The sequence below is a fragment of the Tetrao urogallus genome, assembly GCF_951394365.1.
Source record: "Tetrao urogallus genome assembly, chromosome: 2".
Classification (NCBI taxonomy): Eukaryota; Metazoa; Chordata; class Aves; order Galliformes; family Phasianidae; genus Tetrao; species Tetrao urogallus.
In genome coordinates, this window is record NC_136814.1 from 36209784 (window position 1) to 36281872 (window position 72089).

A 72089-nucleotide genomic window follows, 5' to 3' on the forward strand; every position below is an offset into this window, starting at 1 on the left:
GGCCGAGAAAATACTTGTTAGTTGGGGGCACATTAACAATGACTCAGTTGCAGAAGGAAAAGAAGGGGTTTCAGTGACAGCTACACCGCCCTGCTTGCCAGGGTCTCAGGTGTGAGTCACTGAATATGCCTTTCTGTCAGGAGAATTGCATTACAAGGCAAATGCAGTTCTGCCTAATTAAGTACTTGCTAAAGAATATCTCAACTGCTGAACAGCACAAAAGTCTTGCTGAAAGCTCTGATAAGTCTTTCAATAGCAATCTAATATTGAAGAGAAACAGGCAGCGACTAACATCTGGGTTTGAATGTGCACTTCTAACAGATTTTATTTCCAGATATTTAGCAAAGATAAACAAATACATGGGTTTCACCATTTGTTTTCAAATTAATGAAGCAAGGACTTTCTCGTGATATTTTATTCTGCCTTATTTTTTTCTTTCCTTTCCAGGGAACTCCGGCATATATCTGAGAGGACAATCAGGTGAGAATTAAAATAGCAGAGGAGGAAGAAAAACGTTGTCCAAATGTTTTGCAGTCTATTCTAGTAGGATTTAAGCATGAAATCTATATATATTTTAAAATTACTATTTGAAATGAGAACATAGATGTATGAGCTTAATTTTGATTTCTTAGTTATTACTGAATCTTCCGACTTTTCTAATTCTACATATCATCATTTCTTGTCATCACTGTTTTGAAAATCATGCAGCGCTATTGACAGGAATTCCAGTCTCTGACTTTGAGGTGCAAGATCCTGCCAGCTCCCTTTGGCTACTGCAGAATTTGAATGTAAGCATCCACGACACTTGGGAGAAGTTCATCTGGGTAACAATGTTCCAACACAGTTTTCCTATGCTTTTCTAAATTGGCTAGATGCAGTGAAACTAGAATTTTGGAAAAAAAAAAAAATGATGGGAAAGCATTCTGGAAATATCAGAATTTCCAACTGTGTAGCTGTGGCATTCCTGACTGCTCATCCAAGAGGTAACTGTACCCTAGCAATGCTTGGAAATGTTTGAAAACCTAACTACACTAGTATAACATATGAAAATTAACATATTTTTTTTTTTAAACTATCCACTTGGAATTCAAAATTAGTTAATTAAATCAGTTATTCAAGAAAACAAACAAAAAATTCATACTAATTTAGGCTCTGATTAAAACTCTCAAACACCCAAAAAGGAAACTCTAGTGGTTAAAAATAGAAAGCACATTCCCCTTTTTGTTTTCTTGGGGGGGGAAAAAAAAGTGCATTTTTGATACCAGTTTACTGAATAGTGTGGAACTTGACATGATTAATCTGAAATTAGTGCCTCACTATGCCTAAATCTGATGACTACCTGAAATATTCTGTCTGTTATCAAGTCTGAACTGCACACAGATAATATAAATTAATTGCCTGAAAGTAAATATGCAGTTTTCATACTGGAATATCAATGTACTTCCTTTTCTTGGGCAACTCTTCTAATTTAAATTTTATGTTCTCATTTGAACTTTTTCATTTTCATTTGGGAAAACCAAAATATTTTGGATGTGAGCATGTTTTTAATTTGTCATAAGATATTTTACATAAACACTGGTGAAATTCATCTCTGTCCTCTTTTTAGTCAAAGAAAACATTATAAAATATTTCCATTAAATATGCAGGTGAGGTAGTTTGTGCCTTCAAACCATTCAACAGTATAAACAAAGTATGCAGGTTTGTTTTCAGTAGCTTGAAAGTAATAATGCCATTCAAAATCAGAAGAGCAGAAATAATGCTCTCGTTTTCTAGCCATGGTTGACCGTTTTTTTTCAGAGACATTGATCTCAGGCAACAAATATTTGTTTCCTGTTACAAGCAGCAGCAAAAAGAATGTATTTCCTTTAAGCTCCTTGATAATAAACTTTTTTTATTATTAATTTTTGCAAAGTCTGCTCTGGAAGAGTAGCATAGAACTAACATTCACAAAAAATGAGTCCACAAAATGCACTCAAAACTATCATGCAAATTGAGATACTTGTCTCATTAGTTGCTTTTTAGGTAGTCACTTTATTCTTTCTGTAATAGCTAGGAATTTTAGACAAAACATAAGAAAGCAAGTTTTTCTACACAAACTGCTGGCTGCTTTAGAAAACAACTGTTTTAATTATTTGTTTATCTAGCCTCCATGGCCTCCTTTTTTTCAAGGAAACATCTGAAAACAAGAAGGATGCTACAAACCACTGATAAGCTCTGGAGTCAGACCTTGCTTTAAGTCACTAAGAGAAACTCTGAACTGTGGTTCTGACCCCTCAGCCAGAGCTACTGTTACTGCCCTTGTTAGGTATAATTAGAAATAAAGCTTAAGATTGCAAGACTTTTTATGTAATACTCAGTACAGCAGAGGGTTTCATCAAATGTATACCTTACGTATTTGGTGTATTTGTAAAGAAAGAACACATTAAAATGGTGAAATCTTTCTCCTGTCCTTGTCTGATGATGCATTTCTACCAGTTTTATCAAATGAAAAGACAAGAGAAATTTCTGGAGGAGCAACCTTGCTGGAGAATATGGCTGTTACATTCAGTCTGCTTGCAGCCAGGCTTGGGAAGGCCTCTCCAGCAGAGGTAAGGACCTTTCTGTCACCACACAGAAACCCAAAGGAAAAGAAAATAAAGGCCTGATGTGCAGCAACACCAATCTAGGTTCGCACTGCTTTACATAACAATATCACACTGTTTTCAGTTCTTTTTTCTAGAAATCCCAGAACTCAAGATAGGCAAGAATCGTTATCTGAATAAAACTGTAATGCCAACTATTGCATCCAGACTATGCTATATTTAGGTTTCATAGATGTAGTCAGTGATGTTGGAAACATGTAGAGATCAAACAACGTATTACTTTTAAAAAGGAAGAAAATTTTACAGTATTTAGGTTTCTCTTGGCAATAAAATATTACTTTAAAGAATAGAAAGCAAACATGCTGAGAGAAAAATGACTTTTAATGTCTATATATTTTAATTTCATTGAGAATATATGTTTGGAAATAAGAAAAGTAGTTCTTTAAATTAAACCACATTTCACACTCGTCATTATTGAGTAAAATAAACACTCAAAAAAAAAAAAAGAAAAAGGAAGAATGCATAAAAGATTAAGATTTCCTTGCACGTTTCTCAATTGAGCTTACTAAAATCACATGTGTCAGAAAAGTTGTGATGGCATAAATGAAGTTTATTTGGGAATAAAAATGATAGGAAGGACAAAGTAGTCACTAGACAGTAGAAGAAAAACTTCACAGAAAGGAGCTAATCCCAAATGAGTTCTATCCTGCATTATTAAGTAGCAGGTATCATTCAGAAAGAAAGAGTGATGAAAGACATTCAACAATAATGAATTTCTAAGCAGTGCTATCCAAAATTAAGCTTTTTTTTTGAAAATAGTATTTTCAGCTTTTGTTCATTTAACAAATCAGAGAGGAAAGTGTATTTCTCTTAAGAGTACAATAGAGTTGAAAAACATCACTCAAGATTAGTCTTATGAAAAAATGCATATGGATAAGGAAACTATGTTGAATATCTCATAAGTACCCATTCTGCTCATTTTGGAGAAAAAAAGGAAAAATGCATTTACATGCTCCTAATATGACCACTTTTCCACATCTGGAAGAATACATGTATATGAGGTGTACACATGCTATGCAGGGCATCCTACTCAACCAAATGAAAATTTTGGTATATAGTTATTAGCTTGAAATGGTGAACAATTTTTTCTAATGATCTGAATTAGAGAGGCACACAGGACAGTCAGAAAGCTATGCAGCAACAGGAGCATCTAGAGAACTGAAGAGAAGCAGAATTAAACTAAACAGTATAAAGTCAAGCATGCAACCCAGAAAATTTTGGGTGGATCTGCTTATGCTGATGAGGCAGCAGGCAAAGCACAACTCTTTACAATTAATTGTAAATAAAGCTATGAATATATTTAGTATAGCCAGTGCATATCTTGCTTTTGAGGGTATACATTGAAACAATGGTCCTGTGGACCATTTCTTCTGTGGACCTGTTGTTTAAACTTGGCTTTCACCCAAGCTGAGATTTCAGTGTTCTGGCAAACTCTGCAGACTCGTCCGTGGCACCAATTTCAAGGTCCTAGACCTTTTAACATATTCTCAGAGATGTAAATACAGTAAAGTTGCATACTATTGTAAGCCAGCTAAATTTATCTGAATTCCAAACATGTTAATAGTGCTTTAAGTTGAGATAAACAGGACTAAATCATTCATTTTCCTTGACACAGTTGTACTGTGTGATTATTTGGGGGGGGGCATTGCAGTTTTCTAGACTGTTCCTTCTGGGGCATATCATTGCCCGCAGGCTCTGAACAAGTGAAGATTACAGACATTTCCTGCTAATTCCAGCATCCTGCTCCTTGGGAAATAGTGATGCATAGAATTATGGCTACAGGCTTACTGGCATTTTCTGACAGTAGTGGCAAGTATTTACACTAGGATTCATTTCCAAGTAGTAAGGGGCTCTACTTGTTTATTAGGTAGCAGTTTGATCATAACATCTTTCCTCAAGCACTTCTGTCATTGTTTCTGAGAAAATGATTCTCATAGTGGTTTTTAGTGTTCCCTGTCAGAAACTGAAGGAAAATTCTCCCATTTTGAGACCTCCTTTCAAGGAATTTCTTTCAGAGTAAGTAAGAGACACTATAGCATGGAACATTACTTGCTTGATCAACTAGTCTTTTATTATATAGCTTGATGGCAAGGGTCAGTATTTTGTTTCCTCATTTTTTACTTCTTATTTTATTGGGTTTTTGATGGCTTTTGTTTGTTTGTTTGCTTATTTGTTTTCCACAAGTAAAGTTGAAGCTGTTCAACTAATCAGTGGGCCATTTTCGCCCATTCCAGACAAAGTTTTAAGAGAGGTGACAGGGAAGACTACAGTAGCACTTGAACTATTGAATAACAAATTGCTTACAGACAATTACTTTCATTAAAATAAGCAAACTACAACAGTATGAACAAACATGTAATTTTTCCTTATGAAGGAATATTTATGCAGCATAAAATGCTCACAACTGACTGTTTTAGGCTATCATAAAGGGAACGTTAAGATCAGAGACTTTGTTGCACATTGTGACAATCCAGAGAATTCTTCTGCATCACCTGTAAGTTCCAAAAACTAGAGAATAGATTTAGGGAAACTTCAGACGTAAAGATTTTTAAGAAAAATAAATTGTCACATTTTCTAATAAAAAGGAAACAACAAGTCTAATTTAAAGAAGAAAACAAGCTTCTATTTCTAATCATTCACTGAATAAAAGCCTAAGGAGTAGGACTTCCCACTGTTTGAACAATTTTCATATTCTATAGGTAATGTGTGTGGTGCATTGGGATAATCATGAGAAAAAAAAAAAAAAGCGCCTCTCAAACATCACCTTTCCCAAGACATTAAAACATGTTTTTCTTTCCTCTGAGCTCTGTAGGAAAGCCCAGGAGCCCAGAAGTAGGCAACATCCGGAGCCTCCTGCGTGCATGAACCTCGATTGTAAAAGAATCACAGCTGACTGACAACAGTTTTTGCTATCAATATCCTGCTGAGCTATTAGCTCACAGTTTATACTGCTGTTTTTATCTCCTGACAGCTGTGAGCCATGCTATGTGAGCAGTTACTGCAAGGGTTTTACCTGCAGTTGTATAAGCTGTGGTAAATAAGATCCTGATTTGCAGTTGCGTTTATTTTCAGCATCATGGACTCCCCAGTAAACAGGATGCTATTCTAAATGTGCAGGGTGCCAATGAGGTTTAAAATTGGCTGAATTCAGTGATTCTTCTGCTTCCCTTCCAATAGGGCTTTTTCATCTTAAAATGAACAGACTTTCTAAGCTCATGGATAAAAAAAAAAACAAAAACACTATTTTAAATACACTGCCAAAGTGAAAAAACATCCTGCCAATTCTTCTCTTTGATAATATCCAGTAGCAAACATAACACAGGTATTCACACTTACAAAAGATGCCTTCTACTGCCTGAATTAGTCTCAGTTCCACAGTATGCCCATAAAATATAATAATAAGAGTAATAAGAGTAATAAGTAATATATTATTAGCTGTAAAACATTTTCATTTCAGCTTGCTATAATCTACTGACATTTCAGAAAGACTAATTTACATAACTCTGCCTTCTCTTGAAAATAAATGGAGATTAATTTTATACACATGAGAAGAAAAACAGCAGTAAGAGCTTCATACATCCATTACTGTTAAGCAATACTGCCCGTTTTGTTTTGTTTTCAGCAAGCCACACTGAATGAAATTAGCTCCAGATTATGTGAATTAGGTGGAGTGCCTCAGCAACTTTTCTGCTGTAGCTCACCATTAGAGTTTGTGAATAATAAGTTATGTTATTTTATCTTAGTAACGATGAAAATTGCTATAGGAACTGTTGCCCCATTTCATTAACATGGACAATTCAGTTATTTTTTGCCAAAAAGATAACTATCATTGCTAGCCTTTGTGGCTGGATTTAAAGGATACACTGTTGTGCTCTCAACTATGTAAAGAAAATATTTGTACAATCGTGATCCATGCAGAGTTGACATTCAAATCACAATTTCACAATAGCAAACTAAAATATGTGCTTTTAGCTACCTGGCCTTTTTCTGAAATCTAAACAAAATGTTCCTCTTCTTCCCAGCTTCATGTATGGTTTACAAAATTTAGCCAGATAGCGCCACATATTTGTATCCAGTATACAGCAGCTTCCTATTATAAATAGAACAGGTGCTGTATGTTTTAACGTCTTGATACTTATGGATCTACATGCCATACAAATTACTCATGAATTAAGGAACTTGAAAGTCTGTGAGACATAATGAGAGCTTGAGGAGTAGTTTGCACATTGTCATTGCTACTTTTAGGAGAGTTATTGTACATTTAAAAGAATCATATTCAAACTTCAGTCAGTTCGGGCTATTTTGGCCTGAATATAGCATGGGAATTAGTAATGCTATAATGCTAGGCCCAAGATAACCGACAAGAGATGAGGGATTGGTGAGGGGGTGTCATGGCAGCCATGGTGCTGGCTCTTGCAGAGTCCTCCAGCTGCTGCCCCCCCTTTTTTTTTTTTTTTTTTTTTTTTTTTTTTTTTTTTTTTTTTTTTTTACAGCAGCACTATCTGCTGCCAGTTGCAGAATGTTACCCCAGCAGGCTAGGCTTGTCCACTTTCTATGAGAGTATCATAGGTTAACCCAGGGAGGGCAGCCAAGCTCCACATGGCCACTTGCTTTTCCCCAGTCCAGCAGGATAGGGGAGAGGGGCAGAAGGGTATAAATGAGAAAACACGAGTTGAGGTAAAGACAGTTTGGTAGGTAGAGCAAAAGCTATGTTGTAATGAAAGCAAAACAAGAAATTCATTAACTACTTCCTATTGATAGCAGATGTTCATCTTTTTCTAGGAAAGCAGAGCTTTTTACCATAATGTTTCCTTGGGAAGGCAAACACCATAACTCAACTTTTATTGCTACCACCAGCCATACTGTGTGAAATATCCCTTCAGCCATTTGGGGTCAGTTGCCCTATGTCCCCTTCACAGTTCTTTGTGCACCCCCATCTCCTCACTAGCAGGGCAGCATAAGAACCAGGAAAGTCCTTGAGTTGAGCACAAGCATTGCTCAGCAACAAATAAAAAGTGGTGAGTTATCAGCACTGTTTTCATCACAAATCCAGAGCACTACAGCACTTGAGTGCAGCGAAGAAAAAGCCAACTCTCCCAGCCAAAGCCTATACAAAGAGGCAATCCCCAGTCCCTCTGAGTTCTCTCCTCAAGTTATCTGAGATGGAAGAAAAAGCATTAAGAGAAAAAAAAATTATGTCTCAATGGTTCATCCCCTATGCACATTCTCAAGTCCTGTACTGCCAGTTCAGCACCATGTCATGCAGCTTGGACAGGCAGATGCATAGGCAGAGCAAGAGCATTGTATCCAGAGGGTAGAGCTCTTTGATTGCATTTCCCCATAGAACACCTTAATCTTCACCTAAGTGTATTCACCAACACTCACTGCTTTGCAAGGCAAAACATACACCTAGCACGTGGAAATACCCTGCATTTCTCAAGGCTTTCAACACTGAATGCACTATTTTCTTGTTTCTTTGTGAAGTTACATTTACAGAGGTGTACTTTGTACATTCAGGTCTCTGGAGAATGCCATAAAAGAGTGAGAGAACCAAATTAATATTGTAAGACTCTTTGGTGGTGCATTCACAAAGCTGCCTGAAAGAATTTGATTGGCGATTAAATTAAATTGGACTGACTTCCAGTAAGCTTTCAACAAAATAAACTTGACCATGAGAAGGAGGGAGTGACCTACGCAAATATTGACTTGGCTTGTAAAAAGAAAAGTTCCATTTCACTTGTTTATAGTCTCTGAGAGCAAATGGTGCAATGGCCTAGGACGTTGTGCCTCTATTTGGACACTTTGAAATAAATTAAAAGGTCTTCTATATTATTTTGCAAGAAAACGTCCTTACCTTAAATGTTAAATCTTAAATCTTAATCTTACAGGCTTACGCCTACTGCAATTTGAATACCACTGTTAGAATGACAGTCTTACATCATAACACCTCTGTTTTATCTAGAGGTTGTCTCTATTGTCTGAAGTATTATAAATAAACTCTTTACTCATCTGGTAACCAACAAGAACTAGCTAACTTTCTGTGGCACAGTCATTAAAGTCAGTCCTGTGTCTACAGATGAAGTGTTACTCAGTCCTGCATTAAATATTGTTATATCTACAGTCAATCCTCACATTTGCCTTTTAGTCAAATATACTGTGTACATCTTTAATAGGCAGGAAATAACAAGTTTGAAGCCTATCGTGATTCACTTTGGAATTAATATTGAGATTAAACTTCATAAACTGTCTTAAATTTTAATTAAGTAGATGTCAAATATTCAACAGTAAACGCTTTCTCTTGTTAGCAGTTGCCAAAAATCTCTTGCTCTCTTCCAAAACCATGAAATTACAGCTCTTTAATAAAATACTCAACTTATTTTCATTTATCAAATATTGAATCACCTCTTGAATGCTCTACATGAGTGCATTAAACTTAAAATAACTGGCTTTCCCAATGGAGCCAAAAAACTAAATCAGTAAAGTGCTTAGGATAACATTGCTCTGTCTCCTTGAGAGTCTCATATTCCTGCAGAAATCTTGAATAATCACCAAGCAACTGAACTGTTGTGTCTTGCCAATAAGTTTGATATTGCAAAGGTGTTTCTATTCTCATTCTGCAGTTGAATTAACAGACCAGAGCGTAGAGAAGCAGAGAGAAAAAAACATTGTCTTGATAGGGCTCACAAGTGACACATTTCCTTGGTCCTCTAAATTACCTCTCAAATGAAAGAGCAAGTCTGAAAACTTCTGTAATTATCTAAACTATTAGCTCTAACAAAGATTTACATGCCTTTCCTACTGTGCTAAACAAGGACAGTTTCAAATCATTAAACTTAAAGCCTTCCAAGAGATGCAGTTAACAATGTCCCAGAACAAGACAGCTAGTAACAAACCACTCTAATAAAAATTTCAATCAGAGGCCTAAGGTTGGCTTTAAACTATTTCTCCGTGCATAGACTGAACTATGCTGTTCAAGCTCTTTAAATTCTATCTCTCCACAGACATCAGATGGAATTAATGATTTCTCGGATTTGATATCAGGTTGTTTTTTTTTCCCATGACAAAAAAAGTATATTGTCCTTAAAGCATCTTAAAATTCTGGGTAACAAAACAGATTAAAAATAAGTGACTAAAGAAATTCAGTGTTAGATATGGAAAGCAAATAACATTTTTCTGATAACAGAACTGACAGTTATTATTCCTTCTGCCTTTGAGTGGGCATGTACTAAGTACTTCAAAAGTAATTTTTGAAGTGTCATTCCCTCCCAATGGCTACAGCATTAATACAGTTATTGTTTCTATACCTTTTTTTGTGGTTACATCTGGAATTGTAGAGCAGAACAATTTCTGCAGAGAAATTTATTTGTAATGCAAAGCTGGATTTTGAAGCTTTGAAGCAACTTTGAAGTTTTCTCGGGCCTCAATTCTTCCATCAGTAGTTTTTCTTTAATATCATTTGGGATTTCTGTTTTTCTTTTGTTTGTTTTTGTTTCTACTTGTTTTTTAAGAACTAAGTGAGTTACTTGTCTTCTGCAACAGAGCCATAACATCATAGATTGGTAGGAATGCGTAAGAGGACAGAAAACATTTTCCGGTCAGTAAGAACAAGGATTTATGCAAGAAAAAAATTGCTTACTCAGTTTGGGAATTTAAGTTATGTGGGTGATACCTCATTAAAACGAGAACATGGAGATACAGTATTCATGAAGAATTATTCATGTAAGTTTGAAGTATTTTCTGTAAAGTAAATGTAGAAAAAAATTACCAGTAGATGCTCTAAAAATAATTACTGTAAATTTTGCAATCAATTTCAGTATAAACTTTATTACTCTATTCAAAACAAATATGGGAGCAACTTCCTTGTTAGTCTACAATTGTAAAACAGTATTATTAATCTACATGTATTAACCACAGATTTACAGTCGGGTCATTTCATTAACAGAATGCCAAGAAAAACCAGATATTTTCATGAAAGCAATGCTGAAGCTGGCTGCTTGCACCAAGATATAGATGTAAATTTTGAATTAGAATTTAATTAGTCTCTCTCTGATGCCAAAAATAACAAATATGCCTGATGAAAATTAATGGTGATATATTAAGGAAGTGAAGGTTATCTAATTGCAATTTCATTTTAAACAATGCCTAAATTGCCTAATCAAAAATTTTATGCCTCCTGCCTAAATAGCAACCGCTTATGAATTGCTGCTTTGCCACTGATTGCCCTTCTTAAAGTATAGTAAGTTACTGAAGCTTGGAATGCATTGAGCTCACAGCTTATGTAGCTTCTACTACTACTGAAGCACACAAGAAAATTATTTGGTATGAAAAATATTGAAGTGTTTTGCAAACCACGAATTTATGGAAACTCAAGTTTCTAAAAGCTTTTTCTAAAACCAGAACTTTAAGTTTTGTGAGATTAGAATTTTCTCCCTGATTTGAAACCTAGAAAGCAACATAAAATAACCACTTTCTGGCTGTCACACTGCACATGTCTGAAGTGGCTTTGGATAAAGAAATTGAGATTCAGAGAACTAAAGTGACTCAAGGTAGCACTTTAATGGCATCCCATGATACTAGTTATATTGTCTGAATCCCAAACCCCAGTCTGCTATCTAGAAGCAGCTGATCTGTGTAATATATTGGCAGTAAGCACTACCTTCTCAAAAAATCTGAGTGGCTTCCTGAGGGTGACTGAACACTGAAGAAAACTCAGTCATATGACCTGTGAACCTCACAGGATCTCTAGCATTTCTTAGTGCAACTAAAAGGACCACGTGACCTCGAGTTTCACTTATAGGTTTTAGATAGGCTGAAATAGAAACAAGGCTAGAGCCTCAACAGGATTGGATTTGTGGGTGGGCTGTTTTGTTGTTGCTTCCCCCTCCCCATTCTGTTTGTTCTTGTCCTCTCCAAGTTGAACACTTCATGCCACACTTTAAATTCTCCAGAGCTTAACCACTATGTGTGTTAATTAGCCTGAAAAAGTGAGAGCACACATTTAATTAGTGTTTGCTGTAGGTCTTTTCTCATCTGGTGATTTCCTTCATATTAATCAGAACTCAGAGGTCAGACAATAAACTTGACAGTGCCAAAATAAAAGCAGCTTACCACTGCTGTACACCTGTCTATCTCTGCTGGCTACAACCTCATCCTAACTTTTTTCAACATCTTACAGAATATGGATTACATTGCTGGCAGTGCCAACATTTGTCACCGCTTCTGCTTCTAGGGTTCATATTCTGTACCAGACAGAGGCAATCTACTCTTTAGTTTTAGCTCAAGTGTTTGTACACAAAGCCTGGTGTCTGGAACTTGCAACATGTGCATGAGCACGCATACTGTCTTCACATATTTAGTTACATAAAAGAACAGTAGAAAACAAAAGTATGTGAAACACAGATCCCAAGCAAGATAATAAGCATACAAACAGAATATGGCTGTAAAAGTCAACTCTTCCCCAAAATGCCTATGAGTCACAACCAAATGTATTGCTTTGAAAGTTTACAAAAAGAGTATCAATAAAGACATAATAAGCATATGGGTAATTTTATGTTGTTTCTTTGTTTTGTTGTCTTGCTTGCATTTAACTTTAGAACTGTCAATATAAAAAAAATTTAAAAAGCAACAAAAACTACCTCACATCCTTAGTGGCTTAGTTACTTAGATACTAGAGTCTTACATACTCCATGAGAACCTTACGGAACCAAGATGTGGCTGTTCCTTGTGGAGTACAGTCTCTGTGCATAGTGAAGAAACAGCTGCTCTCAAAACACTTTTGCACAAACAGATTTTCTCATAACACTTTCCTTCAAGTCTATCTAGCTATTGAAAAAAACATAGATGCAGCAACTGATGTTGTAAAAAGGAGTTAAAGCCAACAGATATTGACCATCATACAGAGTGAATTACAGTTCTTGCTTTAGGAGCTGTTTTAGAAACACTGAAGGAACAAAAAGACTGCCCAAGACGTAAATTCGGGGTGAAGACCAGAAGCAACACAACACATGAAAGAGTTCCCTAAGGCTACAACTATATTGCCATTGGTTTTCTATATAGCTAATTTATCTTACATTATGCCAAGAAGAAGGATCCAGGGTCAGAGTAACTCCTACGACACCTGGGTCAAACTTTCTCTTTAATTTGATTTCTAGGATTTAAGAACCAACTATGAAAATCTACCAGAAACTACCTGTGGAAAATAAAAGGTTTCCACTATTTCCCTATATCATTTACACATTCTAGTGTAATGCTACAAGGCAAGCATTTCTGAAATAAACAACCAATGAAAACAGCAGCATCCTCTGATATTAAAAATAAAAATAAAAAAATAATAATAATAAAAAAAAAAAACCAATAATTTACATAGCATACAGTTTACATAGAACCTTCTGGGAAATGCTGTGCCTATATTGTTTACCCTGTGTTTGCAGTCACATTGTTTATTTTTCAGGTTAGCTATTATTATATAGCTGATTAATTTGTTTGTTTTCATGCAGGATAAGAAATAATAAATTGTAAACAACAAAAAATAATAAAATATACAGCAGCTGATATCAATTTGCAACACATTTCATACACCACTATCAGGAATAATGGAGATATGAAATAAGATTGGCATCTCTTGCCGGCACAATCGTATACATGGGCACTGCAGACTTACCTGGCTGTTCTCAGAATTAAATGATCCCATAGAGTAAAACATATAATCACCTGATTGGAGGAATTCAAGTATGATTCAGATGATCTAAAAAGAATTCATAGTGCAGTCAAGCCATGTAGACTGTCAGTCTTTATTTACATGATAGTTTGTTTTACAGTGCCCTATCAGATAAACGCAATGAGTCTCCCCAAAGTAAGTAGAGCACATGTGAACATTCAGCCCTTCAAGAAGGTACAGCAAAGGCATCAGACGAAAAACAAATTATTTCCTGGAAATTATACCCTTGACAGATGGCAAGGCAACCTCATCAATGCGCGTATCACTAGATCACACTGCCCTCCAGTGATTTCACTGGTATTATTTTCTAACTTTTAGCACTGAGGTGAAAAACATTACTCAAGCAACGAGTGAGAGGATATTGTTTACCACTGAAACACCTGGACCTATATCAGATACAGTCTACCCAAAAGTAAAGTAACACAAACTGTAAGAAAAGCACATTGATGAAGGAAACTGCCAGCAAAATTTAAGATATGGTATGTGCTCCTTATCACATCCTTTCTGGAGCCCTCCAGTGACACTTGCTACTTTGTTCAGCAGGTCCCTGGAGAAAAAGGTTTGAGGGAGAGAGGAAAATGAGGAAATGAGATTAGAAGTGGGAAAGTGGCAACAAGAACTTCAATTTCCTTTTTCTAATGATGGAAGCGAAGAGTTGGGACATATTCCACACCTATCAAGGCTAAAGAAGTAGTGATCATTAATTTTAATGAGAACATACTTATTTGGTTTGTTTTTGTTTTTTTTTTTTTTTCTTATTTCCTAACTTCATTTTGTGTCTGTCCAGAATGTTTGGGTATAGTTTCAGGTGTTGATAGTAGCTTCCATACTATTAATTTAGTATAGAGAAATCCCTTTCAACCCTGCTTTTTTTTTTATTTTTATTTTTATTTTTTATTTTTTATTTTATTTTATTTTTTTTTTTTTAAGATTCAAGCTGTCTGCACATAACCTGAAAGCAAAATCCACTCTCAGAAACCAAAGAGTAGTATATTAGAATGACAAATTCTTTCTGCTTTTTAAACTGCATAATCAAGCTCAAAAAAAAAAATTTGAAGAGTAACTCCAGACAAGTATATCAATTGCTACCTTCCTTTAACTCTTAGCTAAGGGAACAGCTCAGGGACTAATCATAATGATTTCTGCTTATTCTCGATTCAGAGGGGTAAACATTCAGATTTACTAGATCATATCTTGAAAGATGAAAGAGAAGTCAATACTGTAGGAAAAAAAAATAGATGAACAAATTAAAACTGGTTGAAGGGTAGAATCAAGGAGTTTTTCTGACAGCCAGACAAACAAACAAAAAAAAAATGTTCATTTATTTCACCGTTAATATAAAAGCAGGCTTTACTTCAGCCCTTTAGGTATTTATCTTAGAGGCAGATGGATAGAGAACTAGAGGGACAGACAGAAAAGGACACACAGAAAGGTGAAAGATTTTCATGTGGCTGTTGGGAATCAGTTATGGGAAGTTAAGTGTAATTAGACAAGCTGTTTTGAAGGATCTGCTTGATTTATCCAGCTCACAGTACCACACCTTATTCTATTTTGTTTGGTTGATTGTTTTGTACTAATGGCATAAACAAAGGCTTATTTACACTTTTTAGCTTCAATTCTGAGAGAAATCAGCTTTAAGTAAGTCTAATCTTGCTTTCATCTATATGCATTCTTACAAACCACATTTGAATGAGTCATCTCTAAATCTGGTGACTAATTTCAGCAGAACTTTAGGAACTGTTATGAAAATAGGTGAACACATGGAGATAGAGACACTACTAGTACTCTAACAAAAAGGCTTTACCTTCACCTCACACTTACTAGACATCAAACACTGCTCTGTGCCTCAGGGCATAAAACCTTGGCAAGACAGGCTTCTGTTATTTCAAGGCTTATAGAGTTACTTTCTTCACTATTATGCAGGAACAATGGGTTTGAAATGAAAAATTCAATCCCGAGTCTTCCCAGGATTGCACAAGTTAAACTAACGAACAGTTCAACTTACTTTCATCATTCATTCCTTATGTATAAACCATTGGTGACACAGCCAAAGAACTTCTGAATGCCAGACAATGAAAACCCCTTCATGCTAGAAAAAAACAAAAACAAAAACCAACCACCCACTATCATAGCTGTGTCCTGAGTGCTGACTGGTTTTGACAATTCTTCTGACAAGCACTCTGGTTTTGCAACAGATGGCTTACTTTGGGCATTGGAAAAAAAAAAAAAAGCATAGAATTATTAGAATACATCTTGTCTTTTTTAATTTTAATATTCAAATGGTCAAATTTTCATTAGGATTTTCATGTGTTCATCTGATATAATACGTATAGCATACAGAGAGTAAATCTGAAAAAGGATATAAGAAATATCACTGAGTAGCAGATTTAATTAAAAATTTGCCTTAGCAACATTAATTTCTCTCACATATAGGGAAAGAGACAGTCAGCTAGTCTTTTGCTTATTTTGGCTTTGTTCGGCAATCTCTGACCTCAGTGTATTTCCTTCTTACTTGTACTGGAGACAGTGACAAAGAAATTTATAAGCAAGTTTTCTCACTTCGACTACTGAGGCTTCTTTTGGAAGAAAATCAAAGGACTATCACCAGTGTAATGAGAGAACATGTGCGTACAGTGACAGAACAGGTCTGTAAGTAATTCTGTATCTTCTCATTGTGACTTGCAACATTGTTTTCTTAAACAGGCTCTTAGATTTTTCAAGAAGAACAAAGAAAATCCCAGGGATTGATAGAAAAAACATGTCCTCCTGAAGCAGCTCTAGTTACAGTTGAGTCACTGATACTTAACGTGTGCCTCAACCAAAGAGCAGCAGCTCTTCCAAGGAAGAAAGAAAGCAAAGTTGCTTATGAAGAAAGGCAGCAAAGGAATAAAATAGCCTAAGTTCTGCAATCCAGAAACAAATGAAGCAGGAAAACAAATCTTCTGCTTGATGAAGATAGGGAATGCTTGCAACTGTGAGTGAGTCACAAGTGGACAGGAGAAAGTGAGAAATAAATAATTCAAGTAACATAGACAATGAAAAGGAAAGAGGGAAATTACCAAACAAAAACAATAAAATATCAGGGACAAGAATAAAGATTCCCATAAATAGAGTGAGAGACTAGTAAACAAGCAATAAATTCAGACAGCCAACCGTGTCTTCCATTCTGGTTTGACAACTAAAAACTTTCCAGGAAAGCATTCAACATTATATTGTTAAAGAATACAGTAGTTGCTCTAAAAGCTATCTGTCAGAGAGGAACATTCCTGTACAGGTTGTCATGCATGAGTGGAGTCTCAGAAAAGCCCTGGAATTTCCATTACTCAGAGTGAAATATATAGAACATTTCGTTTAATTCTTGCAAGACTTGGCATTAGAAAGGAGAGGGTTGAAAACAGGAAGATAGAAAAGCCTGTGTTAACAACATAACATCTGACTCCTACTGTTTCTTCAAATCATAATATTTCTTTAAACTTATTTTCATCTAATTTTCACCTAATTAAAACCTCACAATACCACATCAGTATTAAAGTTGCATAGGAATCCAGGCTCAATTTCCATTTTCTTTCCACAAAGGCTAGCTAATGTGCTCAACATTCGATTCAGCACTGCAAATATTCTAAATTCATCTCTTCTCAGGTTCATCTGTTTGGTCATTTGGGACACTGCCAACACAAACAAACAAAACATTCTTCTGTTTTGCTCTTCAGTCTGATCATTCTACTTGTTTAATAAATTGTACACAAATTAGGATGTCTACTTAATAAAAGATTGACGTGTGTTGTAAACAAGTTTTGTCTCCTTTCAGAAACCTTGCCACCATATATATTTCATTTGACTTCCCTTCCACTCTAATGAGTGCAAAAAGCTTAGAAACCATATTCACTCAATTATCACATAGCATGACTGCATGAAAAATCCTATTACCACCAAATATCACATTTCAGCAGGACAAGTACAAGTAAGGAAAAAAAAAATTAGTAAGAAAAAAAAAAATCCAAACAGTACAGGTATAGAAAAAAAACCTTTAAGATACTGAAGAGACAGAAAGTTCATAAGGGTAGATGGCCCAACCCCTTCATCTAATTCCATATAAATTTATTGTATTACACATTCTCCCTGAAGCCCACGTAAGGCTTTTTTTTTTTTATTTTTCAAACCTTACTCAGACTCAGTGTTAACTACCTAAGCTTTGAATCATAGAATGGCCCAGGTTTGAAGGGACCTCAAGGATCATGAATCTCCAACCCCCTGCCACATGCAGGGCCACCAACCTCCCCATTTAATACTAGACCAGGCTGCCCAGGGCCCCATCCAGTCTGGCCTTGAACATCTCCAAGGACGGGGCATCCACAACCTCTCTGGGCAGCCTGTTCCAACACCTCACCACTCTCTCTGTAAAGAATTTCCTCCTGACATCCAACCTAAGTCTTCCCTCCCTCAACTTGAAACCATTTCCCCTTGTCCTGCCATTATCTATCCTTTCAAAGAGTTGATTCCCCTTCTGTTTGTGGGCTCCTTTTAGGTATTGAGAAGTTGCAATGAGGTCACCCTGCAGCCTTCTTTTCTCCAGGCTGGAAAAGTCCAGCTCCCTTAGTCTGTGTTCACAGGGGAGGTGCTCCTGATCATCTTTGTGACCCTCCTCTGGACCCTTTCCAACAGCTCTCTGTCTTTCTTGTACTGGGGGCTCCAGACCTGGACACAGTACTCCAGATGGGGCACGATGAGGTCAGAGTAGAGAGGGACAATCAACTCCCTGTCCCTGCTGGCCACCTTCCTTCTAATGGAGCCCAGGAAACCTTTTGCTTTCTGAGCTGCAAGAGCACACTGTTGGCTCATGTTAAGTTTTTCCATCCCCAGTTTTTCCATCAGGATCCCCAGGTCCTTCTCTGCAGGGCTAACTCCGTAGAAATTGATATGGATTCCCTACAGACAAACAATGAGACACTGACAGGTAATTTTATCCAGTGCCTTCAGAAAACAAATGACAAGTTAACATGTCAGTGAAATTTGTGTTTTATCTTATTACAATCTACTAAATATAAGAGATGCTGTGACTGTCACAGCAAACATGTTGAACTAGAACTGTGGTAACTTCTGTTTTTAAGCAGCAGGGAGCCTTTCAGTGCAGGCAGAAGATAAGAGACCCTTCCAGAATTCAAACAGCAGCCCCTAATGGAACTGCAGACCAGACAAAATCTGTAGTGCTTGTAAGGATATGTTCTGCTGATTCATTACATTCCCAACTTGAAACTTCCATCAACTTACAAAACTTTACTCAAATTCAGTCTCTATAGATATAGGAACTTTTTGTAAGTTCTGACAGAAAAAGAATTGAATGTGTCTCAAAATCTTCTGCAGCTGAAAAGTATTTAAGATCATTCTCTTTGTGCTTTGGACCTTAGCACTTCACAGCTTTTGAATCTTGAGTCTCCTCTTTCTGATTCTGAGCACAGTTTCACATTAGTAGAAACAGCTTCTTTATAGACCCCAGGGTAGGCTGCATTACTCATCTGAACACAGAGTTAAAAACTAACGCACCTGGACATTAATGTATTTCATGGCTATCCTACGCTTCTAGCCCATTCTGGACCACTGTGAATATATTCTCAACTTTTCTACATAAAGTAGAGCTTAATACTAAAATACACCATAGTACTTCCTGAAGTTATATGTGATTTATTGGAAGAAAAAACAGGAAACATTAAGCAGTGGATCACTCCTGCTACAAGAAAATGCCATCTATTATTGTAACAATGTATATCCCCTAAGCACTACTAAAGACGCAACCTAAAATTAGAGGCACTAGATAACTCAGGCTGGGAGGAATATTCAAGAAGACAACAGTTCAACACATCAAAAGTACAGCTGGCTCTATAGCTAAATCAGGCTGCCCAGAAACTTATATGACCAGGTCTTACATCTACACAACCTTGTTAGGCAGCCTCTACCATTGCCTGGTTCTCCCCAAGCCAAAAATCTTCTCTGAAAATTTAACAGCAGTGCAGGTGTAACAGCAGAGAGATCAGCACAATGGGAAGATTCTACAAAAATCTAACAGCAAAAAGACCAGCACAATTGAGAAGATATTAAAAAAGAAAGAAGAAAAAGCTCACCAGTGTCTGAGAATTGAGGCTTACAGAAGAAACTCCACAGAGGAGAAATCTCCAATCAGAGATCCTTTCCCAGTTGCAGTCAGCCCTTAAATGAGGTCTAAGAAAGGTGCAGCCAGGCTCCATCCCTTCCAGTCACACAGCTGAATTGCCTTCACTTGTGCTTTCAGGGCTCACCAGGTCCTTTCCCCAGGTGACCAATCAGTGGTTTAGTGGTTCTAGGCCTGTGACTCAACAGTTCCCATACAGCAGGTATAACAGTAGAGATAAGTACACAGGTTCTGTTATATGATTCATATGTCGCTGTACCACTTTCCCCATGTATTTTCCTATGGTATGCTGCCTTATGGCCACCTCACCAGCTCAAGGGGTTAATTCCTCTTTGTGTTACCCCAGGTACTGGCAGTATCCAAATTCCAGCTCTTATAGATGTTTCATTGCTCAAGGAGAACAAGAAAGAAGATATGTTACCAAGAAAAAATAAAATAAAATAAAATAAAAGCTCATTTGGCAAAGATTTTACAGCAAATGGGTGAGATAAAAGAAGGTACAGCTGGTTACAATTTTCTGCAGTAGAATTTAACATTCAGAAGTATAGCAGATATTGGTAGAAATATTCATTCAAAACTCAGTTTGGCATCAAATATATGGAATAGATTTGGCTCAGTATACTTGTTTTAAACACAAAATACAGCTCAAAACTTATTTTTATGACTCATTAAAACCAATAACAGTAACATGTACTTGTTCTTTGGTTTTGGTAAATCAAATGTGGCAATTTATGGAGCATTCATGTAATTTTAATATTCATATTCTGTATTATTACAGAGCAGTGAGCAGTACTACTATTTCCATTTTACTTCTGAAAATGAAATAAGCATAAAATTTAATCGTGTATATTTTCTTAATTGGAATTTGTGCAGAAAATATTTCTTCCTTAAAGATTTCACACTGTCATATACTTCCAGATTCACTGAACATTGTTGAAAGGTGTCTTAAGCATAGTGCCTCTGGGCTCTTGTTTTGGTTGTTTTTTTTTTTTTTTTTTTTTTTTAAATTTAAACAGCATTATGGTTATTGGTCACAGGCATGAAGGTGTCATTTTTGCATTACTGAAAATGACTGATTGTAACATATTCCGTGACTTGGGATGAAAAAAAAAAGGTGGGATTGTTTAAAATCTGAGAACAGACAGATGGGAAATATTATCTAGTAAAGAAACTATTACTCCACCAATGCAGTAGAGAACATTTACAACCTTAGTAACTTCCCCGGATATATCTATCTAGTTTTCATCTGATTACCTTTTCAAAAGTTACCTAGCTTACATCAGAGCATGGAGAAATACATTAAATAAGATTGTCTTGGTTATAACCAATGCAGAAACATTCCTTGCAGTACCATATATGGAATATGTCTTTTGGCTATTGGAGACAAATGTTAAAAATTGAAGAAACAATAGTAGTTCCAGGATGATAGAGATCAGCTCTGCATTCAAGGAAGGATTATAGTTAATAAGTAGTAACAAATAACCTACAGAACTTCCTACAAAAGCCAAGTAGGGTGGAGGGAATATCATGAAGAAGGCATCAGCTTGTTCTTTATTGTTTCTTGTTGAGTGGGACTATGTATTTGCCTTCAAAATCTTATTATCCTCAATCTTTCCAATTGTGAAAACCATTCTCTTCCTCCCTTTGCACTGTGGAGGTCAGTCTACGTTTGCTTCCTCCCAAAGGCTTCTTCTGAACCTCCATCATTGCATTTTTCTAGCTACCAGGCTGATTTTGTTATAGGCTTGCTGATTACTATGGATTTCCAATAGCGCTGCCTGGTAATAAAATGCAGCATATTCTACTGTCATTGGTCCATGAGTGACTGCAATTTCATGTTCATAGATGGCAATTACGCATCTCCGGGCTTGAGAGAGTTCTTCCTCCTCACTGGGAAAGCTAGGAAACTGCAATGTCTGCCACCCCAGTCTTGTTAAGACTGCCCAGTTCCTTCAAATCCCTCTTCTGTCCTGCAAGAAAAAAAATGTACCTCCCACCCTGCAGGCATAGTCGTTAACTATTTGCTCCAGGTTGGTGTTTCTCAGTGGCTACATACAAAACTGAAACTTACATGAAATAATTCAAGTTGTATGCCAAAGAGCCTGAGAAAAGGCAGGTGAGAGTCTTGTGCAGAAGGAAAAAAATCACTGATGTCTTTTCACTGACTAAAATGGCAACTGCATAAAGGTGAAAAACAATGTGACACTAACAGTTGACTAATATCTTATGTTTAAAGAAATGCAGTGACTTCCAGAGTTTCTTAATTATATCTCCCTCTTTACTGTTATCACAGAGGCAAAGAATCATAGGAATTGGAAGGGATTTCTGGAGATCATTGAGTCCAAATCCCCTGCTAACATAGGTTCTCTGCAGCTAGTTGCATGGAAAAGCATCCAGGCAAGTTTTTAATATCTCCAGAGAAGGAGACTCTACAATCTCTCTGGGCAGCCTGTTCCAGTGCTCTGAACTCCTATATTTGAAACTGAATTGTACACTGAAGTCCATAGAGATATATATATATATATGTATATACACACACATATATAATTGAACATATCATAATGTGAATGTAATGAAACAGTGCATACTCAGTATTCCTAGTTATTGCAGCTAATTACATTCTGGAAGATTTCTTGAAAATATCTTGCCTTTAAATCCAAGACACTTTCAACCTAAGCTCTAGAAAAAAAAAAGAAAAAGAAAAAAAAAAAGGAATGCAAAAGAATTGTATTTAATTCCTAGTATACAGAGTTAACCACATCCTTTGAGTAAAAGAAAGGGCTTTAAGAAGAACACATTTTGAATGCTGTCTCTCTTCTAAAGAGTAGGAATGTTTTGTATGTAGAGTTTTTGACTTAACACTACCTTGTTTGGTGCGCTGCTGGTAAGGATTTTCACGTATGAAAAACACTTTCAGTCTGTGACTGTGGTTTATTTTTAGACTAGGCAGACCACCAGCTTGCTGGGTCATAACAGAGGAGGAAATAAATAATTTCTTCAAAGAGATGAGGACAGATACTCCTCAGCTCTGCTTTGATCTGTGCCACTTCTTGGCCTTCATGCAGTGTCTTACAGCCTTTCACTTAAACATGCCTCTGAACATGATTTATAACTGCAGAAACACACACCAAGATTAAAATTTCATTCATGTGATTGAGGACTGTCTAGACTATTCATGTGACTGTGGGGACTATGTTTATGCCTCTATTCCTAGAAGATGAAGCAGTGACATAGATTATTTGTTGTCCTGGGCAGAGATTTTAAATATCTCAGATATTTAAACCCCCACAGGGTTTTCAAGAGATCTAAGACTGCCTAAAACTTCAGAAAAAAAGTAACAAGATGTACTAAAGAAATTATCCACGTGTTGTGGACACATAAAGTGGAAAGGCACTCTAGTTTTTTCATCCACATATGCATGGATGAGGTTCAGAGCTCTAAAATGGGGATTATATTTGCTTAATTTTTTCTGTATGTCTGGGATAGAAACTTTTACAACAGGAAAGGATTTCTTATCTTATGATCTATGACCTGATACTATAAGCATCCTCTGAAGTTGCTGTCATTCTAGAAGTGCTATCAGAAATGCAGGCAGACTTTGGCTGGACTTGGCCCAGGATGAAGGAAAAGTGGTTTGGCCACAGCTAGAATTTGACAATGTTTAGGAAAGTTGGCCAGTGAAAAGTGGTGGAATAAGGTAAAAACCAATCTTGGTCAAAGCAATGACCTCCTCACTGGTATTTTGAGTATATCTTCAAATGGCAAGTCTGCAGCATTCTTTGCCAGAAAAGGCAAATAATAATCTTGAAATAGGAAAAAAGAAACAAACAAGCAAACAAACAACAACAACAACAACAAATAGATAAGAAGACATCTTTACACAAAAAGAATTGTGAGAATTGAACAATGCAAAGAAAACCAAGCTCGCAGGGAACAAACTGAGGCTGTGACTGAAGTGCTCGTGGAAGTCTTGTTCAGAGTGGCTGAAGAGAGAGAAGAGAGGTAAAGCTGGAAGGGTAAAATTTGGTTCTGTTTGTCTTATGGATATCTCATCACCAGCTAAAAGAAACGATAAATGTGTACTATGCTGCTCCTTTGCATCTCTTGAAGTTGGAAAAAAAACAACTGCTTATATGCAACTGCAAAAATATGTGATCTTTGTGAACTGTTCTCTCACAAGTAAACACAAGTGGTAATTGAGGTAGCAAGGGAGTTTAGGCACAGCTGTATTTTAGCTTCTGAGTTACAAACTTCTGATCTATTTTCATATCCTTTTAGTTTAGAGGAGTATGAACTGCTGTGCTTAGTAAACTTTGAAGAAACCGGAGTACACTATTTAAAAATGTAACCTTTGCTTGCATCGCCAAATAAATGTTATTTCCTTAGAGCACATCCATGAGTGTAAAACTTTCCGAATGCCCCTTTTTTAATTTTGGAAGGTTACAACTATACTACTATTAATCAGTAATTACAGTTAAAACATTCATAATCCAAAGTAACAAAAATTAATGATATTTCTAGGATTTCTCCTGATTTGGCATCTGTAGATACATGTAAACATTCTTTAGATCAAATATATCATTCAAATGTCTCACATATTTCATACGCATATTTATATCTAATATTCATATTTGTACCTACTGCAATTTAATTTGTGGTTTTGTATGAGAAGCTGAACACGTCTGAAGAATATTTAATTCTGGGCCTTTGTGCTTTTCTACTTTATTTTCTTCCTTCTCAAAAATACGAAGTTTCCTTCAGTCTCAGTTGTTAGTTATTATAAAATAAATATTTCATGAATTTTCTAGGAGCCCTGTATTACCTGATCATATTTCTCTAGCAAAACAGGTGCTTGGGCATCACCTAGCTATGTCTCAGTCAATATATTCGTAAGTCCTGATAGATGAAGAATAATTTTCTAAGTGAAAAACCTGGCTCTTCAAACACCTAAAATAACTTTACCTTAACCTTTATGTTTTAGAGATTGCCAGGACTGCAGATTATATTATAACAGATATATATTGATTGTGGTTAAGCTACCTTGGGTGCTGAAAAATGTCAAGCGGCTTTGTCAAGCTGAGATAAATTAAAGAATTCTATCAAAAACATGGCTCTGAAACTAGTGGCATCACAACTGAATGGCTATATTCACCCTACCGAAAAGGCTGTTTTTGTTGTATCACTAAGAGAAAAACAATTTAAAAATATAAAATTTTTAATGTGATTATTACAATATTTTCCTCTCCTTATTCAAGTCATCTAAAGAAAAAGCTGTTTTTCTTTAACATATGAATTGTTACATTTATTAGATTTTTTTGCAGTTTTGCAGAAAAACAGAGGTAGAAAAATGGCAGACTTGCATAAGCACTTCTAGACACAATAGAAATATGCTTAAGAAAAATACCACTGTATTCGCAGCTCTATTATGTCCTTGGGAAAAAAAAAAAAAAGATTTCTTGGAAATTAAAAAAATATTTTTCCCCTTGCATCTTCATGTTACTCCTTTAATACTTGTAATTTTTAATAGTAAAAATTCTGTGGTGAACAGTCAAACACAAAACTCAGTTGTCATTTTATTTGGTGCAAAATTATGTGGGGGTTTTTTTGTTGTTTTTTTTTTCTACTGGACTTCTAGGGAAAGAATTATGACTAATAGACTTTTATGAAGATCTCTGGGAAGAGGTCTTATCATTATGAGCTGTAATGGTTTTTACAGGTTTTTTCTTTTCATCAATATTCTTGGCTCTAAAAAGGCACTTGATATTCCTCCATCTCCAAATTCTAATTTACTTAAAAAGAGACAGAAAATACCATCAGAAGCATATGATAGGCAAGGATTTTCTCTTTTCACTGTGAAGGCAAGTAAGCTTGAAATAAACCTAGTTTGCAGACAGCTATGCACATTGGCCTTCGAAAAAAGGATCATTTCACTCAATAAATATATTTATTTTTTCCCAGATATTTGAACTTGTCTAAGCAGCTTAAAGAAAACCAGCTGAATTCTGTATTCTTTCTCATGTATGTTTATTACAATTTATATTTATATTTTAGTACAATGTATCATTAGTAATACACAGAGATTTTCATCACTTTTCATCACAGCAGGGTATCCCAGGATGCTAGAAGGAGTTGTGCATTACCAGAATGCTGCCCCACTGGTGCCAGCCATGACAGTGAGAAGGGGTCCATTGCTTCCATGGACTCATATCTAACCTATTCTCTTTGTCTCACCAGGACACAGCAGGTCAACACCCCCACGCTCCCTGCTGCCTGACTCACCTGACCCTTTAAACTACCTGACCCACCTAAACTCTCATGTACTAGCATGTAATTAGCGTCAGCAGCAATAGTGACATAATGCATCAGTAATGATGCAGCTCAGCCCTCACCTGCATCAACATTATCCACAACTAGGGCAAACCCAATATGTGCCCTGAGCTGATCACTAAGGAAAATGCAGCAAAAAGTAATAAATAAGTCATAGAAGCATAGCATGGCTTGGATTGGAAGGAACCTTAAAAATCACCCAGTTCCAACACACTGCCATGGGCAGGGCTGCCACCCACCAGCTTAGGCTGCACAGGGCCCCATCCCACCTGGCCTTGAGCACCTTTGGAGATTGGGCATCCACAGCTTCTCTGTGCAACTTGTGCCAGGGCCTCATCACACTATGAATAACAAAGTCAGGCCCAGGATCTTAAGTTTCTCTTTGGAATGGACAGCTGCAATTGATACTGCTGTCTATTTCTCTGTCATGACTTGGAAAAAAAATAAATTAATCAGTATCATCCATTGATTAGAAAAGAATACAAATGAAATGTGGATTGTTTTCTTCCTGGCTCAGGAGAGCGGTCTGAAGCAGATTTTAGCTGTTACGGATGACTTCATCAGTACAAGATCTATTTGTTTATTCCTGTGAGTGTTTTTGTGTTTGTTTGTTTTTTCCTAATACAGATATACTGGAAACAAACCAAGAGAGTATTTCTGTATTAATAGCACTTTGTTGTATCAAAGGAAAGTAAATCTGACTTAGATTTATTTTAAAATGAGAAAGACAGCAAAGAAGAAAGCAAAGTATAGACACTGGATGTTTATTTTATGGGAGGAAAGGAAAGAATCTTTCTACGCATACGTAACTCAAGGCCAGTTTACAAACGTAGTTGAAATATTTAGTGTTGTTGGAAGGTAAGTCTTTAATGATGACATTTTTAGTATCATTCTGAGAAATCAGCCTCACAGGATAAGCAATTTGAGATAAGTTTCTTTCTAGACAGTAAAATAAAAGAGCAGTTCAGAAACAAAGGCAAGCTTTGCTAGGGCATGGGGGAAGAAAAATAAAGAAGGATAGGAAGAGATGTAGAATGTGCAAAGTGTGCTCTTGCACACCATGGGACAAGCCCCTTAGATTGGACTCAGCTTGACCCAGAGGACAAAGAAGGAAGCAGAAGCATTCAACACCACTTTCACTGGGCAGTATAATCTGGAACAGAATATGTGCTAATTGAATGCTAATAGTTCTAATTAAGTGCTAATAACTCTATTTATCGTGAAAGAGGTGGAGATAGTGGGTTAATTGTACTTTATCTGTTTTCTAATTTATTATAACTCCTCAGTATCAGTCCATTTAATTTCTTGGCTATGGATATAGTATGTATTTGCATAGAATTTCCTGCAGGCTGGTCACTATGTCCAGAGGGGGGTGGAAAACACTGAAACTTCACCAGTTGTTTGGGGTTTTTTTCCTTTTTTTTTTTTTTTTTTTTTTTAATTTTAGGAACTTACAATGTTTTGAGGCAGCAAATCCTGGATCATTTAATGGGACAAACAGAACGTTTCTGTTTTTATCTGCCTGCCTTTAAATAAAAGCAAAATGTGTATTAATTTTTATTAGCCCTTTTTGTTTGATTTTTTTTCATCCAAGTCCATGATTTTGCTACTCATAAGGCTGAAAGAATCATCTAGCATCCTGTTTACTTCAATGTGCCATGCAAATTATTATAAATACATTGTTCTCTTTAGATTTTAATGAAGATAAAAGAAGAAAAGCTTTTGTTGTTGTTTTGTTTTGTTTTATTTTTCTAATAACAAGGAGTGTTATTTCATCATAATATGCATTCCTTTAGCTTGTCTCAACAGATGCATGCAAGTAACACAGCATATGCTGAGAAACGATGCAGTAAATTTTTTTCTTGGAAGAGAAGTATGCAGGATAGAATCCTGTGAATTTCCCTAAAGGAAGGAGTATCTGGTCCGGTATCTTGGTAGCAAATCCATCCTGTGAGTCACTCACAGAGAAGGAAGTTGTGCTAAATAATTTTTATTCTTATGTAGTCTGACTCTAGCGCTAAAGTTCATGTGCTAGAAGCTTTCTTTGTCATTTCCAGTTACAGCAGGGATGTGAAAACCACAAAAAATATTTTAGGGCGTGTAAGCATATATATATATACACACGCATATACTTATACACATATGAGCATACAGATAGCCATGGAAGTGTTTTCTGTTTATGTAAGTTACCCTTTTTTCACCTTCACACAACACTTTAAAACAATGCTGAGTGCTAATACTTCAAGGAACAGACACCTTTTGAGCTGAGAGAAGGTAATTGCCCTCCCCAGGCTGTCAGCAGACTGTCAAAAACAAATGGAAAAGTGAAATTACTTTTCTTTGATTTGCAGCATGTGACATTCCAGACATTTGGTGCAGAGGTGCATGGAGGACATGTACTGTGTGCCCAGTCATCAGCTGCCCAGTTCTGAGCTCAGCCTCACGTATGATGCTGCCACCAAGTTCCTAGTCCTTCCCAATTTCAAAAATGTTCTGGGTTGATTTGCTTTCTGCTGATAGCAGGTTACAATATGTTCAGAGAAGATTTAAGGGTGATAGCAAAGCAGAGAGCTGCATACACGTGCCAAAAATCCTCCAGAGCTCATTCAGTGCTGCCTCTATTTTAGCTGCTACCAGCTCTCTTCTATTAAAACCATATCCAGAGCATCAGTCACACATTTCCGTCTTCAGACTTTGCTATTTTTTCCAGAAAGCTAACTCTTAACAATCCACATGCAACAAGAAAACAAAAACAAAAAAGAAAAACAAACAAAAAACCTTTGCTTTTCACTGGCAGAATGTTTCTGTAATGGAATCGATATCCATTTCCATGACACATTTGTCTTTTTTATTGATTCTGAACCTCCAGATCCTCTTTTGTCTGGGAGCCCTGTGGTCATGTAAAAGATTTTTAGATAAAAATTTCAGTATATCAGATTGTCTTGATCTGGCTTTAAAGAGCTTAAGAATAAAGCAGAAAATCTTTGTATGTAAATGTGCACACCAGCATGCACACAAATACACAGACAAACACACAAGACTTTGGTAGAATGAGTGAATAGAATTACACATCCACTCAGAAGAAGAGCAATTCAATTTAGTGCTGAAGTCAAAAAGTGAATGTGTGTGAATTTTAACACAGGAAAGAGACAAAAATATTTAATATATTTAATATTCTATTTATTTGCAAATATTTATAATTTTCTATATTCTTCTGTTAGAAAAAATATTTTACAACGTTTTTCCACTTCTTTAATTCATTAGAATTATGTGCTTAATATGTTCTCAGTAAAAAGCTACATTTTGCAGAAGAAGAAAGGATAATTTCCGTAATTACACTAAATGAAGCTAATATAATATTCTGATATGACTGTAATTTATCAGTATATACAAGTTATATCATACATAATATTTTTTTTTAAAAACAGAAATCCATGTTTTCTTTAAAAAAGTACAGCCAATGATAAAATATTTCATGAAGATTGGAAAACATCCAGATATCCATTAAATATCCGAGCACTGATGCTTTTCACACAGAGCTTTTTAGACTTTAAGCCCACATTATTCTTCTTATCATTCTATGTAGATAGAGAGATGCAATATATAATCTTACTACCAGACAAGTGGAAACAGATGCATAAGAAATAATACACAAATTTCCCTTTAGTGAAGAATAAAGAAGAGAGAATTAAATTAACTTATAAAAATTGTGTTAAATCTGCCTTATATTTACTTAGATAAAATGAGTGAGAAGTTGTAAGTAAAAGCTCTTGATGAAGTCTGGCCTGTCGCCATCTTCCTCTTTAATTATGAAATCTCTTATGAGCTTCCAGAATGTTTATTCCTGCCCAGTCTTGTCAGAGGGCTATCAAATCACATAGGCATCTTCTGTGCAGATTAATTGGTGTCCGGTAATGGAAGGTTTTGTACACAAGTCTTTTAATCTAATTGTATTTGCTACATTACATTACATAGGAGGGCACTCCACAAGAACCAAGACCAGGGCCAGCAGTGTGCCAGAGAGAGTGACATTTCAGAGGACAGGAAACATGATCAGTTTCAGCTATTTCTTCATTCCACACCACAACTCACCTTACCTCACAGCTTGTAGGGCTCTGTGTTGCATTTCATTTACTTTGTTAACTGTTACCTTTCCCATTTTGCAGTGAGAGAATGTCGTGTGCTTTGTTCCACATCTTCCTCTACAAATCTCATATGAGATCGCCATTTTCTACATACTCTTTGTGAGAAAATAACTATCAGAAAAATCACTGTAGTCTTATAGTACTTTAAGATACTGATGTTTTAATACTTTTAATAGGTTTTTGATTTATTTTGTGGAGAGTGAAAGGAAATTAATTTTGCTTAGGAATTTCCTTCTCTCAGTTTTACATTTTCCCACCTAGTGCTCAGTCACAGCCTCTGTTTTGAAGCAAGTTTGCCTTCAGAATCTGTATACTCACTAACTTATTAGCAATTCAGTGAGTATCTCTGGCACACATATTATAAAACTCCTCAGAGTATTTCAGTATTATTCTCCAGAAAAAAAAAAAATCTCATAAAAACCTTTCCAAATTTCTTGTATTCCAAGAAAACAATACCAGAACAGCAGTCAAAAAGCAGATTCACTTTTCTCCAGAAAAAAAAAAAACAAAAAAAAAAACACCACACACACACAAAAAAAAACGCAAAAAAAACCCACAAAAAAGACAAGATACAACAGGGCAGAGATTGCCCTGTGTTCAACATGGATTTGTTACGCACCTATTCTAAATTGTATATATAATGATTTTATTTTGTAAATATTTTGAAATCTTTGCTGAAGTTCAGTGTTGTAGTAAATCTAAATGTATGTTATGATTTTAACATGACTTTAAGAAACATAAAATTATTTATGTTAATGTATAACAGTTGGTACTGCAAATACCTTAATGCTGTGAATTTTCCTAGAGATTCGTCCTCTTGTCATAATATTTTCAATCTTGCTGTTTAAATAGTTCTCAAATACAGAAAGAATGCTGTATATTTCTTAGTTTAATCATGGATGGATGAAAGCTTTTCCTTTAGGCTAGTACATGGTAAGACATTACTCCAAATAGAAGAGAATGTATGTTATAAAATTATACAATAGTTTCACCATATTTTAAATTGAAATCTGAGATTTCAGTGTTAGAAATCAAACCTGAAGGTAACACTCCAGCCATCTAGACACTCTAGCAATACTAGACATCTCAAAAAATAATCTGATTCTCTGAAGTGCATTGGTCTTGGTCTTGTAAAAATGTGGACAACTCTGAGGTTTAAGCATGACATTACAATTAGCTTTATCAGCAAATAGTAATACTCTGCATCTCACCATGCATGCTCTGCTCTGTTTCCCAGAGCACCCCTGAATTTAAGAGGCATACTTTATATTAAGGCCCACACTAGTCACATTCTCTGTCTCTGCACTGACCTAGCTGTAAAACAACTTCAGCAAAATTTGTTTTTCATGTCTCCTGGATACATTAGGAGGCAAAGAGCAGTTACTCCATATTACCTGCTAGGGAAATTTAGCTGTTCCCAAAATACCCCCCTCCCTGAAAATGTACAGACACTCATTTTCTAATTTTCTATTCCACCAGTAGTAATATGCATTTCTCCAGATATTTTGCAGCCTTTTTTTTTTTCTTTTTTATTTATAGAAAGAAATGCTTTGGAAATTTTTAGCTATTACCTCCATGAAGCAAACAAGCAAATAAAAAATTTAGAACAGTAGAAAATTAACCTGAATAAAACATCATTTGACTTTTTTTTCCCTTACTCAGAACAATTTAGGATGCCTGAAAGTTACAATTTGTGTTAATGCAAATTATAATGCTGCATATGATCCATAAAGAAGTCTGAAAACTTATTTGGTCTTCTTGCACACTGCCTTCTGTTGTACTTGAGATGGTCTATGAGAACATATATTCCTAAATATGTCTTTTTTCCCTGACGAAATGACTTTTGCTCCTCAGCAGGAAGCTGCTGGAATTTTTCCATCAGCAGATCAAATGAAAGAGCACAACATAAAAAGGTTATACCATACTGAGTACAAGGCCTGGAGAGACATTGAGAAAAGCCACCAGTGTAATAGCAATCAAGATGGGAGGTGATACAGTCTTGTAATAGAAAGAAAAAAAACTATAAATGTCCCGGGTTAGATGTGAATTAAAATTTGTTCTCCTGTTCTATGTTTAAGATCCAATTGCATTTGCTTCTGATATATGATTATTCTCCTTTTTCTCTTTCTAGATAAAAGATGTGGTAATCTTTCTGAAATAATTAGGACTAGTCATCAGCACAGAACCAAGGGTGTGATCATTGCCCCATGCTGCCCCCCATTCCATATGAGAATACCTCATTTTCCCAAGGAAATAGTATGTGTTTCTTCACTCTTCGTAATTATTGTTGCTATACTATGGCAGCCAGAAAGCAAAAATCTTTTGGAAGTATTTCAAATATTACAAGCTAGAGAAGAATATTATGATTTTAGAGAGTTTATCTTGTATGGTCTTGTGCAAAAGAATTGAAAAATAATCTTCTTAATGTTCTCATCCATAAAGAAAGCTGTGACACCAATAGCTTTGCACAAGGCTAATCAGATGCTCCGTTAAATATTGGCATCAAATTCTAAGTACTGTCATTTTATGGCACCACTGACACACTGGATCATGCAATCAAGCAATTAATTAATGTATTTATTTATATGTGATAGGATATTATACAACGTTAAACATGTTTCCCTTTCCATTAAATTCTAAGGTTTTAATCTGGCCTCTAGCAACATGCCTTGTGGATTATTTAGGGCAGTTTCCTAGCTCCATCTCTCAACTCAAATTCAAACTATCCTCTACCCTTCTCTCAGAGAAAACAGCTCTTTGGAATCTTGCTATGATCTTTCTCAGGCTTTCCTTGTTTCCTTGTAAATAGGATATTTCAGAATAAATCGCCAATAGTATTTCAGTATTCAGTTTCATTATTTCTCAATCCTATACAGCCTTTGATTCATGCAATAGAAGAAAAGATTACATTTAACATTTATAAAAATATTTCAGCACTTTTAGAATATTCTTGATCATATGTGACAACTCCTGTTTCAAATTTTATATTTTAGTTCACCAAAACACAGAATTTCTTTGTCTTTCAATCTAATATTCTATTTACTGCTAGAATAAGATTTTTAAATAGTTACTGCTGTTCATTTCATTGCAATGGATAAAACTGCAATGCAAATACATTAAAAGCTCTCTAATTTTTTCAGGATCCACCTGGGTTAAAGACTATACATCACTGTAAGTCTGTCATCATCAACGGTTTCCAAAGTAGGGCTGTTGAGGACGTTCTTAACCAGCAGTCTGGTTATGCTATGTGTTTAAACAGTTGATAAACTGAAATGAGATTTCTTTCTAGCATTCTAACAGCCAGGGGATGAGAATTGCATCCTGCAAGCAAAAGGGATTATAGACAATTTCCATGGAAATTAGATATTTTTCAAAGCAATTTAAGGTTTGTACTATTCATAAAAACAGGGGGGTGAGGGGAGGGAACAGCATAGGAATAATAATGCCCCTACACTGCAATTTTTATCAACATAAGTGTGGTGTTTTACAGAGATATCATGCAGAACCATGTAGTGCTTTCCTGATGAGCAGAGATAACACAGAACTTCACCGTGGGGCATTGCTGAATACATAAGAAGTATTTATGTAGTGAGTAGAGACCATCTGATTAAACTATTCCGGACATATATTTAGATACTAATGGTACCGCTGATAATGTATCCCTATACAGATAGACAAGAAACAAGATCCTCTGTCTGATGCAGAAGCAAAAGTCTGGGAATAATATATGAGGGCTCTTGTTCAGACAAATATCTCCAGATAAAGCGTGTCTGTCTGTGCAGGCGGGATCATACGTGAGCTATAAGGGCAATAGCCCATCAGCCTCCTTCAGCCTGGCTGCAGTGCCACCGGCTTTGGTCACAGGCAGACAGTGAGAAGACAAAGACACTGATCGGGACCGATAGCAGTGGATAATAAGTAAAGGATTGTCAAGGCAGATAATGACCACACGACTGACAGACTGGGTGCATGAAGAACTCAGACTCTCAGCTAAACAGGTATCAAATGAGCATGTGCTAAATGCTGTGACTGTGAGTCGGTTGTCTCACTCCATAAATACAGAGCAGGCCTCAAGGTCTTGAGCTTTTCTGTATGGTAGTGGGCTGCATAACAGCAGTATCGCTGAAGTAGGGGTATCTCTTGAGATTATCTCTGTGCAGAGATCCCTTACATATTGATGTTGAAGTGCCTTGCTAATAGAGGTCCTTGATAAGTGACTAATAGCTTTAAGTTTTGCAAGCTACTCTAAGGATACATCTTAAATTGATTGTGTATGTATAATTACTCAGAAATAAACTGTTGAACAAGTATTGAACTAGGAATGGATTCAGCTGCACAAGGCTCCTTATCTCTGTGAATCAAGAAATCTAGAAAACAAAGGGGTCTGGACCTTGAGACTCGATAGGAGGGTCTCCTGGATGAGTGTGTTTATTTTCTATACTGTAAATTATCACGTATGGGAAGTAAATGTTGTTTCTGCATTAGAATTATAAAAGTTTTTTTTAATTATTATTATTTCACAGTCTGCTGCCATAGTTCTTTTTGAGAGACTTTCTACTTTAGCTGAGGGAAAGGCGGGGAGGGAGTATCTGATAGTTCGCATCACTTATCCTCTAGATGAACCTTCCCCAGGAATGCACACTCAGTATATAGGTGAAGTATATATATGTAATATTTTGTCATACACATTGTAAGACATCTTGCACGAGATTGATCAAACCAGAGAACAAGTCATAGCAAGCCCAAGAAAGCGCCTGAGGAGACATTGGGAAGGCCTGGCATCCCCCTCTGCTCCCCCCGCCCCCCCCCCTCCCCCCGGTGCTCTTTGTCATCTTGGAAAAAACAGGATGGCTACTGACTGACACCAGATAACACTCAAATTAACAAATGTAACCTTCAATAAGATTGTGAACCTGAGTACCCAGCAAATGGGGAAACGGGAGGGGGAGAAGGAAAGAGGAGGAAACAAGGTACAAAAGCTGTCATACTGTGTCCATAAATGCACTGTCCTGCTTGTGGGACGCCTGCCATTGCAATCGCAAATAAAATCTGCTTTTATCAGAGATACAGTCCTGACAAAATTGTTTGGATATTTCCAACACACGTGTACCTTTCCAATTCAAAGCTTAACCATAAATAAGTCAGAGACTTAAAAAACTTTGTTAGAATACTATGTTGTCTGGAAGGTGGATTTGTTATCTGGTGTGCAGTGGTTATCTGGTGTCTCACGTACAGAGATGAGATACTGATTTATTCCAAAGCTATGCAAATTTGATTGCTACATGGTCTCCCTCAAAACAAGTGCACCCTGAGATTTTTGCTTTGTTTTTTTTTTTAATACATACTAATGGTTTGGTGTGTACCATTCACATCTCCTGTTCATATTCACATTGCTCTTAAACAGGAATTGTCCTCCAAACAGCTCTGCCAAGGGTAGGCTGTGGAAGTGCCCTCAAAACTACCTCAATTTAATAGAAAGCACAGGAGTAGGCACAGTGATATTTATTTTTAATTTTCCTCTTTGCTTAAGTGGACCGATCTCGATCTTACTACTTCTGCTGCTTTCTCAGCATTGATGGTTTCAGAGCAAGTTTTGTGGTTCAGTGACTTACTTCAAATGAGATATTATAGTTTTCCTAGCTTTTTTTTTTACAGTGTAGCTGTAATTTATGCTTTATCATCAAATCATTCCACAAACAGTTGAAAGGAGACTTCTGACTTCTTTCTACGGCTCATCTAATTGCTTTTAAATTTATTTCTCAAAATGATGGGTGGAGGGTTAGTTGTTTTACCAACCACAATACTGGTGTGTGGAAAAATGCAATAGTATGAGGGTATGCAAACAAATCCACAAAAAATAATTTCCATTTGGAAGTACTTACGTTGTACTATTGAATGTTCTTTGTTTTTTGTATCCGTCCAGCGTAACTACTAACCAAACTCCTTTAAACTTTTGATAACAATTATAACAATCACAAAATGCTTCCCATCAAAAGGTATTCTGTGGCTTGTAATATTCCAACATTACTGTAATGCTGAGGAAAGAAACAAGGATTTTATTCAAAGGATCTTGTAACTCCACCCTCTCCCTCTTTTGCATGATTTGATGCCCTCCTGAGAGCTGTTCTCAATACTGTTCTGTCAGGACAGGACGAGACTGCATCCTGGACCGGCAGAATGGAATTAGGTGAATGGTTTTCCTTGTTAAATAAATAAATAAAAATCCTTGGCTTGTGTTAGTGGTGGCTGGAGCTGATCAGAGCTAGCATGTATTAAGAGCCATCTATTAACATCTGTCTACACCTAAGGACTCACTCTGAACCATTTAAGCTAACATTTATTTCTTTAAATTTAGTGTTTGGACAATAATTTATTTGAGTGTAGGAACAATGCTATTTCCTTTTTTTTCTAACTTTTTAATGGAGTGGAACAAACACTTCGAACTGTGTGTTAAAGAAGCAAAGATCTGTAAGATACCTAATCAGTCAGTGGTAACATCACTACCAAAAATACTTAAGTCTCTCTTAGAAGAGTGAATAAATGTCTGAAGTTGGAAGATTTATATAATCAATAATAATTTCCATAACCCTGGAAAAGTGATTTGTAACTGAATGTAAAAGAGACTACATGCATAAATTCACTCTTTTCTTCCATTTTAGATATTATCTGAGACTGATCAAAGCCAAAGTATTTTTGAAACTTTTGCAGCTATGATTTATCAGTGTGAGACAACAGGCAAAATAAGCAGAATATTCTTTTCAAAGAATAAAGGATGGTAAATATCTCAAAACATTAGAATTGATTTCTGAAACATTTGCAAAGTAAACTTATTTCCACAACATATAACCAAAGGTGGCCAGTCAACCATTATATTTTTAATGTTCACTTATGTTATATGAAATGTAAGGTATGCTTCTCTAGCTATAATGATGTGAATGTAACTTGTAACATATGAGTTTTCATTATTCAGAATTTTATTTATATGATAAACTTCTCATCTGTTCTTACTTCTATGAATTGCATGTAGTATTCAGGTTTTTGTTTTTGTTTTAAATTTATCAAATCAATGATGCTGATGCTTTAACAAATGTGTTCCTACGTTCCAAAAACAAGATATGATGGAATACTTAGTTTGCATAAAGAATACCTTTTTTTTTTCCTATGAAAAATAAAAAGGGCTGTGTCCCAGCTTGAGAAGAAAATTCTTTTGGCTGTTTTGGTATGGTATTGGTATTGTAAAAACATCGGTAGAACTAAGCAGTGTGAGTCTAAAGTGAAATTTCCTGTTGTCATTTCTTTCTATTATTATCAATGTATTTTTTAATCCTATATATTTTACCAAGTGTGCACAGCAAATTTCATTTTTCCTTGAAAACACCCTCTTCTACTTAAGCATTAAAACAGGAGTAAAGTTTGACAGAAATAATTGAGCCTGGCATTTTCATCAGCATGAGATGGTGAGCCAAGAATTAAAAGTCACCCATCTGTATAAATCTTTCAAAATGTTTTTAGGTAACAATTTGATACAATACATGAATGTTGGAAACCTGATCTGTATTTTTTGACCACTCAATTATTACATAAGTTAATTGCTCACTGGAATGGGAAAGAATCTGCAAATGCATTTTTAACAGACAGCAGAGTAAAAATTACAAATTCTGTTTAATGTCACAAAAACGTTGTTCCCTCGAATGTGTTCAAAGCTTTTTCTTAAACTGAATATGTTTGAATGTCATTTAACTGCAGCAGTTGATGCAGTAGGGCATCTGTTATTCCTTCACACCCAAACATTATTTCCTTGCTTTCACAGTCTGTGAAATTATTTTGTTTGAATTTGTAACAATCGGTGTAAACCCAATGGCTGCTTAGCAACACCAGCCTCAAACAATTTCATGACCTGAATTGCTCACTTTGTCACTATAACTGCATCTCTCAAAAGACACAGATACATAACAGTATTCTTTAATTCAATAAATCTACAGTCTTCTTTTCTATAGCAAAACTTAAAAGTAATAGATCTTTTTTTTTAAAGCAACCAATATTTAAAGCTTTTCCTTCCTGCCAGTTCCACATAAATGTGGGGCCTCAACTGTCTGAAAGCCCTTCAGCACAGTGCTAAAATATCATATAGAAGGCCCAAAGCAGGCAATAAATACCATTGTTATCAACAGTAAGAACAATTTTATGTACCATCTCCCTACGAGACAGCATAGAGAAACCTGCTTAAGGCTCCAGTTCCTCAGCAGGAAATGTGAGGACCTTGAGAGGTTTTTGTTGTCAGTAGACTATAACATCTTCTGTAGGTGTTTTTTTGTTGTCGTTTCTAAGATTCAGCAAGAGTATGCTCCATATTAGAGCTTCCCGTCCCTATGTTGAAACAATTCAGCCTGTTTGTGAAGAGGGAAATGAAGAAACACGGGAATCAAATGACATGCTGCTAAGGCCAAATTGGGCAAGCATGAGCATGCAGGGAAGAGCCAATGAGCCCTTGAAGGAGATAGACACTTCTCTTCCTGATACAGTGCCAAAGGTTGTGGTGATAAAGAGCCTTCTTTAGTGACTCCCCGCTAGGCACTGTTTGCTGTTTTGGGGTCAGAAATTGCATCTCCATGGCCCAGCCCTTTCCACATTTGTGCTGCTTGGCTCTATTGTTCTCATGTGGATTTTTTTGAGCCATGCCAAGAAAGACTAGGGCAGATTCGGCTTCACTGACAGTATCAGGGAGGGCAAATGTAACTGGGTTAAATTGTTAAAATAGCAGCTGAATGGATGAGAGGGCAATTACTCCATACTTGAATCTTAAAGTCATTCGTGTCACAAAAGCTTTCACTATCTTTTGGATCTAATTAAGTTTTAACAAGCATTCCATAATTGTGACAGATAAACTTATCTCCAGATGTGGAGATAAAAGGATAATAACCGTGTGCACATAAATAAAAAGATTATAAAAACTGATTACAACAGAGCTTATGCAAAGTGGGCAAAAAATACCTCAGGTACTAATGTTACAACTAGATTTAACATAATAAATATTGATATAGGAGAAGTACAGGTAACATTAACTGAATTTGCAAATTCATGCTTACTGGTTTGTTGATTCAGATGATTCTATGGAGCCATAAAACAACATAGTTTAAATAAAACTCAGAAAATCATTGTCTTACCTGGCATCTGAGATGTAAGGATAAGATTTCAAAGAGAGGGACTGAGACCATTTTTTACAGCAGTAGAAAGCAACTTGTCATCCAGGTAACCTGTATAAATTGGAATGTCATTGTCAGATTTGATTGGCCTAAATGGAAAAAAGTCCAAATGGATGTTACATTAGTATTTTCTCTTTTTTTCGTGTTTTTGTGTTTTGAGTACTTAATGTAAGCACCCTCGTTTAAAGTGCACTGTGGTCCCAAATGGATGTAAAGATAAAGAAGCCATTTGACTTCTAAGGCCAAAAATGGTGACTCTGGTTTGCTTATTCACTTAATTGGACTTGACTCCAGGCCACTGCCAGAAATGAAGAAAGTCTAATTTCAGTTCCTTTACAGTTTCTTTCCCATCCTTTCTTTGGGATGAAGAAATGCCATAGTTTCCAGACAACACAATGCATGTGTTCCATGCTGGAAACACACCTGTCACACACATGCAAACTCAGAGCCTCAGTTTCAGCCCTGAGTGTTTATCTGCACATTTTTAAAATAAGAAACCACTAATGAGAAACTCTCCAGCTTTCCTAAGAGAAACACAGGGAGGAAAGTCTCCCTTTGTTCAGGGCTAAGCTCTAGGTGTGCATCCTTATTGGCTAGAGGCAATACAGTACATCCCAAATAACTCCTTTCTTGCACTAACACTGGTCCATCAGACACAATCATTCATCCAAGTCTTCATTTCTTTGTAGAATGAGTTTTATGCTAGTCTGAGTTGCCCCACTGCAATGTCAAACAAGACCCAGTAGTGTCTCACAGCAGAACAAAATCCATTTCACTGCCTTAACTTGTCATGATATCCCCACCTTGTGCTCAGTTACCAGAGGTGTTCTCTCAGGTCCTAACAGGAAGCTCCACTGAGAATATCTCTACTGCCTTGCCAAGCACACTTCCACAAAATATTTGTATGCAGTTTTTCCATTGCTCACCTGCCACTTCACACATCATCAAATGTCTACTCAGGCACTGAAAAAGCAAATTAGCATAATTTAATTTAAAGTTAGAGTGATTGTTCTTAATGTGTGTCAAGCTTGAAGTGTGCTGCTTTGGTCTAAGACCTGGAAAAAAACTTGTATATCTGGAAGCTTGTCACTCTTGAGATATTATCTGTTGATTTAACTATGAACTTTATTCCACAAGAGAGGCTTATTTTTGTGTTTAAACTCTTAAATCTCTTCAGAGTAGTGATTTTATGGTAAGTATTTGAAAACAGATACCAACTTCTTACTGTACAATATCCAACAAAAATTAACATTTCACTTCAGTTTAAAAGGCTTGCTTGCTTGAACCTGGATGCCTTGTGAACAACGTCCTCGCTGCAGCTTTTGCTCCTCGTCTGCTTCTTTTGCAATAGAGCTACTTGCCTTATTTCAATGTAAACACTAACAATCCCTTTCAATTTTTCTTTAAGATGCATGAAGGATTGGTTTTGTTTGCTGCTAGGATTGTATTTACCTGTGCATAACCCATATGAAACGCAAACTTTGAACTACAGAATCAAACGTACAGAAAATCAGGATATGTTTGAGGTGTCTAACTTGACCATGTTTTCTTCTCCTGTCTGAAATCTGTTCTCTATATATGGGAATACGGCTGGGAGATGCTGAATGAAACTGGAGGAACCGATTCACTCACAGGTGAAGAGTGCCATAAACTTATCTGGACAGATACGTTTGAGATGTTCTAATAAGGAGGAGGTAAACAGAGACATAGAATAATTAATTATTTAATGTGTGTGATTATTTGATCTGAACAGATAGTTTGATGGAGCCCTTTTATGCTCCAAAAAATTCCATGTTAAGTTGTATTCATTAGTGATGTAGGAAGCCATGATTAAACTGATTATTTGAAAAAAGTATGTAGGAAAAAAATACTTTATTTCTCATTATGCAATATTTTAATATCAAATGCCTACAGAAACTTCACAACCATTTTTTTCTTTTCTCTACACTTGGATAGACTGTTTTACTGTGACACAGAATATTGCAATTCAACAGAAACAATGCATTTCCTGCTGGTAAGAATGTTTGTGTACTTCTGAAACCCATAATGATAAAGCACAGATATACTCTAATTCTACTTCTCTTAAGGCTAAAGCATTGCTTCATTAGGAAGGCAATTCATCCAATATATAAAATTCCATGCCTTGTGATATGCAATGGATCCCCTAAAATAATTATCCTGATTCTAAAACAAAAACAAACAAATAAACAATCAAAAAAAGCCACAGAGTTTATAGTTTAAAAAGAGAAGGAAAACTCAGAACTCCTAAGGAGATACTAATTCAAGCTGGGAAGTCTTTAATTATGCTTTAATACAATTATGCAATAATAAGCTTGAATGAAGACTATTGCCCAGGACTTCTTAAGCTGTTTAAATCTTATTTTAAGAAATTTATTTTAGAGATATGAGAAGTTTATGTCACCATTTGGGTCAAAGAACAACAAAAAATTTAAAGGTAGAGGAATGATTGAAAAGAGTGTCTATTCTGAGTCAAAATTAATAACCATCAAGCATATAATACATGTGAAAAATCTATACAACTAAGTGCAGACACCACAGTATATATTTTTCTGGCCATTGTTAGATGAAGACATTTTTCATAGAGAATATAATGTGCATTAAATTACTTGAACAGAAACAGTAGTAGTAGAGAGCAGTGTTAGATACTTCATAAATATTAAGCAATATTTTCCTGTCTTATTATTGATTATTCCCCTGTCTTTTATATAACATTATATGTAATTGCCATTATTTTAAGGAAGAATATATACAATTAAAGAAACAAGACATTCTGCTTTAATATCTGTTGTAGCTGCAGAGGAGGAAGAGATGCAAGGAGAAGTGTTAGAGCTATATGGACCTTGTAACTTGCCTATAATCTGTATAATAAGTGATCAAAACCGTGACGCTATTTGAGAATTTTTGATATCATACAAAACAATGATAATGTTTCATGAACAATTTATGTAATTGTTCAACAAGTACAAAATGAAAGCTATACTTTGAATGGTTTGGGTTTTTGTTGTTGTTGTTTTTTAATATATATCATAGAATTATAATTATTCAGGATTTCAGAGTATATCCAATCCTGCAGAGACACCAAAGTCTTGCAGCCTCCATGTTCTGCTGATGCTAACAAGAACGATACAGTCTATTATATTACCCTTCTTCAGTGAATATTTCTGGATTTTTCTATATACAAGAAATGTACTGGTGACAATAAAGGAACCTTTCTTGACTAAACAATCTCAAACATTACGGTAGTCATAATTACTAATAAGTACCATTTGCACAAGATATCACAAGGCTCAGAATCACAAGGGTAATATTGGAAACCAGATAAGGCAGTGTTGTATGGCACTCATGAGGTAAAACTTCAGCCATCAGCTTGCCAGACTTGGGAGAAAGACTGTTTCTCACTTGTGTGTGATGGAGGTAGGATTTTATATTGGCGAAGGTGTGTTAATGGAAAACAAACAAAATATTTGGATACAATTTATTTTGCGGAATATAAGAACAGCAGCAAAAGGAGTTCTTTCAAAAGAATATAATCGTTCCTTTTGACTGTCTTGTTACTTACAGAGGTGAAGTGACAGCATGGCCTGAAAGACCAGCCACATTGCTTACTATAGGCAAATCTTTATGAGACCCCAGAGAAGAAAGAGATCAATGAGAAACATTGTCAGCAGGGATGAAAGTATGCTCCAGGGCTTTAGTGGGAGAAAAATCTTTAGAACATCAGCTGTATGTTGAGTCATTTACATCCCTTAAAAGCATATCCTTTAGTGTGTGCTGCTACTCAACAGACTATGCTCAGTAAAACATGTCTGGCTTTCATTCCAGCATACTGTAGTGTCTATATAACACAGTGAAATAACTAGCTATATGAGCAAGAAGTGCATGTGAAAGAGGGTATAGGAGTGGGTGTGTGTATTGGTGTTTCTTTCTCTGTAAAGGGAATAAAAACTGATGCAGGACAAAAGCTAAATGGGTTTGATTTCAACAGTAGATGTAGTATTAGATATTCAACGTTAAGGCTTCACTGTAACCCAAATACACTACATTACTTTTTCATACTCTCATATCATTTTCTTTGAGAGCATATTTTTTTAAACTGTTTTAAAATGAATTCAAAAAAGTCTGTCTCTAAGTGAGTAAAATGACAGTCATCTGCCCAGAGGGGAAAAATAATGAAAATGATTTAAGTCAGTGAAGTTTAATAAAATTAATATATTGAAACAAATGTTACGTGACATCTGACATTTCTAAAGTAATTGATTTTCATGCAGTTCAGAATTATGATTTATCACACTTTTTCCTTTATTAGTTTCAAGAAACATGGTTTACACTTATATGTTGCAGGCTACCACCATGTTTTAAATATATGACTTGTGGAAAAGAAAAGCCTCCAAGAAATGTTACATTTGGTGGGAAAAGTATGAAAAAAATGTCAAACTATTCTTTGAATAGTAACTTTGAATAACTTTTGGTACCATGTGTCTGCAGCTATATACTCAAATTTTGAGTATTTTGTTTGGAAAATAACAATTAAAAAAGTGTACAAGAGCTTTAGTTCTTCCACATCTGAGCTCTCTTTTCCAAAACAAAAATGATGTGCATAACTGAAGCAGGAGTCTAGATTAGACTGGACAATGAGCAGATGCAATGGCCCAAGATCTTGGCAATACATTCGATAGAGCAGTGTGGGCAGGACCATGTTCCTGGTTCCTGACTCCATGACCAAATAACTGGAGAGCTTGTGTGCTATGGCAAGACAGGCAAACAGTCAAGGAGTGGGGTTCAGTACACATTTTCAGCACAGGGAGAAGTTTAGCAGGGAGATGGAAAAGACAGTACAGCCAGGAGAACAAGCTGTGTGTTCTCCCATGCTCTACAAATGATTCCAATGAATAGGTGGAAGTTCTGGATGAACACAGATAACTTCACTCTTCGAAAATGAGCAAGAAAATTCTGGATAAAGAGAGAGCAAATGGTTCATGGGAGAGCCTGAATTGTAGCTACAGTTCTGCTTGTTATAATCCAGCAGGTAGTTTGAATTAGTCCTTTCCATATATATGCCCATATATGTATGCCTTATACTTTGGGAAGTAATTAAAGACATTTGATGATTTAAAGGCATGGGGACAAATATAATTCATTTATCTGTAGTGTGCCTTTTAAGATTTAGTATTAGTTTTGCATGTATGGTACACCATGGATGTCTTTACTGAGCTAGGGATTTAAGTAGAAATACAGTATAGGAGTTGTCAGATTACAAGTGTGCCATTTTCAGTAGCAGTAAATTGTTTTTTCTTTGAAGCCTTTAAGGAACAGGTAAATTCTTTTTGGGATTATTGGAAGAGGTGTGATAGGCAAAGAAAGGGAGAGAGAAAAAATTTTTCATATTTCTGTTTTCCAAATTTCCTCAGCTTGGATGCTATGCCAGGCAGAAGAAGTATTAGTCACTTCTCGAAGTAATTTTTATTATTCAGGGCTATTCAGGGCTATTCGCTCTGAAAAATGTTTTTTTTCCCACATGCCACTGTCTGCTATTGTCTGTATCTCACAGCTACTTTGGGATCTTCAGAGATAAAAAATGTCATCTTGAACAACACTAAGATCTCTCTCTAGTTTTAGTCAAACACTGCGTTGCTATTTCTGCACAAGTATTGTAGACATTTTTATGAATTGTTAAGATTGTGTCAGTGAAGTTCACACGTACTGCTTCTCCTGAAAAATGCCTTCTCCATACTATAGAAGTGACATATTCCTTTTCTTGCTCAGAGTGGACAAAGAAAATATAGCGATGAGATCCCTCTGTATCCATCACACTCTCACAAGCATTCCTCGTAATGTTCTTGAGCAAATTCAGAAAGTACGATGTTAATTGAAATATACTATAAACGTATTTACTGTTATTTTACAGTAAGTAAAAAATGATAAGATTAATTTTATTTACTTAAAATCCACTAAGAGATACTTTGAAGTGTGGAAGTGAAATGGGAATGACAATAAGCAAAATTAGAAAGAATCAGATCTTAAAATCAGAAGTATAACTACTGCAAAAACTATGTGATAGATTTCACTTTGTGACATGGACAAAACAAATGGTTCAGTGATTTTTCAGCTCAATGGATGTAGAGGCTGTGTATGATGATATGTATGTTGCATCAAATTTAAGCAATTTACAAAGGTTTTCAAGGGCTCTGATCCAATTGAAAATATATTCCATACACCTAAATCACTTATGTACGTTTAGAAAGTCCCAGTTTAGGGGTGGAACTTAATTCCAAGAAACTAGCCTGGTATAACATTTTATAATGCTGATGTGGGTACATAAAGAGTAACTGTCTTGTTCTAGATTAAACAGCTTTAAAAATGAAATTACAGTGTCTGCACGTGGAAGACGTGTGCAGATGTCTTCAAGAAATTCTTTTGAAGTAATTTACTAGTGAGAATCAAAAACAGTCTGGGAACTAGTGGGAAGTTGGACTTTGTACTTAGCAATGAGTAATGTATTTGGTTAACTGGATTATGGCCTATCTAATTTCAAAATATAGATTGATGTCTTCATGAAGAAAATGCCTTCCTCAGAGCATCCACAATTAATTTTGTTCACTGAGATGAAATCTCCAGTCTTAATTGCCATGCTTGTTGGATGCCTACTTGCAGCTGGTGGTGTTATTGCTAAATCTATATCCATCTGTTTTATTAAGCCCATTTCTTTTTCCTTAATGATTGTTTGCTCTACTCATTCCCCAGGTCACAATCAGCATGTGTTTTCACCTTATGATATTTCAAGAGGCAAAAGACTTATTTATTTTCCCATAAGATAACTTGTGTGGAAAAAAAATCTGAAATATTATGATAATGCTTGTGGCCCCAGACCTTACCCAGCCAATTCGGATTCACATCTTGCCCACAAAGCACTGATTCGCCCACAAACTCCACAGCTTGCTTTGCCATCAGTTTATATACGCTGAAGGTTTTCTCAAACTTGCCTTTATTTTTCATAAATGGTTCTGGTTTCAGCAAGGGAGTGGCACAATTGCAAATTAATAAATCTTGTAAGAGTGAACATATATGGTGGCTGTGATCTGAAAAAAAATAATGGCAGTATAAATCCTTTCCCAAAGTCTTATGCTTACATCTGATTCTGGGGAGAAGAGAAAGAATAGTTGTGCCATACTTCTACAGTTCCTGAAAAATGACAAGAGGATTCGTAGACTATGTTTGCACTATCACATGAAAAAATAAAATAATAAATGATAGGACACAGGGACAAGCAACGTAATTTTAGATTGAATTTGCTTTCCTTAATATCAGGTTAGCTTCTTCAGTGTAATTGCCCTATGGCCATCTCCATAATGTTGATGCTAATTCTTCAGTTTACTAAGACACAGAATGCTTGTCAAAAAATTTCCCAAATCACTGACTGACTGTAATATTTTTCAGAGAATGCAATCAGAAATGTTCTAATCCAGAAACATCTACTTCATGTTGATTGCTCTTTGGTATCTCTCATATATTAATTTTCAGAACCCTAATTATCATCTGTGCTGATCAATTCCTTTGTTTTCTAACAATAGTGGCAGAGATGTTAATCGGGCTCCAACTAGATTTTTTTTGCATAGGAAAGCCATATCAAGCCTTCTGAGCTCTTTTTGGAGTATCAGTTACATTGTACTTGCTTGTAGATAGGATTTTTTTAATCTTATCTGTTCCTTTTCCGGAGCTTAGTCGTAGTAGCTATTATATTACAGTGTGCTAAAATACTGACAAAAAATGCAAAATACAGGACAAGAAATTATGTTTATGTGGTACTTTGCCTTGTGAAAATGCAGCTTGATTTCTTCTTTTTCCCTTCAAATGGAAAATGCCTCTGTGTTTATAAAATTGTAGGTTTACATAGCTTTAAGTTAGAACAGGTTAGGAATTTAAAATCATGTACTGGATGATATTTCATTCATTAATCAGAGAAGATTTATACATTAATTAGTATTGTACTTAATTAGAACATTACATTATCATTAGAATTACAGTTTTTGTAAAGCAATAGGTCAAGCAAACAATGGAAGATTGTATCCTATCTGAATGAACATTATGCTCAACGATGGAAAAAATTGCTACTATAAATGGTGATTTTTCCAGGTTAAAGAAGAACCAAAAAAAAAAAAAAGAAAGAAAAAAGAAAAAGAAAACAAGTAGGAGAAAATGAGAATTATACTAAGACTGTTTTTCTTCTGGTAGATATAAGGAAATAGATTTTCTGCTGAAGTGTCACTGTTCATATAGGAAAGGGGAGAGTCAAGAGGGATGCGTTAATCTTAGAATTGTGTTAATACTTAGAATTGATTTTAATGTCAGCTCAAAATCCATTCACACTGGACTTGAATACTGGCTAAATCTGGCTCTTGGCCATGGCTCAACCCAGTTCCAGAGGTGATTGGAGGTCAGCCTCCTACCTTTATCTCATACCTCATTGCCCTCTGGTATCCTGGAAGGCCATTTGGACACAGTGGCCACACAACTCCCTGCTCACTGCATCTTGGCTTCCCACAGGCCTCTGTGCTGCCTCTTAGGGAGTGGTGCAGTCGATCTCAAGATGATGCTTGTGAAGATCTGTTGGATAAGATTAGCAGCTGTACTGTAGACTGGAAAGAGATAGCCAGGGGAAGAAGCATGGACCCAATATGTTCATTAATGTTAATGGATATAGCTATTATATTTATAATATTGTTTTTAGCAGACCACTAGAACCAGGCAGTTCTTAAATTGGCAAGTACTGACTGCATAAACTATACCAATCCTGTAATTCAGTATTCATCAACAAGATTTAGTCACGCAATTCAGGTTGTTTACCATCATGAAGAACCCTGCATAGATAACCGGGAAAAGGGACCATGTAATTATACAGGAGAAAATTTGTTTCCATGTCCAGTGAGTTTTCCTAGCTTGTAATAATATCAACACATAATTAAAGTGAACGTTAGGAAAGGAATTGTGTGACGTAATTTGTTGTGCTTTTTTTTTTAATTATCATTGATTGACCTCTGTTGCCCTGAATCATAAGATTTAATCTGAATTTTCCAAATTATTTTCTTCCCTTTTTCCTTCCCCCCTTTTGTTTTCTCCTCAGTGCGCTTGTTATTCTGCTAGTAATTTGTTTTCTTATTAAGAAAACAGCCAACATAATTTACTAGTAAGGACCTAATTTACATAGTGACTTTTATCTTACAAAAAGAAAGTTCTGTGATCGCTTTTACATTTTCTCTAGCAACTGTTCCAATAACTCAGGATACCACACTCTAAACAAGAAGGTATGACTACTTCTCAAACTTAATACCTGTTTTTTGTAAAAAGGTTCTCCATTATGCTGGACCTGACTCACAAATCTTTCATTAATGGCTCATTTGAGTCATTAAACAGCACTGAAGTTTTCCTATTGTGCTTAGAAATGAATAATTCATACCCTTTATTAGAATAAATTAGGATGATGAGTATCAGGGAAGAAGAATTACATTGTTGTTTTATATATTTTACCATCTACTGGCTACATGATTTTCTTTTTTATTTTTGTGGGTTAGAGTGGATTTTGTTAAAATATATTATGCATATGTATGTGATTAAATACATACGAATATAAGACGCATGGATCAAAATAAACAGCTTTTCTTTGTGCTCATGTGAGTTTTCCTCCACACACCTGCACTTGCTCAGAGCATTTTAAGAGCTTGAAGGAAATAAAAAAACTCAACATCACTTTTGATCTGGGAGTGATTGCTTGAAGATGCTTGGGTGTTGCACGCACTATCATTTTCTTAAGTGAGTTGTGAGGTTTCAAGGTATTTGCTAACACATCTCACATAAAGGGTATGAACCACTAGGAAAATGTCCTCTTGTCTCCTGATGAACCATGCCTATAAGTCATTCCTCATGCTTTCTGTCAATTTATTATTAAAAAAACAGCAAATACAAAACTGCAAGTTGTCCCGTTGTCCCTCAAGAGCAGAGAGAAACTGTTCTGCTGTTACTTCTCAAAAAAAAAAAAAAAAAAAAAAAAAGAAGAAAAAGAAAAGTAGAAGTTAGTGAAGTTTGAACATGTTGCTGTCAACCAGGCCATCATCAGCTTCTGTCTTTGCTTTGAGATCATCCCTATCTTCAAGTTGGGTGGTCCACAGCTCATCACATAAAATGTTCTGCAAGCAGAAGAACTAATATGCTTGTGTGTGGAAACTATGACATCCCCAAAGAGAAAACTTCACAAACTATGTGTTTAGGATAACCAGAACTAAGTTCTTCAATATTTTTATGGAAACTTAGCAATTCAACCCTTTCAACTGATTTCAATTATAATAAAATACCCAATTTTATTGAAGAAAGAGAAGAGGTAATTGCTGAAAAATGCAGAAGGTATTCATTTCAACATTAATCTACACTGCATTACACTATTTGTTGGAAACAAGAGAGAAGGTGTATCTCAGTCAGTTTAATTAATTTGTGACCCACAGAACTGTAGAAAAACAGGATTTATTCCTGGAGGATCTAATGAGGTATTAGGGTTTGATGAAATGTCTGCTTCCAGCTGAGATTCCTTGTAATGCATCCTTAATTATTGCACCATTATTTGTAAGTGTTGCCAAACATCTATAAAAAGCCAATTCTGCTTTGAGTTAATTAAGCAGAGATAGTGCTCCTGTTGTCTTCATTGCAGATGCACATTGATGCCCAGTTTATTCTGCTCTCCTCCTTTATGTCTGCATATGCTGTGATGCTCATGTGTAGGGTTGGGTTGGGTCTTCACCTCATGGTGGGAACCAAGGGGATCATGTGCAGGCAGAAGCTTCTCTGTCACCTTTATGCTGATGGCCTCCACTTCCCCTTGCACTTCTGCAGAGAAAGCAGCCCAGCAGCCTGTACATCTGGCCGTGGAGCCAGCCTTGATGCTGGTGAGAGGAGAAAGGGAGAAGACACAACACAGGCTCTATTTCAACCAGTTCAGTCATGCCACAAATCTTTTTCACAAAAGAAAAGATTTGCAACTGAAGGAAAAAAATGTATTTTACTTACACCTGCTGCATTTTATGGAAGAGCACTCCTAGTGCATGCAACTGAGGGATACAGGATCCTACTTGGCAAAAAGATGTGGTAGAGTCATATTGAGGAGACTGAAAGGGACTGGAGCACACGGTAGTTCAGTCACTTACTTATAAATATACTCCCTGTCACACAAGACTATCAAAGACAGTTACAAGAGGTGTAACTAAACACTGATGTGTTTTCTCTGTATCTACTTTTCAGCCAGAGGAGTAATGCTAAATTCCAATACTGTACCAGCAAGGAAACTACAAACTATTCAGGTAAAAAAAGCCTTTCTCTCCTTCATTTTTGCCCCTTATTTTTTAATTTGAAGTATTTCAATTGTGAAATTAAAAGTAATTCTGATAAAGTCTGTGGCTGGACAGGAGGAAGAGTTTTGAAAAGGTCAGCAGGTGAAACAATCACCTTAGCTTAGACCAAAATAAATTATATAGAGTGGGAGTAGCCATGTAAGAACTGCATAGTGTTCTTGATAAAACAATATCTTATGAGCCAAGACATGGGAAAGAAATACTAGCTTCTGCCTCCTGAAATTTTAAAATTCATATGTTTAGGCATGTATTTGCATGTATTCATGTCTTTGTGTGCGTATGTATATACACACACACACACATATATATACACACACAGAAGTAGCTATATATTCTACCTTCCTTTTGTCCTCAGTGCATCTGTCTCCTTCATTTGGGAAAAAAATGCCTCTGTGAACAGTTACACTAATCTCATAATAAAAAGAATCATCTAGTAAGAATCATGCATAATGCTGAATTTGATTTCTTATTGTAGCAGAATTATTCTTCTCAAGAACTTTTGCTGAATATGGTATTCTACCACAGTAAGAAACAAAGGACGGTTTCCAGCATCTCTTCTTTATCTTTGTAGCTCTCTCCAATTCCTTCTTGACAACCCAATGATTTAGATGCGATACATAATGTTTACGGAAGAACTTTCTCTTTTGATGGCAACATTTGGTAGCCTAATCTGTTTTGTTTGCAACTCAGTTGCATTTTCACTAGCTGATGCAGACATCTCACAGTCGTTATTCAGCACAGAGAATATCTAGCTGTCTCTATAGATTCAACAGATAAATGAAGCTATCATCAGTGAAAGTGAAAATATAACATGTCTCCCTAGCAAATAATCAATCTTTGTTTCCTCTTAGTCTTACTTACTACTTACTTACTTACTAACGACTGTGAGATACACAAATATGCTCTGTCTGCAACATCTCTTCTGTTGTATGGCAAAAAAAGATTCATATAAAGTAAGCATCAGCTAGTGAAAATGCAACTGAGTTGCAAACAAAACAGACTTATTTTAGGCTTTTAACTGAGAAAGTAAAAACGTTTCTAGATATTTACTTTAACAGCACAGTCTGAAGACCTTGAAGGAAAACAAATGTATGTAGAACAAAGGTTAATATCTAACTACTTACAAGGAGGACGTATGTTTATCTGCAGAGGGGTCTGCAGTGTACAGATACAACAGAAAAAGAAAACGTTTTCTCATCTTCTAAGAAAAGAGACTTGCTGTTTTATAATATAGTCCTAGGTTCAATTAAGTCTTTTGTATCTGATCTGAGAGATTACAACAGTAAGCTTTCATGTGGACACCTAATATATTCTTCTATTGTCTGCCTGTGGAGAGTGGCTTAACTTAACCAATACTTTGTACTGAGGGTTTTCATTTGTACAGAGAAGTGCTTTTGCCAGCAAGGATACCATAAAATGGTACTGGAGACTGAATTAACTTTTCCACAAAATGGGAACATTTAAAAGTTGGTCAGAAAAGTAACAATTAGGAAAATTAGCATACCTACTGATGGAGCTGTGATATCTCTGAAACTAAGAAAACCTTCACTGAAAGTGGAAATCTTTCTCAAACTTTCCATTAATAAGAAGTGTTGTGGAATATCCCACTTTCTTTTTGAAACAGTCAGGTTTTTGTTTCTTGTTTATTTTTTCTGTCTTGAAAGAGCATTGTAATAGATAAATATGTATTTGATGTTTGAGTATTGTAGCTGGAAAACAAGAATAACTTTTTTTTGAGTGTGTGTGAAACTGCAGGTATAAAAGGTGTTAAGAAGTGTCATGTTTGTGTTCAGTCAATTACGTGTTAAATAATTTCAAGATAGATGCTATTAAAAGCTTAAGAAATCAGATCAGAGAACGTATGCAGAAAATACTTAGACCTAACTGGTCCAAAACCACTATTAGAACAATACTGAATCATGTAAGCAAGATATTTTAAATCTTAGAAATGTGTGTAATACTATAAATGTTAACAAAAAATATAAATTTAGGCATATTTGCCCTAGGCACTTGAGAAATGCAAAATTGATTACAGGAAAAAAAAATATATAAATAAAAATAATGCAGTTATAATGGATAATTACAAAAGCTATTTTTTTCATCCCACTATACAATTTTATGAAGAACCAAGTACACTGAATTATATACCTTATTCCAAAAAATATATTACTTTATGATATATTTCTGTAATAGTGTAGAAAAAGTAGAATGCATTTTGGGAATGACATTATAGAGAAGAACCTTTCTGTGACTGATAATTTTCTGCAGTCATAGCTGATTTCTACACAAGGGGCAGTGACCTTGGATAACAGATTATGCATGTATTCCAGTATTCTACACTTTCCTGCACTGTACTGTCAGACACCCTACAACCGCACACCTACATCATGGTTTCTGCTTTCTTCCATCTCTACATATGTAATTCTGAAGTGGCTCCTCAGAGAGAGAAAAGGATGAAGACTGCTCTCAACAGTACCAACATCAATTTGCAGGACTAATCGGCATGCTGTAGAAAAAGATACATGTGCAAGGTCCACCTGGTAAATATGTTTAGCCTTTCTACATAGGAAAGCAATATTTTTGTACAGTAATTGCTGCTATCATACAATCCATCCTATAAATCTGCATAACTGCATAAATTATGCCAACCTAACAGCAAGTGTAGTACACAGCTCCTGCCTGATCCACCCATACTAATGTAGACACCAGGGAGACCTCCTTTCTCCCTTCTCCTACCCTCTGCAGATCCACCAGCTCTGCACCTTGCATTGTTATACAGAAGGATATCTTGACTGTGTATTCCCACAGGAAAGCATACGTCAGGGCTCAATGGCAACACCTAGCTAAGAAAACCTGAAATCCAATCTAATTTTTATAAGTTTTGTAAAAGTTGTCTCCCTTAGGACTGACTGTTACCTTCTGCCTGAAGGTTTTGGAAAGGGATGGGGAATTGAAGTACTACCATGGTACAGGAAGCAGACTGATACCAGCTAAAAGGGACACTAGAGAGAAGTGGAATAACAACTGGGTATTTGAAATCTAATGACCGGGGAAACAACAGGCACTGCTAATTACATCAGACCTCTAAGTACTGGCTAACTGCTCAAGGGAACAAGAGTTTCTCTGAAGCAGCACAGCAGTAAATTGTACAAGAACTGGCATCAACCCAAAATTAATGATGTGTAACTCTGCAGGGAAAAAATTGCTCTAAAATTAATGAAAAAAAAAAAAGAGGAGCTTTAAAAATGAAGGTGAACTACTTTAGCAGACAGAATAAATAGAAGAAAATGTTGAATTCCTGTAGTGTGAAAGAGGTAGAAATAGAATAAAACATAAACACGAATATTATGCAGCCTGTTAAAAGTTTTCCAGACAAAGCTTAGATGCATACGCTGCTGCTTACGCAAAAGATCATGAGTACTTTTTTTTTTTTTTTAAAAAAAAAAAGAAGCACTGCATGCAAGTTCTTGATCATCACTGGCAAAAAATATTTTGCTAATGGTGTGGTTATGCTGAAAAACAGTGTTTTGTAGCTGAGAGTTTGCCCTATTCAGATAGTATTTTGTTCTCTTTGTAGCTGGTAATAATTTGAAGGCATTCCTTTCAGGGTTACCTATGTATATGGTCTCAGACTCACCTGCTGCACCATGTCACTTCAGGACAGTTTGACTCTCAGATGCAGAGTTCAGATGGTATTCAGTTACTTTTTAAGGTATTTCAGTTATATTTTAAATTCCTCCTTTTAGGAGGAATTCCTCCTCTTAAGGAGGAGTCAACAATCCTCTTAAAGCAGAAGGATTTTTTTTCTCAGAATTCAGAAACGTTAGCAGTGTATCTTAGGAGAATATTTTACATCAACAGAATAGCATCTCAGCTGAAGAATGACAGAAACCTAAGCACAGCAGTGAGATCCCTGAAGCTTTTGTAGATTTCAGATATATATATTTACTTGAAATAAAACATTTTTTTAAAGTATACAAGCAATTGAATTATTCATAGAAGTTGTTATAATTTGATGATAAAGCAGCTTTCTCAGGATATTAATTGACACTGTCAGCTACACTTGTCACTTTAAGGGAAACCATTTTCTTGGCATCATATCATATAAGCCGTTCTTCATTATATTGTAATGATTACAATTCACCTATGATGCCAACATTTAGCGTTTCTGAAATATAATTTCAGTGGTCTAAAGCTACAAAAGTCTATGAAACAAACTTGCAAGGCAGATAAAATCCTTGCCAACAAGAGGAAAATTGAGAGGCAATTGCAGAGATGTTAATGAACAAATAATTGCTTCAGCAAATCATCTGAAGCTGCAACTATTAAGTTCTTCAATAATTATGCCTACAAAGTGCAATTTCATGGCAAAGTAAATATTTCTTATCTGATTTCTATGAGAAAATGCTTATTATACAGTGTAATGGAGTAACAAGGGCTAGTAGAGTGTAAAAGCTAAGAGAAATTCTTGCTATAAAGTTTCTGGGACAAAAATGAACTTGAGTCCATTTAGGAAATATTTTCAGTGTTGCTTGTCACTTTAAAATATCTCACTTCAGTTAGATAAGTTTTGTCCTTTATTTTCAGGTACAGTAGGTAGGATTACAACTACTGCCTTTAAAGAATTCTCCATGATTTGTTTACTTGCTTAAAGTTGACACTGCTTCCAAAGATGCCCCTTAATTTACAATCCTATTCATATTTCAAAATAATCTAGATTCCCACTGCCAAGGTTAACAAATATTTCATAATTTAAGTAGAGTGCATGAAATTATACGCGTAGTGCCACAAACTATTATTTTAAGGTATCTGTGTATTGTTTTCCCATCTGGTTTTCAGGGATTATAGTAATTTAGAATAGAGAAAGAAATTACAATAGGTGGCATAGAAATACATTTATTATTACATTAAAGCAAGCTCCTTCATAGCTGAATTATACTTGTTTGATTTGGTTTAATATAGGCAAACAAGATTTTGTGACTCACAGAATAGAGGGGAAAGTTGTAAAACTATTGCATATCTTGACATACTAGGGAAAGTGTTCCTCAGATATGGATACGGTTTGCTAAGAATTTTCATGTAAATATGCTCTTCTCTGTTGATTTGCGGAATCAAACTCTATAACCCAGAGTTAGGTTATAAAGCAGGTATGTTTTATTCAGCATTTGGCACCAAGCCGGGTGCAAGGGGGATAGCTCATCCAAACTTGCACACTGTAGGACAAAAGCTTGGTACAGATATAGGCCGAACTAATACATAATCAATGATTTTCCCGGAATTTGTATCCATGTTCATTACATTTCTGAGAATCCATCAGCATATGGTCCCTCCCTCTTGCACGTGCCCCACCGTGGGCAGTGGGGTCTCCATGTGGTGGTCATGGGATGAAGGCTCATCAGTCTTCAGCCAAAGTAATTTGATCCTGACCTATCCCTTATGTGATGTTTTCTTGAAGTTTACAACAGTTTCAAGATGTTTTTTTCTTATCTGGCCTCACATACTGCTTACCTGCATTCCTATACAACAGTTAACCCTTATCGTGTCCTCTCTTTACTCACATTCCTATACAATGGTTAACCCTTATCTACTGCACATCCTGCTTGCTACTTTTTTTTTTTTTTTTTTTAATCTTCGGCTTCCTATACAGCCAGCCCATATTTACCATCCATCCCCTAACTCATTGTGATGAACACACTCTAATTTATAAATCAACACTCAAGCAAACAAGACAAAATAAGACATTTATGCAAAATAAAAGTCACAATGAATGTCAGGATGCTACAGGTAATTGCTGTGGTGTATTAAAAATTTACCTATCAAATGTATTGAACCAGGGCTATGCAGGAAAAGAAAATAATGATAAATTTCACAGTTCATATCTGAAAAAAAGATTCATACAAACACATTTGCAAAGAAACTACAAAGGTGCCCCTCAAATTGCTCTTTACAATAGTTTCTTTCTTTCGACAGTGCTTCGCAGAATAATAGTATGCAAAATACTTAACTTCTCTTGTAATGGTAACAATCACAGGAACCAAGCAGCTAATGTTCCTGGCCATCGTTTAACACTATGGGAGAAAAATGAAAAAATTCCTTGTGGGTCTATCAGAAAAGAAAGCAAAATTAGTTGCAGTGAATTGCCTTGGGAAGATGACTTCTCTCCGCAGAGGCTACATAGCAGCCTCGAGATTTTGTCCTCATTCAGCTATTTTTAGCCTTTATGAATGACATTATGTAGTATTGATCCTATATGCTGATTGCCTTAAGAGGTTCTACACAGAAGTACTGTAGGAGTGCCATAGATATGTTTCTCCACATTCATTCAATGATTTGTCGCTAAGAAAAATTTACATTAAAAATTATTTCAATAGATTAAAAAATTCTAAATAATATACATAGAAAATTCAGCTAAATAGATTTTGTTTATGAAATCTACGATCACTTTTTTAAAGTGTACACTACAGCATCAACATCCCTTCTTACGACAGTTCATTATTTTAATGAGATTCTCAAATAGAACAAAATTTCTGTCCAAACAAACATTTCTTCAATATTCTTGACTTCAATGTTTGTTCAAAACAAAAGACGTTCTGTAAAAGAATACATGAAAACACGAATGATAGGAGATAAATTTTATCAAAGTGTAGGTGTTATCAAAGGAATAATGTTAATACTTTAAATTCCTTTATCATATATAGGCTTCTTTTAAAAATCCACAGATTTAGGAGGAGTGGAGTGAAAAACTAACACTTCACGATACACTGGGAATGAAAATAAATCATCTGAATTCTAAGCATGGTTTACAATAATAGTTAGGATACTTGCAGCCAAGGCAACAAGAGCAAATAAATATGATGGTGCTGAGAGACTGAGAGAAATTTTTCTTGGATTAGTTTTCAGAGTTAGCTGTGGACCAACAATACTGAATGGCAGGGAGAGTCTCACCAAGAGTCTTCCAGGAAAATAAGTATTTCTGAAAGGAATTGTAATTTGTCAAAGTGGACCTTCTCAGTCACCTCCTCCTCATTAAGTACACAATCTATTGGTTTAAAAATTAGCACGTAAAATATGAAAAAAAAAAAACAAACACATAAAAGGTTATGGAGGAAAGTTTCAGAAATTTAACAGTTCACAGTGCTCTGAATTTGTTCACCTCTTTTGTCTCACCAGGACAGAATATTGTGAGTAAATTCTGAGCAGCAAGGAAAGACTGTGCTTCATCTATCTGCATAATATGCGTGCACCACTATTGCTGTAGTGGAACACTGAATTGATTCAGAGTTATTAGTGACATTTTAATTTTTATAGTCACAGTACAACTGCCACTAATCTTTTTGTTTTACAGATGAGAACTGAAGCATTTAATTCTTCTGGAATATAGGGAAATCTTGTTGAATATAAAGTATAAAATAATTGGCCTATTTGAATACTAATTACAGGTAAGAGTCTTACTTCCCTAGATAGAGAAATTCAGCTTCAAACATGAATTGGAAATAAACTTACTGGAATACGTCTGTGAGTACAAATACAGACATTAATGAAGAAACAAAAGCCATTGAAAGTTGACAGGCTGTGGGAGGCCGGAGAATAAAATAGATTCAGATAAAAATCAGAATAGTTTCATGCTCTGAAGTGAGTGAAAACAGAGATATGATTGCTAATGTACTGGGATCCAGGTCTTCTGATATCTTCAAAGATGAGATAAATATAAATATAACAGCATGACAGATAAGCATCTTACTGTGTCAGTAGTTTAAAAGACAAATTTGTTTCTCATGTCTTTTCTCATCACTAAGATCATTTTGGTCCTTTTCTTATCTTGTTTATATTTAAGATGAAGAAGGAATTCAGTTTCTGCAGCAGTTAGGAAGTGGGATGTTTTCTTGTTGAGAAGGAATCCTAGGTTAGTTATGCCTCTTATGCTGATGAGCCTCAGTTTGTCTGACATTTCTACTATTCATCACAAGCAGTTATTGCACCAGTCAGTCTCTCAGCAGTCAGAGAACACTATCTGAATTGATGGAGGGCTTGGAAACAGACACCTAAAACTGTTTTTGCCTGCGGCCCAAAGCTTAGAAGGAAAGGTAAATCACTGCTGCAGGATGACAGTAAGTTATACAGCTAGTGACTGGATCTCCGATTCATTTTTTCCAGATTGAATAGGATATATTTTCTGATCATTGCTGGCCAAGAGAGAACATATTCCAGTAAATATATCAAAAAATACTAAGAATTCAGAGACCTTAGTTCTGACAAATAAGAAACGTAGATGCTAGTAACGAAATATGACAAATGAAAAAAAGCCTCTGAAATAAACATTCTCTAACTACTCTGAATCTTAGAAATCTAAGAGACAATGCCTAGAATTGATGGATTTTTTGATACATGATGAGTATTACTTAGTTATAAATGAATAATAAAGAACTCATGCCAGAAGAGATTAAGCTGACTTGAAAAAGCAGAGGAGCCCAGAGAAGGCCACGCAACCATTTGTGAAAATGTTTGCTTCTGTAAAGGCATCAGCAGAAGCAACATATCTTCACAGACATACCGAGCACTCCTTCTTGCTGCTGTTTCCTCACCAGACCATTAATAATTTTTGCAGTCACTGAAAGTGTGATTTATCTGTAGATTAAGTGGTCAGTATTGCTTGTTTATATTAAATTATATTCAAATTCACAGAAAATAAGCATTAAAACAGTTATTCTGAAGAAATTTTTATCTGTCAAACATGAACAGGTTAAGATGATTTCTTTAGTTATGCTTTGGAACGGGTTGAAGGTGGGAGGGGGAAGACAAATACCACAGGAACCTAAAGCAGTTCTAATGGCAAATACTATCACAGTTAGTAAAAACACAGAAGTGACTCTAGTCTCTTCTGGTCTCACAGAAGAGACAACTCTGCCAGTTGTCTCAAATGAACTCTGGAGAGCCACAAGCTCACGTCCTGTCAGAAGTACCTTCTAGGCTGTCATCTTCTCTGGAGTAACCTCTGTTCAGTCTCCATTTTTTGGAGCAATTATCTTTTGTATTACTAGTTTAAATGTCTTTTGATACAGGTACTTGAGATTAATTCTGCTAATTCTGTAAATACACGGCATAATATCGAGTATCCTTTTTCAATTGGCAGTGCTTGCATCATTATCATCCATCAAAAAAAGTGACTGCAGAAGAACATTCCATATTTTTTCATCTGGAACAAATAATTTTAAATTTAAAATACTTGTAGATAGAGGGATTTCCTTCTCAGATATACATAGAATTTCAGAAATGGTACAAGAAAACTTCATATCCTTAGCCAGAGAGAGTAGAAAGGATATTGTACTTTGACTGGGAGTTTATATTGATTTATATCTTTGCTGTAAAGTGCAGGAGTTGCTGATAAGGAACAGGGAGTAAAAGAGAGTCCCTGTCACTGACAGGATAAAGCTCCTTGATCCCAAGAACTGCAGTCTCCTTCTGTATCTTGTTGGCTACAGTAGCTACAGGGTCAGGCAGCTTCTTTGCAGTAACTTCTTATTCTTAGTCAAAAGGAACACCATACTCTGTATTTGTTTATTTTCAATATTTTCCCAGGTTCCCTCTACCTGCACATATTTTAGGCTTTACCTGATCAATCAACTACATTACATCAGTACGAGGTTTTCTTACGGCTCTCAACAAACTAATCTCTAAATCCTATATTTTTCTGACAAAAGCCATAATTTTCATCACCACAGCCATTTCCCAGGGCCACTGCTGAGAAAAGGTGCTGTGTGACAGCACCCTCCTGCACCAGGCATCCCAGATGTAGGGACTGGTGATTTATTTCCTCTGCTCTACGTACTACTGAGAACCCAAACACATCATACTATGTACTGGGATGAACTTGCTATACTCCCGATAATAGTGGAAGACACAAATTGCAAGCTATTCTGTTGAAGTGTTTTGATTCTGTAAGAGAAAGAAACACCTGACCATTTTGCTTTCAACTACTGTGTCATTTAATTACCTGGAGGCAACCTGTTTTCAGACAGACAAACAAAACAAGATTAGTGGTTTAGTAGCAAAACAGTACACTGTCTCATATGAAATGGAGGTATTCGTGCTCATGGCAGTTTTGTCTTATGCTCTACAAGTCAGAAGAACACCTAAATATAAGTTACTTGGTACTTAAAATAACTGTGACTCAAAATATTAATTACCTAATTCAAGAGCAGGATACAAAACTGAGGATTTTCTCCACTGAGGCTAATCATGTTTGAATTAGATCCTGATTTAGTCATTTTGAAAAAATGGTTGTTCATTTTTTCATTTCATTGTTTGTTCTATTTCTCTTATTTTTATTTGTCTCTCATTTTTTGCTCCTCACAGAAAAAGCAACAAGAGAGCAGTCTGTACATCCTACTCATCAGGAATGGTAAAAATCATATAGTTTTATGAGATCTTGTTTTCATCATAAAAGAGCCTGCTGCTTATATATCTATACATGCACATCTTTTAAAAATGACATATTTTACAATACCATTTAATATTAGAGATCTTAACAGAGATTTGCATTTGTAAATAATACTTTATAAAAAGCATCTGTTATCTCAACAGATGGTAACACTGAAGTACTAACAAATTAATGAATATAGTTCATTACCACCAACACTTCCTATGATAATGTGAGAAAATAATTAGTTTTCCTGATACAGAGTCACAATAATCATTTTAAAATGTCGGTAATAGTGGCTGCAATATCTAGAAAGAGTATTATTTTGTTAGTAATTCTAAAACATTACACGCCTGTTCCAAGAGTACCAGTCTGAAACAATCCCTTTCTTTATGGATGGAGGTGCCAGCAGTAAGGCCCCAGCTTTCCTTAAAGGCAGTGGAGGAGCCTCTGGGGCTGGTGCTGCAGTGGCTTGCTGCATGCTATGCAGCAGGAGGGCTCTGGATTCAGAAGGGTATCAGGAGGGTAGGGAAGAGATATAGTCCTTTTTTTTGTTCTGGGAAAAGCAGCTAGAACAATGGCAGAAGGTTGGGGCACAATGTTTCCTTCCATCTGATGATGATTAATGCAATTCAAGGTCATGAGAACTTTTAGTTAAGAATTTCTTGATTTTTATTTTATTTTTTTTTTTTAAAACATCCATACATCCATGCCACTTAATTGCAGTAACGTAACTCCAAAATTTAATTGGATTGATGTAACTATATAAATCATGAAATACTTGCTTCACAGAAGTTAACTGCAGTACATTGGATGTCACAGATAAAACAGGTTTCACAAGTTCAGTCCTAATTTCATCTGTAGTCTTTAAAATTATCTCCTGTACAAATTACTACTATTCTCTTATGATGATCCCAATTACATGTGTTGAAAAGGCAAGCGATGAAATAAGCCTATCAGCATATTCCACATTAATTCCAGTACTACAATCCTGTGTGTTGGATTTTTACATAGGTCACCCTGAAAGTAATGCTTCCTTATTTCCACACGTACTACAAAAGCACAGTAACACTATAGGATAGAGAAAATTCTGAGCTACAAAGTACTAGTTTTCAACATAGTCACTACCATTAGTTGTGCATTTTCGCCAGCAATGAACAAGAGCCTGCATGCTGCACTCAAAAATCTGCACCAGTGGAAGTGAGCCACCACCACTGTTGCTGCTGCTGAAATGCTCCACTCACTGCCTCACTATGCTCATCTCCACTATTTGGTCTCCAGAAATATTCAGCAAGCATAAGCAAATGTCAGTGTGTTCCTTCCCTCACCTTTCTCCCCATCCCTCCATAGAGGAATTCCATTCCACAACTTTGCAACACAAGCACTTCCATGTCAGACGCCATTTTGTAACAGTCTCTCTTCTGCCATCTGTCACACAGCAACAACGTGTAACGGAATATTGGTGGGAAGGTTCAACCTCTACTGCCATACTGCCAACACCTGCCTCTGACGTAATGGGCCAACATAATAAAATAGTGGATATTACTTTTGGTGTAGCAAAAACATCTCTTAATTCAGAGAACAAGCTTTATGATTAATTTCTGATTGCTCTGTTCTTGGCCAGCCTATGAAAGACCATAATATATTCTTCCTTCATAACTGCTAGGATTGTCTAATTAGTCTAATGGCTAAATAAAGAGTTTTCTCTTCATTTCGTTCTTGCAATTTTTTCCAGAAATATGCCACAGACTGTTTTAACTGGAGAGACAGAGACAAGAAAGCAAGGAGAAAAAAAAAAAAAAAAAATTACAGAAGGAAGAGAAAGGGTAATAAAATTAGGGTTCCTATGAGTGTAGGTTTATGCTAGAATATAAATATTTTTAAAAGCATAAAAAGAAGTTGTATACTAAAACAGATTATGCTTCATTCTATTATATATCATGCTATTGAGCAGAACAAAATGACACAAGATGAAATTAGCTCCAGAACTTTAAAAGTCAGCTAGAAACAGTTCAGATTCTACGTTTATCTATACAGTGTTTATAACCAATATTAGGTATTTAAAACTAGAATCGTAAAATTGGTGCAAAAGGGTTTCAACTCCTTCAGCCATTACCTACTTCAATCGTAAACAATGTCTTGTGTGAGAGTAACAAAGAAGTAAAAAAGAAAAAAAAAAAAAACTAAAAAAAGGGAAACCAAATAATTTAAAGAAAAAACTATCATCAGTTTTTGATATAAAGAGTGATGTTTGACATACGATAGGAGTATGACACAGGTTTCTAAGTGCTGCATATTATATTCAATTTTTGAGTTAATTCTAAAGCAACCTGTGTTTCTAGGTAAGACAGTGTACAAGGTCTGCTACCTCAGAATATAGGTAATAGTGGAATGTCTCATCTTGAGATCCTTAATGATTTTTTAAGCCCATCATCTTTCGAAGATGGTGGTGTTTTCTTAAACAAGTAGAAAACTTTGAAATGTTCAGCATTTTGGGAGTTAGGTGAGAGTTCAAGAATTATCAGCAAACACTAGTGCTTATATGCCAAATGCATCTAAGTCATCCAGATGTAAACCCATCCACTTCCTCATTAGCCATTTTACTAAAGCTGAACTGAAGTGTAAACGGAAAGAAAATTTCAGTTATCTTCTAGCAATTTTTTCAGAAGTATTCTCAATCAGTTTAATAGATAATAGCAAAGAGTACTCAATTTGGTTCCATAATTTATCCTCCAGGAATTAGAATCCCAATAAACTTAATTACTTCATAGCAGATATAATAGGTCCCCAACATAGTAATTATCTGTAACCTGATAATTACTGAGGTGTAGTCATACCCAGTTATATGTAACTTAATAACGCTGTATTTGATGCATCTTAAGTTTCTTCATTCCAGGAACGTTAATTTTTACATTATAAAAACAATACCAATTTCAGATAGCGTATATTCTTAAAAATTCTAGAAGCTAAGATGTGTATATAATTGTGGGTTCTTCACAGACTCATAAACAAAAAAAGCCTAATTCTTTTTCCCAGGATGCCTTTTATATCTCTATGTTAAAACACTAATTTTGTTATTTGGTATATTTCCTTTAAGATTGGTTTCCCATATTTAGATTGAAAAAGCTACAAGAACCATAGCTTAATTAAAATTCTGACCCCTCTACAAGTGATAAGCCAGTTTACATCACCTGATATAAGCTAATATTTACAATAAAACATAAGTACAAAAACTGTTAGCAAAATCCAAACATGAGGGACAAGATCTTCATCTCCCTGTCACTACAACATTCCCTTTTCCTATTAGCCAACTGGTGGCTTATACACAAGTTAAGTGTATGCAGTAATGGTCTTACCTTTCAACATTTTCAATGAATGTGGCTCTACTGACACAAAGCACCAGTCCCTAACAGCAGAACAAAGTCTCACAATGCATCATTTATAACTTGATCTACATTTATGAGAGGAATGCAGCCAGTAACAAGATATCAGGATAGGACTATAGTGACATCACAAGTTTCCCCTTCCATCGCCCAAATACATAATCAGAAAAACATTAGTTTTTGAGACATGCATTTGACATATAGCTTTCAATATCTACTCAGTGTATTTGTTTTGCAGAAAGGAGAGAATAAATATGCTATGCTCTTATTTCTCTCTTCCTGCTTTTTCAGTTTTCCACCACTGGGAGCAAACTTCTGCTTCTCCTTATCTGCATGCTGCACAAGCATCGGGTTGGGCCACCACCTACACTTCCCTTGATGCTTGCATCCCATGGGTGGGTGCAAGTGGCCACCTAGGGCAAGAGAGGACCATGCATCTGTGGCATCACTGGAGGTTTCAAAGGAATAAAACACGCGGCACATTAGTAGAATTTCTTGCACCAAAATAGAAAGTCTGTGAGTGGAGGTGTGGATGGATCAGGTGTATTCTGCTCAAAATCTCACGCAAGTAGTGTGGCAAAAATGCCTAAACTGGGCAGTAATTTAAAATCTTAGAAGCACTGATTAGTTTGCTCTAAGCTAAGTTTTGTTTGTTGCTTTTCTCCATGTAATCGTTTCTTTGCATGACAATTCCTATCAGCCTGGCTGCTCTGACAATGAAATGACAGGCCAGCAGCCAGGCAGCTGCCAGCAGTTGGCTGCCCTGCTGTCACTCCTGGCTTCTGACTCAGAGCCAGTCAGGCACTGGGTCCTGATGAGCTTTCAGGAAGTCAAGAGTCCGAGCCCAACACATTCGATATGCTATCTCTCATCCAAAATAAAGGGAACATGAGCTCTTTTTTAAAACACTGTTGCAAGAGAGCAATTATATATTTATTTTTGCCAGCTGTGAAACTGTATCTTGATGGAAGGGGAAGCAGGTACCAATTTATTACTTAACACAGCTGTACGCTCTTCTGCTCAAAAGTTACAACTCAGCAGTTGGAAGAATCAATAGCCTGTTTTTGTTTTGGTTTATATGATTGTCTGATGACCAAAACAGCAAGATTTGGCTTCTTACTTCAATTTTTTTTTTAAATGGAAACAAAGCAATCAGTGTACATATGTTCAGCATTTGATAAAAGACAAAATTATCCATGCAGTCTGGATGCATGTATTCCGAGTACGCAGCTGATCATTTCACTCCTTCCTAAGGGCTTTCTCACTGGACTGACAGCTCCATAGACTCAATTAATGACGGAGGCAAAAATTACCAGTGGTCAAGTTTTTAGACTCTGTTTCTGCTATTTTCCTACCTGATGACATTCTCATTTCTGAAAAATATCATGAATCTAATTTATTATTTTGAATTAGTTCACCTCTGAAGTCTTCCTTAATGTGCCTGTGCAAGCAGAATATTACTCTACATGCCCTCAATTCATAATCTGTCTTTCCTTCTCAGCTACCTGTATTGCTCCTTGCTCCAGATTTCCTGTTCTTAAGTTGGCTGCTGGCTTTCCAGAATTTCAACCCAACAGATGCATTCAGTGAACTGCATCTGCACTGCCGCCACAGGTAAAATTAATTTAAGTGAAATTAAAGTTGCATTCCCCGAGTTTGAGACAGATTTTTTTGGTCAGGCAACTTGTGTTAAGTAACAAAACACCACTATTGACTTCTAAGTACTAATGGATTGATATACTCAGTATATGAATGATACAGGAATAAGTTATCTCACAGGCCATACACTTTTTGAAATGATTCAAGTCCCTCTCATGGGCAGATGCTTAGCATATGTGTGTTCTAAATTCTGTCACATTTGTTCCTTCTGTCAGCCTTGTCAGCTTGTTAGCCAGTTTGCTTGCTCCAAATGCTGGCACATAGTACCATAATCCCACTTCACAAAACTGAATGGCTGGGAAGCATGGTTAGATACTCTACTTCAAATTTCATACAATCCTTACTACAGTACAACAACTAGAAGTGGGATTTAAATAAGCCTGAATTTTAGCTATAAAATTGAAGAGCTGATTTCAATACTAACAGGAAGCAAGAGTACAGAAGAATAAGAATACAAGATGGGAGGTCTTAACTGGGTTTCTTTCTTTAACAGAACATATATAGAAATGATAAAGGAGAAGTAAAAGCAAACCAAATTCTTTCCACTTTGTTTGGTTTTATTAGTGTATTTCTACTTGGCAAAAGATAAGCCTGGTCAGGCCATTTCAATAGTTTTGTATAACGCAGTTGTAAAAATACTGAAAGGGCTGGTTACAATGATCACGGAGAGAAAAAAAAACAGCCCTTGAATCTTTGATAAGCACCATAGTCCTGTCCTCTAAGTCTGGCTCCTAAGGGAAATGTTAGTCTTGAGAATTTATTAATGATCATCATATGGCATGTATAGTATGTATAAGAGAACTAGGGATCAAATTATACAGGAACTTCTGTTCCTATTTCAGGTACTTTAACATTGTCAAGTACGTTTACAATTACCTGCTATTGTGGCTTGAAATTATTGGTTGGGTTTACCTGATTCATGAATTTTTCTAATAATTTATTAACACATTCTTAGATATGTCACTGGTACTAATGTATGAAAAAACTTGACTACAACTTTGAATTCACATTACAATCAATAATTACTATATATTTTATATAGGAGAGCATTTCCTTTAATGCACAGCAATATTCTCAGTACTAGCTGGATCCCCTTGGACTTTGTGAGCACACCGAGCCAAATATCTTACTCAAAAGGCACTTCTTATGTATAACATCCCCCACATTTCAGCAGTGTGCCTGGATTTTACAGAGTTGGAAAAAAAAAAAAAAAAAAAGAAAAAGACTTATTGATTTTGCTTCCCCGTCTTACTACTCGACATAACAACCCCTGAACAACTTGAGAAACGTGAATCTGAATTCTTGAGTTAGGTTCCTCTTTTTCAAGGCGTTCATGTAACAGGTTCCAGACAGACAGCTTATAGTAAAGGAATGGTGACCTGGGAATCAGGTCCCACAAGATTTTCTGCTACTTAATTTAGTTTAAGATTATGCTAGGCAATTGTGAAGCTCAAACTTAGATTCTCACTACCTATTAAGTGCTTTTGAACTATACATCTGTCATTCACTTACTAGACGTATGAAAAGTACTTCTGACTTACTTTTTGGATAACATACATTTTGTTTTCTCTTTGAGAATATAAGAATTCTTCATCATCAACTTTTCACATACTGATCTTGTGTAGTATGTATAAGTGTTTGCAGGGTAGTTCACACAAGCATGTAATAGGTATTACCATTGTTCGTGGCAAGCTTCAATGAAGTTTTCAGGGCTTACATTTTCTTGAAAAATGTTTTCTAAATATTGCTGAGAAAAGAATGTCATCTTAAGTAGAAACCTTAATGAAGTTACTTCTTTTTCTCCTAAAAAAATGCATATAATACTTTTCTTGCCATAAACTAGCTGTTGCTCCAATAATATCCCCTAATATGAGAAAGCGCATAAAAATTATGCACCAGCACTCAAAACTTCTCTGTGATCTCCTATTCAGAAACAATGTAGTCACCACGATTCTAGCATCAGGAGGAATCCAACAAACTAAGGCCATACAATTGTTGACAGAACTGAAATTATGTATTATATGTGATTGTTCAGTGTATATTCAGATTACAGTAATGAGGTTTGAGGAAAAATAGCACAGAGACTTCTTGAGCTGAGCTGTGAGAACAAAGCTTGAATACTATGATAACGAAATGAAGAGAAACTAGTGTTCTGATGAGACTTAAAGAATAATTTACGCTCTATTAACATATTGGTCATACATTAACTTGTAAGGATGGAATTCCAATTCTTGAAGTACTTCACTGCTCTGTCAGCAGTGGATTTTTCTCCAAGAACTAGCAAGGTGAAAAATACATAATCAGATATTTTGTTATCAAAGAAGGAGAAAAGGGCTATTCCAAATGATGTGATTTTTTGAGCTGACACCTCCCCTTTAAACTTCTCATAAAGGCTGAAGTGATAGCCTTGAAAATGATGTAAATTGTTATTCTGGAATATATACCATATATACAGTCAGTTGGTCTTTCTGGAGGAAACAGACTCCTTGTCTTTTCTTGAGGAAGCAAGAAACATAGAGTGAGCTGCATATCATTAACAGCAAGTCAACAGTAGGGATTTAAGAATTATGACTGGTTATTTAGAAGCTCTTAATAGAAACTTTTCTGGAATAAGTAAGTCACAGAAATTTAGGCTTTACTACAGAATTTACAGATTAATTTCTGGAACATGAATTGTACAGAAGCTAAGATAACTAAATGGTCTTTAAAGGACAGTGAGCTCAACAACAATGAGAGATTAAAACACAGTAGGATTAAAATACATTCAACTTTCAAAATATGACACCAAGAACAAAATATAAAACATGGATGTAGAAAAAGCTTCCCAGAGCCTAAATCAAGAAGCAGAAACTTTTGTCTCAAAAGCAGGATTATACCCTGAGAAAGTCAGCAATTTGCCAAACCCAGTAACCCAACCTTGAACCTGAGTTCTGCTAAACTCGATAAACAACTACTCTCCTTCTCCTTGCTGCTAACATTATATATTCATAGCAAGATTCAGCTGTGTTTGACTAAACCTCATATAATTTCAGAATACAGCTAGTTGTCTTTTATAGCATATAAAACCACTAGAACAGCAGCGCTAGAAGAAAAAGAGCAAGCCATCTTTTTGCATCCTTTTTCTCCAAAGCAAGATAAACTTTAAGTGACCTTTACCAGTGCTTGTTTAACCTTATAAAGAAAACAAATAGCAGATATAGCTGCTTCAAACCAGTTTAGGATCACCCATGAAAAAATAGAGGTTGCAATCTGATAACAAAGAAGAAATTGCTTACCTCTTTCTCCAAAGATCAGGGTTTGCCACATAATCCAAAGGTTGCTACAACTTTCCTCATGGCAACTAGCCCTTCAATGAGGCTAGGAAGGGGTTCAGCCTGACTCCACCCCTTCTGATTGCACAGGTGAATTGGTTCCATCTGTGCACTCAGGGCTGGCTATGCCCCTTCACCAGCTGCTCCACTACTGTTTCAGGCAGTGACTTAACAGTTCCCTACAAACTTATTCTCAAAAACTAAATTAGTTTTGTAGCCTCTGGGGCAATTTATTCTAGTGTATTACTATTTTTATTGTAAAAGAAGGTTTTTTTCTGTTAGCTAAACTATATCTTTCTTACTGCCATTTAAGCACATTTCTGTACATGATAAAGAGCAAATTGTTACTTTCCTTTTATCAGAAGTCCTTTAAGCTTTGGAAAGTTATTGTTACACTTCTCTGTAGCCTTATGTTCCTTAGATTTTAAATAAATGCAGTTAATTCAATTTTTAATTGTTATTTTTTTCTGATGTTTTTGAAACCTCTGGTTATTCTTCTCTGGACTACATCCAGCTGATCAACATTTTTCTGGAAGTATGGCATTCAAAATTGGACAATAAATTTTAGATAAAGCTATATTCTATATATAAATATGTAATACTATTTATATATACAATTTATTCATTTTTGTCACACTTGATTCATATTGATGATGTCTGTATCAATCAGGATTCTTTAAATAAATGATACAATTTTAATAGCTTAATCAAATCATTGCTATTAGCAGTGTGTATAAAAGCACATATACTATAAAAATGTATAAGCTCCTTAAACAAAACCTTACTACAATTATCAGAAATACTGTTTTCCTGAAAAAAAATTTATGGCATCTTCTTGAAATGGAGTATGTTTTGCTACTCTCCAGTAAGTACTAAATACAATCTCAGTTCAGAGGTATGCGTTCCACAACTATGATTATTATTACAGTATTTCCCCTGGTATGAACCGGCTGACATTTAGTAAGGTGCTTGGAATCAGTTAGAAGAATTGTAGCACAATCAGCATATCATATATATTTAAAAGTCCAAATCAGGAGTCGTTGAATAGATTCAGGTATCTCAATGGCAAAGTCCTGCATGTAGGATTCTGAGGATATATTGATTAAATTTTAAATAATTAATGTGTATTATAAGTGAAAAGAATTAAGATTTGGTTACCCATTTCCAGAAAATGCTTTGGGTATTTCCACAGTTACTGAAACATACATTTTTCTGTTTGGAAGCTATGATTCTAGGACTTCTTTGTGGAACTTTTTATTTACATGCTAAATGCATTACCAGAAATAGTATATAAATACTGCCAGCTCTTCAGATAAATATTGCTGCTTAGCATGTTGCATTATTGGCACTTAAAGGCTACATGATCAAATCTAAATAACTTCCATTAAAATAAAGCCTCTGTTTAAGAACAGTTTTAGAAAGATCTCAAAAATTATCTTTTCAAAGTATTCTTGAAATGATGTAATATTTTTCACCAGTTGTGATTTCAAGTACCTGTCTATATCCTTCCTGTTAATTCTGCTAAATTAAATTAAGTTTTAATTCTGTATACTTTAGTGTATAAGAAGTCAAAGCAAACGATGATCCTTACTTGCACCTCCTTCTACCTGTTAAAGTTAGCAAACAAGTTAATGAAACAATGAAGACTACACTTTGGCTGATCAGCAGATGATATACTGAAATAGTTGTAAAAGCGGAGAATTAGTTTTGGCTGCAGGGTTTAAAGAATAAGGGAGAGAAGTGTTACAATTTCCCAAACGTGGGTTTTTTTGTTTTGTTTTGTTTATTTTTGCCTGCCTTTAAACTTTTAATGACACTTTGAGGCATGTTTGAGGAGCCTTGCTTCAGGAGGACAGAAGCAGCTAGTTCCAGTTCTCCAAGGATGGCACATACAGAGCCAGAACAAAGTTAGTGAGACTGGGAGCTTGTCTCTACTCAGATCAAAGAAATGTAAACCACTCAGGCTTAATGTACATTATAAAAACAAAGATAAACTACTGGAGGATCAGAACTATTTCTAACATTCCTGTAAACAAAGAGATGCCTGTCTGGGGGAGAACTGGAAACACCCCAGGGAATGAATGAATAGAGGTGTTAGAGAAAGTCCATCAAGATCAAATCCAGCCCTCGAAAAATAGTATCTTGATAAAAACATCAGTCATAATATTTTTGGATAAAGGCAAAGTTTAGGAATACCCAGACACAAACCTCTGCCACTACATTCAATCTACATCAGTAATTGCAGCACCAGCAGTTTATAGCACAAGAAAAAACATATGGAAAAAGATTTATTTATTTTTTTTTTCATCCTTGTTTCAGAGAATGGATACAAATGGGACAAAATCCTTCAAAGACACCCAAATGCTGCATTTCAGCTGAAGGTGAGTGTAGGTCAGTAACCTTCAAAACATGAGAAAGCATTTGGTATTCAAGAAGAAACCCATTTGTGAAGGAATACATACTGAACTGCATTTCAATATACTAAAAAGAAAGGGTTGTTTTTTAGGTAAGATGTCAGAGGATGTTAGTTAAGCCAGTAACTATGAAACAGGAAAAGGTCACGGTAGTTCTTCAATTTCATTTAGCTGTAATTTTCAGCACCTAAATTTCACATAAAATAGATCAACTCTACTTGTTACATATGGTTACTTGGGACTTGCAATCTGAGGCCCTCCAAATCACCCCATCAGTACAAGTTCTGATTTGCTGCA